General features: G+C 36.3%; 7 protein-coding genes and 1 non-coding gene across 9 annotated transcripts; all 8 read left to right on the top strand.

Annotated features, from left to right (window-relative positions):
* Positions 1 to 8,777: 8,777 nt before the first annotated feature.
* Positions 8,778 to 9,333, top strand: LOC137739580 (non-specific lipid-transfer protein 2-like). The gene has a single exon (XM_068479201.1). It carries the CDS (start codon positions 8,840 to 8,842, stop codon positions 9,131 to 9,133), a length of 294 nt encoding a protein of 97 aa, XP_068335302.1. The 5' UTR covers positions 8,778 to 8,839; the 3' UTR covers positions 9,134 to 9,333.
* Positions 9,334 to 15,463: 6,130 nt separating this feature from the next.
* On the top strand, positions 15,464 to 15,537 carry TRNAV-CAC (transfer RNA valine (anticodon CAC)). Its single transcript has one exon. It is a non-coding gene; the product is annotated as a tRNA-Val (tRNA).
* Positions 15,538 to 16,867: 1,330 nt separating this feature from the next.
* LOC137739578 (protein TONSOKU) lies at positions 16,868 to 27,877 on the top strand. The gene is made up of 20 exons (XM_068479200.1): positions 16,868 to 17,164; positions 17,645 to 18,439; positions 19,243 to 19,419; positions 19,682 to 19,773; positions 20,905 to 21,003; positions 21,160 to 21,638; positions 21,728 to 21,771; positions 21,861 to 22,115; positions 22,240 to 22,381; positions 22,974 to 23,090; positions 23,676 to 23,776; positions 23,909 to 24,032; positions 24,210 to 24,322; positions 25,459 to 25,570; positions 25,728 to 25,832; positions 25,927 to 25,990; positions 26,085 to 26,205; positions 26,326 to 26,499; positions 26,924 to 27,041; positions 27,134 to 27,877. Exons 1-20 carry the CDS (start codon positions 16,892 to 16,894, stop codon positions 27,610 to 27,612), a joined length of 3,984 nt encoding a protein of 1,327 aa, XP_068335301.1. The 5' UTR covers positions 16,868 to 16,891; the 3' UTR covers positions 27,613 to 27,877.
* Positions 27,878 to 31,986: 4,109 nt separating this feature from the next.
* On the top strand, positions 31,987 to 34,319 carry LOC137739575 (putative glutamine amidotransferase GAT1_2.1). Its single transcript, XM_068479197.1, has 4 exons — positions 31,987 to 32,185; positions 32,427 to 33,187; positions 33,313 to 33,525; positions 33,818 to 34,319. Exons 1-4 carry the CDS (start codon positions 32,098 to 32,100, stop codon positions 34,067 to 34,069), a joined length of 1,314 nt encoding a protein of 437 aa, XP_068335298.1. The 5' UTR covers positions 31,987 to 32,097; the 3' UTR covers positions 34,070 to 34,319.
* A 3,073-nt stretch (positions 34,320 to 37,392) lies between these two features.
* LOC137739577 (LEAF RUST 10 DISEASE-RESISTANCE LOCUS RECEPTOR-LIKE PROTEIN KINASE-like 2.4) lies at positions 37,393 to 40,002 on the top strand. The gene has a single exon (XM_068479199.1). It carries the CDS (start codon positions 37,579 to 37,581, stop codon positions 38,374 to 38,376), a length of 798 nt encoding a protein of 265 aa, XP_068335300.1. The 5' UTR covers positions 37,393 to 37,578; the 3' UTR covers positions 38,377 to 40,002.
* Positions 40,003 to 41,393: 1,391 nt separating this feature from the next.
* LOC137739574 (LEAF RUST 10 DISEASE-RESISTANCE LOCUS RECEPTOR-LIKE PROTEIN KINASE-like 1.3) lies at positions 41,394 to 50,340 on the top strand. 2 transcript variants are annotated; one of them, XM_068479195.1, is made up of 4 exons: positions 41,394 to 42,297; positions 48,454 to 48,477; positions 48,573 to 48,911; positions 49,012 to 50,337. In XM_068479195.1, the coding sequence occupies exons 1-4, from the start codon at positions 41,523 to 41,525 to the stop codon at positions 49,944 to 49,946; spliced, it is 2,073 nt and encodes a 690-aa protein (XP_068335296.1). In that variant the 5' UTR covers positions 41,394 to 41,522; the 3' UTR covers positions 49,947 to 50,337. The 2 variants fall into 2 exon arrangements, with proteins under 2 accessions (XP_068335296.1, XP_068335297.1); XM_068479196.1 differs by lacking the exon at positions 41,394 to 42,297 and adding an exon at positions 46,278 to 47,724 and having other exon boundaries at positions 49,012 to 50,340.
* LOC137739576 (LEAF RUST 10 DISEASE-RESISTANCE LOCUS RECEPTOR-LIKE PROTEIN KINASE-like 2.7) lies at positions 42,795 to 46,215 on the top strand. Its single transcript, XM_068479198.1, has one exon. It carries the CDS (start codon positions 43,358 to 43,360, stop codon positions 44,171 to 44,173), a length of 816 nt encoding a protein of 271 aa, XP_068335299.1. The 5' UTR covers positions 42,795 to 43,357; the 3' UTR covers positions 44,174 to 46,215.
* A 1,115-nt stretch (positions 50,341 to 51,455) lies between the features above and the next one.
* Positions 51,456 to 52,406, top strand: LOC137741134 (uncharacterized). Its single transcript, XM_068480938.1, has one exon. It carries the CDS (start codon positions 51,651 to 51,653, stop codon positions 52,122 to 52,124), a length of 474 nt encoding a protein of 157 aa, XP_068337039.1. The 5' UTR covers positions 51,456 to 51,650; the 3' UTR covers positions 52,125 to 52,406.
* Positions 52,407 to 55,965: the final 3,559 nt, after the last annotated feature.

Raw genomic sequence — 55,965 nt, 5'->3', positions numbered from 1 at the left:
TAGAGAGTGTCTACTTCAGTCTCGCAACTTCGTATTGGGATATAGAAATACTACTCTTTACTTATACGTGAAAAATTTTAAGATTAAATTTCGTCGATGATGAATCCGACGCCGACAGCAACACAATGCCGAAAGAGAAGTAAACAAAGTTCAAAAGCTTTATCCACGATAAAGATCAGTTTGACGTTTTCGTTTCAAGGGATAATCATGTGACACGGTTTTGTCTGGTGTTTTAAAGAATCGAATTCGCAGCGATTTAAGGACTCTTTTTTTACTAGTCTACATTTTCCTTTGCAATTTCCATGACTCATCATCTCTTCTTGTGGAATATAGTCCCCATATTACCAGTGGGATTCACTTATTCAATGCAAGGTGGGGACCCATGACTAGTTTCGAAAATTGGTGGAAACGCATGATGCAATGCAATTGAAGGATCAAAGTGTGAATATGTACAAGTTCTTGAAACTATTTTGTTATCAATTTTAATGGTAGGACTTAGAGCTGGTTTGGTATTGTGTTTTGAAAAAAAAATTGTTTCTGTTGTTTTGTGAGAATAAGCAGCTGTGAAATAAAGCAGCAGAGTGTTTGGTAAACTTTTTTGTAAAAGTGCTTTTGAAAAATTTGGATGATATTCTTACAATTAGTTTGACACAGATACGTGAGCGCAACCAAATTTACTAGAGCGAATGTTATCTCAACTACAATGAGCTCAAAATTTTCTCCACAATTAGTTTTAAGGTATAATATCACTTATTATGTCATTTGTATTCTATACGAAATCTAACTTTACTTCCATACTCTATTCTGTCTCACATTGAGAGAATCGTGTAGTTTAATAATAGAGAGCTGCTTGGGGTTTCTCAATGAAGGAATTTGGGTTAATTTTTTGCATGAGTTTTTGCTCTTTTTTGTGCTAAGGTGATTCTTATGGTTTCATGTCTTCTTTTTTTGTCAGTTATGGTTTCATGGAGAACCCGTACTATGTCAACAAACTAATGCATTTTTCAATTCAGTTGACAGAATAGACACGAAGTATTTTTATTTTATTTTTAGCTTTTTAGTCGAAATGGTTTTTCAAATTGGCAAAAGTTTCTCCAGTGTAAATTATTTTAGTCATTATAAAAAATTTGTCAATATTCTCGTCAAGTGAAGAGGTTAGTTTGACCAAAATATCGCTAAAAAGTGGTCATGTGGTCGTTCACGTTACAATTTAATGACGATATTGACAGATTTTTCACAAAATGACCAAAATAATTTATAAGGGACAAATTCACAGACTAATTCTATTAATTTTCATTGTCAGAGACCAAAGTGAGGAGTTATGTCATGGACTAAAAAGTGGTCATGTGACCGTTCACGTGACAATTTAACGACGATAACGACATATTTTCACGAAATGACCAAAATAATTTATAGTGGACAAACTCACATACTAATTCTATTAATTTTCATTGTCAGTTATCAAAATGAGGAGTTATACCAATTTCATGGATAATTTTTAACAAAAGGCCTTTAATTTTTTAAAATTTATTTACTATTAAAGAGAAGATGAAGGATTCAACACTAGTATGAGAAAAGTAAGATGAAATATGAGTATAAGAGAGAAAAGATAGACAAAACAAAATATAAAAATTATGTGTAGAGTTCAAGCATGGTAGACAAAAAAGTTACAGCGTTTCGGAAAAAAAAAGCTTAAGAGAAATGCAAACTGCGTGCGTCTTACATCAATAGCAAAAACAAAAATGTAAAAAGTAGCCAAGACAAGAGTCTTTTCCATCCACCACGGCATTGCCGACTATATATATATATATATATATATATATATATATATATATATATATATATATATAGACACACACACACAGACACACACCAAAAACAAAAATGGAAATAGTAGTCATGACAAAAGTCTCATGACAAAAGTCTTTTCCATCCACCACGGCGTTGCCTACTATATATATATACACCAAAAACAAAAATGGAAAAGGTAGCCATGACAAGAGTCTTTCCCATCCACCACAGCATTGCCTACTATATATATACACACACTAGCCTTCAAGTACACGCTCACGCGCATGCATAAGACATTTTTTGAATCACAACGTGTTACGCGCAACTTATATATTTTATATGTATTTATATGCATGAATTGACAAAAGGAAAGTCAAATATTTGAAGTAAATAAATAATCTTAGATCATGCTAGAAAAAAAAAACCCCTCACAATCCAATCAAATCAGCTGAATTCACATAATAAAATTGGTCTTTCCTACGTCACCAGCCCCAACACCAGAAAAATATTTGAAGAACATTATGCTACAAAATTCCAGCCCTCAGGACCTACGTCACCAGCCCTAACGCCAGAAAAATTCGAGACCCTTATAAACGGAACTACGGAAGGGTAAATGCTTTAAGAGAACTAAGCTGTAATTTCTTTGCGGTTTTTCTACCGTGCATAAGGCGCTATTATGATCATATATAGTGCCCTGTCTACCCTAATGATATGATGTTGGCTGCTATCAACTCATGAGGTTAGACAGCTGAGACTTGATCATATTAAAGGCTTTGTTTGTGTCATATCATTTGTGTGTGTGTAAAATACGGTCAATTATATTTCGACCCATTTATTTAATAATTTCGAGCAACGGTTTAATCAACATGCTACAAAATTCTTCTTCATTTTGAGTTGTGTTACCTTTAATCTCGTCCAAAATTGTGATCTTAACAAGATTGGACTAAGATTGTAATGGATGAAGAACATTATACTATCAAACTCTAGAAGCTCAATAGTAGAACAACATAATATTTTTTCGGCCTCGGCTTCATGTTTTAAATTGTTTTATACACTTCACAAAGTCTCACTCTACGCCTTCATATATGCTTTAACGTTATACTTTCTTTCATTAATAATATTGCTTTATTGTCATGTTTTATGCATTTAGATATCACTACTTTAATGGATTTTGATATGACAATGAATTAGGACAACTTTGGGTCAATTCTCCAGATAAAAAAAATGTAATTATGACCGTTGGAGTCTTTATCACTTGGTGTGAAATTAAGATGGACTTGAGCTTGTTCTTTCATATTCCTGGACATCATTTGGTCAACAAGTCAATTCTGCTCCAAAATCATCTCCGATAATCAATAGGAATTTGGGTTTTTTTTTTTTTTCTTTTTTTTTTCTTTTTTATTCTTTTTTTTTATTTTTATGCTAGGTTGATTCTTGTGGTTTCAGGTCTCAAATGTGAAAACGAGTTGAAAAGATCAAGGAGAACCCGTACTATGTCAACAAAACCAACGTATCCTTCAATCCAGTTGAGAGAATAGACATAAAGTATTTTTACTTTATTTTTGGATTTTTAGCCAATTAAAATGATTTCTGAAACTGGCATAAGTCCTCGTTTTAACCCTTGACATTGAAATCAATAAAATTTTGATCTCTGAATTTGTCTCTCGTAAATTATTTTCATATTCTATGAAAAAATTGTCAATACTCTGGTCAAGTAGAGGAGTTGGTTTGCAAAAATATCTTTGTGAAGGTGGTCACATAGTAGTTTGGGAAAAGTAGCCGTAACATGAGTCTTTCCCACCCACCACGCGTTGCCTACTCACTCCTATAAATACGCACCGAGGGTACTTGCCCAAGTGCACCACATACAGTTCTGTCTTCTCTCTCTCTCTCTCTCACTCTCTCTCTCTCTCTCTCTCTCTCTAAATCCACTTTACTAAGACGATGAAGCTGTCATCGCGCAGTTTGGTGTTGTGTTTGGCGGTGGCAGTGGTGCTTTGCGAAGTGGCTGGGACGGCGGAGGCAGTGACATGCAGTCCGGTGGAGTTGAGCCCATGCTTGGGGCCAATAAGGTCAGGGTCAGCCCCTTCAGGCACTTGCTGCCAGAAGCTGAGGGAGCAGAGGCCTTGCCTCTGCGGCTACATCAAGAACCCAGCCCTCAGGACATACGTCACCAGCCCCAACGCCAGAAAACTTGCTTCTGCCTGCGGCGTTCCCACCCCTCAATGCTAAATACCATCACTGATCTTCTAAGATCGTGAAGAAATCTTAGTTATATTGCAATAAATATGGATGATGAACTCATTGTCATTGTTCATGTGTAGCTACCATGGTACTGACTATCAGTCATTGTTCTATGATGAGAAAAACAATGGTACTCTCAAGTATCAATTAATGAAAATAACTTTTTGATGATAACTTGTGAAAATGTGTGGTTTATAAGTTTTTAAATGTTTGCATCTATAGCAAATGCTGGATTTAGCTTACTATATCTCAGGTTCAAATTTTCTTTTCTTGTAGTATAAATTAAGGTACTAATCGTTTGTATTGAAAAAACGTTCGCATCCACCATTTTATTTATTTATTTATTTTTCATTTAACATTAGACATATGTAATAATTATAACTTGGCATGATAATCAACCACAATCCCCAAATTCATGAACTTTGGATCTACGCGTGCAAGAGCTTGTTGATATTTAAAACCTCTTTGGTATCTTGCTTAGTGTTGGGGTTTTTGGGTAAGATATTGCCATGATGGGTACTCAGTACTTAATGGAGTGCGCACAATTCTATGGAAATGGATCATTTCCAGATCCCTTCCTCCTAGTACATCAAATCAAGGGATCTGGACTTTTGAAATTTAATCAAACGGCTACAAATAGCGGTCCACTTTAAAAGTTATAACAACTTCAACCGTTGGATCAAAATTTCAAAGGTTGGGATCCCTTGATCAAAATTTCAAAGGTTGGGATCCCAATTCTATCAAATGATGTATTTGATTTTTATAGAAGCAATACTGGAGAATCAAATTCAAGACCCTTAAAAATAAGGGTAAATATTCTTAACGAACTGAGCGGTAATTTCTTTGCGATCTTTCTGCCGAGGTATTATTATGATTATATAGGGCCCTTTCTGCCCTAATGGTATGTTGTTGGCCTCTACAAACTCATGAGGTTAGAATTGATGAGTTCAAGCTAGGACTTTGATCATATTAAATTATTAATTAATGGGTTGTGTTTGTGTCGCATCATTAGTGTTTGTGTGTGTAAAATATAGTCAATTGTATCCGACCCATTTATTTAATCATTTCGAGCAATGTGTTTACTCAAACATGCTAACATTATATTCACAATAATATATGATATTCAGTTAAAACATCGATAATACCATTGATATTCGATTGCAATATTAGTATATTACCGTTCACGTCGAGAATTTTCGCCTCCCAATGGTCCATTTGTTCATTTTTGCAGTTTCCTTTTTGGGCAGTAGCCCTTCCGATCCAATGTACCAAAGCAATAAAAAAAAATCTGGCCCGGCCCACATAGATTTTGTTTTGGCGGGAGTTGTGCCATCCATCTGAAATTTCCAATTCCAAAAGCCAAAACGTCAGAATCTCACATATATATTTATATATATATATATATATATATATATATATATACGCTCAAACACACATACATTCCGATCTTTCTGAATCCCTCCGACGAATTAGAGAAACGAAATGCCTCGGGAGCACGCGCAGCTGACGGCGGCGAAGAAGTCATACGGGAATGCGAAGGCGGTGGGGAACCACGAGGAGGAGGCCCGGTGGGCAAACGCAATCGGCGACTGTTGAAGAAGAGAGGGGAGTACGTGGCAGCCCTCCAGTGGCTCCGAATCGACTACGATGTCTCTGTCAAGTACTTGCCCCAAAAGCATTGCCTCCCCGCCTGTCAGTCCCTCGGCGAGCTCTATCTTCGCCTCGAGTGCTTCAAAGAGGCTCTTATTTATCAGGTATTTTCTCGATTGGGTTCGATTCGTGTGAATTTCAATTCGATTGGAGTCCTTTTTTCCCTGGGAATTTATGTTTATTTTGGTATTAAGAATGTATTGGCAATGGGAAAGTTTTCTGGTTGGTCGCTGAGAAATTTGGGGAAGACTCGGGTGAATCAGTATCCCACTTCTTAATTTGATTAAAAAATGTTGAGCTGAGTGGAGATGTTTTGTTAGTGAGAAAATGTATCTGTTTGGTTAGTGAGAAAATGCATGAAGGTGAATGTGAAAGGGATGATGACCCATTGATCTGGTTAGTACCTATAATTGCTGAGTTCAAGTTTTTCGGTTTGTTGTTTGGGATTTTCATATGGTTCTGTCCTCTGTGTAGTCTTAACAAGGGAATTAAATTCTTTAGCGTCTCTTTTTGTTTATGATGGAATCGTTGTGTGATTTGTTCTTTTGGAGAAGAAAAATTTTTGAGACTTCACCTCTTTTTGTTGCAGAAAAAACATTTACAGCTCGCTGAGGATGAAAATAATCTTGTTGAGCAGCAAAGGGCCAATACCCAACTAGGTCGTACCTACCATGAAATGTTTTGAAGGTCTATTGATGAACATTGCTCGATTCAGAATGCCAAAAAGTATTTCAAGTCCGCTATGAAGCTTGCACAGATGATCAAGGAGAACCCACCTTGTAATAATTCTTTCGTTGAGGAATATATTGATGCCCATAACAATATAGGAATGCTTGAATTTGATCTTGACAATTGGGAAGAGGCTCGGAAAGTCTTAACTAAAGGATTAGAGATTTGTGACGAAGAGGAGGTAATGGAAGACGATGCTGGGCGCAGCAGGCTCCATCACAACCTTGGAAACGTTTACATAAAGCTGAGGATGTGGGATAATGCTCGAGAACACATTGAGAAGGACATTATGATATGTAAAAGAACCAGCTTAATATATCTTTGTTGGTAGAAAAGAATTCCTTTTATATTTTAGTGCGGCATATTGCATTGTGAGATAGTTATGCTCCATCAAGCGTATATATGTATGCATTTTCTTCTGCATTCCTATATTCTCTGTCAGCAGACCAATTGGGTTGGGATATGGTCTTCAAGGGTGTGTTTCACCAAATTTCTTTCCAACTCTGCTCTGTAGGATAAATTCTTTGATTATTCAGCTTCAATGAAGTCGACCCTCAACCAAATGAATCTACCAGTGTTAGTTCGGATGAGCAGTTACTCACTTTTGTCCAATTCGTTGGATAAATTTGCTTTTTTGGTTGGGCTTTTTTTGGCCATGTGGTTTGCACAATTAGTTTTATTTCTCAAACTGTAAAAACTCGTTCACATGCTATTTTATTATTTGGTTGTTTCATGAACATCATTGTTTTTAATACAGCAATTGTCTTCTGTTACCAAAAGAAAAAATGCATTTTTAATCATCTCACTAACATCCCTTATTCTTGAAAGCTGAATGCGATAACGAAGAGTTTGGAGAAATACAAGTCAATTGGCAATTTGGAGGTAAGTTGGTGTATGTTTGATAACATTATACATTATGATGAGTAGTTGTGTCCTTGGAAAACAAGTAATTTGGATTTGAAACTTGCTTAAATTAATTCTTAGTAGACTTTGGCAAGCTTGGTGTAGGCTATGTCATGTAAGTATAGATCATGATGGTCCTGCTAGGCAACATCAGGATTTCATTCATGTATTTCGATCAAGTTGATGTTTGTACTGTACATCCACTGTTACTATATGCTTACTTAAAACTGGTAATGTTCAGGGGCAGGCGTTAGCCAAAGTTAATATAGGTGATGTTTTAGACAGTGTTGATAATTTGGAAGGAGCACTAGATGCATTTGAAGAGGGCTACAGGTATGGTTTCTCCAGTGGACATTTCTTTTTGAAATTGGAAGATAACAAAGAAGCTTTCCAATCACCATGCTCAGCACAAAACCCACCTTGTTGCATGCATAGGAAATTGTGAAATACAAACTTTTGATATCATAAACACCTGTGAGCAATTGGGTCACATTGCTTTTAATGTTCTCTTCATTTATTTTTGCAGTCTAATAATTTTCAGTGACAACTTGCTATAAAATAAAAAAAATTAAAAAAAAATTCAAATTGCATTTTCACATGACAAAGAAGTTGTAGGTGTTGTCGTAGGGTGTGGAGGTATGCTTATATTCAACATATCAAAAATAAATTCCAGAAAATAAGAGGAATATTATCTTTTCATAGCTCAGTGAGAGAGTACATTGGTGTTTAAATAGAAGGCAATGCACCAGTTTTCCTAGTATTATAATGCACATGATTAGTAGTTTTCCAAACCACAACCAGCTTGTTTTCAGACTTAATAGAGTCAATGCTAGAGGGATTGAGTTAAAAACTGTGTTTCCAGCCCCTTTAATTTTCGCATTCAGTAATTCTCATTAAGAACCTTACAGATAGTACTTGATCACAATGCACATTTTATTTCAATTCAAGTTTCCCTTGTTCACTTTTATAAACTGCTGCTTTTAGTTTTAACATTGTCATTGCAATTCACATGGTGCGTGATATCTTGATAAACGTCCAAACCAGTTGAGAGAATAGATCAAGGAGAACCCGTACTATGTCAACAAAACTAACGTATCTTTCAATCCAGCTGAGAGAATAGACATAAAGTATTTTTACTTTATTTTTGGCTTTTTAGCCAATTAAAAAAATTTCTGAAACCGGCATAAGTCCTCATTTTAGCCCCTGACACTGAAATCGATAAAATTTTGGTCTCTGAATTTGTCTTTCATGAATTATTTTCATTATTTTGTTAAAAAATTGTCAATATTCTCGTCAAGTTGAGGAGTTGGTTGGTAAAAATATATTTATGAAGGTGGTCACGTAGTCGGTTTAATAAAGTAGCTGTAACATAAGTCTTTGCCACCCACCACCGCGTTGCCTACTCCCTCCTATAAATACGCACCGAGGGAACTTGCCCAAGTGCACCACACACACACACACACACACACACTCTCTCTCTCTCTCTCTCTCTCTCTCTCTCTAAATCTACTTTACTAAGACGATGAAGTTGTCATCGCGCAGTTTGGTGTTGTGTTTGGTGGTGGCGGTGGCGGTGGTGCTTTGCGAAGTGGCGGGGACGACGGAGGCAGTGACATGCAGTCCGGTGGAGTTGAGCCCATGCACGGGGCCAATAAGATCAGGGTCAGCCCCTTCAGGCACTTGCTGCCAGAAGCTGAGGGAGCAGAGGCCTTGCCTCTGCGGGTACCTTAAGAACCCAGCCCTCAGGACATACGTCACCAGCCCCAACGCCAGAAAACTTGCTTCTGCTTGCGGCGTTCCCATCCCTCAATGCTAAATACCCTCACTGATCTTCTGAGATCGTGAAGAAATCTTAGTTATATTGTAATAAATATGGATGATGAACTCATTGTCATTGTTCATGTGCAGCTACCATGGTACCGACTATCAGTCATTATTCTATGATGAGAAAAAAAAAAGGGTACTCTCAAGTATCAATTAATAAAAATAACTGTTTGATGATAACTTGTGAAAATGTGTTGTTTATAAGTTTTTAAATGTTTGCATCTATAGCAAATGCTGGATTTAGCTCACTATATCTCAGGTTCAAGTTCTCTTTTCTTCTAGTATAAATTAAGGTACTAATCGTTTGTATTGAGAAAACGTTCGCATCCACCAATTTATTTATTTATTTTTCTTTTAACAGTAGACATATGTAATAATTATAACTTGGCATTATAATCAACCACAATCTCCAAATTCATGAACTTTGGATCTGAGCGTGCAAGAGCTTGTTGATATCTAAAACCTTTTTGGTATCTTGCTTAGTGTTGGGGTTTTTGGGTAAGATATTGCCATGACGGGTACTCAGCATTTAATGGAGTGCGCACAATTCTATGGAAAAAGATTATCTTCAGATCCATTCCTCCTAGTACATCAAATCAAGGGATCCAGACTTTTGAAATTTGATCAAACGGTTACAAATAGCGGTCCACTTTAAAAGTTATAATAACTTTAACCGTTGGATCAAAATTTCAAAGGTCGGGATCCCTTGATTTTGTGGATTAGGAGCAAGGGATCCGGAGAGGATCCCTTTCCCAACTCTATCAAATGATGTATTTGATTTTTATAGAAGCAATACTGGAGAATCAAATTCAAGACCCTTAAAAACAAAGGTAAATATTCTTAACGAACTGAGTGGCAATTTCTTTGCGGTCTTTCTGCCGAGGCACTATTATAATTATATAGGGCCCTTTCTGCCCTAATGATATGATGTTGGCCTCTACCAACTCATGAGGTTAGAATTGATGAGTTCAAGCTAGGACTTTGATCATATTAAATTATTAATTAACGGGTTGTGTTTGTGTCGCATCATTTGTGTTTGTGTGTGTAAAATATAGTCAATTATATTTGACCCATTTATTTAATCATTTCCAGCAATGTGTTTACTCAAACATGCGACCAAATTCTCATTCCTTTTGACTTGTGTTGCCTTCAGTCTCGTCCAAATTATCATCCTAAAAAGATTGGACTGGGATTGTAATGGGATCACGATCCTCTCCTAATCTAAGGATGAGGATCTTTATGACCAAGGGATGTAGATCGTTGGATGAAAATCCAACGGTTATAATTATTATAACTTTAAAGTGACCCCTCTGTTTGTAGCCGTTGGATTTTCATCCAACGGCCCACATTCCTTGGTCATGAGGATCCTCATCCTTAGATTAGGAGAGGATCTTAGTCCATTGTAATGAATAAAGAACATTGTACTATCCAACTCTAGAAGCTCACTAGTACAACACCCTAATATTTTTTTTCCGGCTTCATTTTTGTTATCCTCTTTATACTCTACACAAAATCTCACTTTACACCTTTATAAATTATAAATGTTATAATTTTTTTGTTCAATAATATTGCTTTATTATCAAATTTTAATAAATTTTGATGGAATTGGGTTGTTGGAGTCTTTTAATAATATTGCTTTATTGGTTTATTAGGACCGTTGGAGTCCTTATCACTTGGTGTGAAATTAAAATGGGTTTTCAGCTTGTTCTTTCATATTTCTGAACATCATTTGGTTGACGAGTCAAATCTTTTCGTAAAATCATTTCCGATAATCAATAGATACATTTAAACTTACCATCAATAAATATTAAACAAAATTTTCTTTCCTGAGTAAAAAAATATATCATTAAATCATAATATTAAACGGCGAGCAATGCCCTTTAAATTGTAGCCTCATAGGTTGTCGGTGGGCTATCGCTCATGTTTTGTTTTCAAAAGTCTACATGCATCACACTTAGTAAAATAATATTAAATATGAAAACATGGGTTGTGTAGTCGGTTATCACGCAAGTCTCACACACTAGAGGTCCCCGGTTCGAACCTGGGCTTAGACATCCATTTTAGTTTTTACTTCTAATTTGTCTCTATTTGTCAAACAATAGATTTTGTTAGACTTATGTAATAATTATAACTTGGCATAATAATCAACCACAATCCCCAAATTCATGAACTTTGGATCTGAGCGTGCAAGAGCTTGATGATATTTAAAACCTTTTTGGTATCTTGCTTAGTGTTGGGGTTTTTGGGTAAGATATTGCCATGACGAGTACTCAATACTTAATGGAGTGTGCACAATTCTATGAAAAGAGATCATCTCCAGATCCCTTCTTCCTAGTACATCAAATCAAGGGATCCGGACTTTTGAAATTTGATCAAACAGCTACAAATAGCGGTTCACTTTAAAAGTTATAATAACTTTAGCCGTTGGATCAAAATTTCAAAGGTTGGGATCCCTTGATTTTGTGGATTAGGAGGAAGGGATCCGGCGAGGATCCCTTTCCCAATTCTATCAAATGATGTATTTCGTTTTTATAGAAGCAATACTGCAGATCAAATTCAAGAACCTAAAAACAAAGGTAAATATTATTAACCAACTGAGCTACAATTTCTTTGCGGTCTTTCTGCCGAGGCACTATTATGATTATATATGGCCCTTTCTGCTCTAATGATATGATGTTGGCCTCTACCAACTCATGAGGTTAGAATTGATGAGTTCAAGCTAGGACTTGATCATATTAAAATATTAAGGCTAAATAGCCAAAATGGTCCTTGAGATTTGCATAACACATCACTTGGTCCCTGAGATTTCAAATCAATAAAAGTGGTCCATGACATTGTCCACCGTCCATCATTTTGGTCATTCCGTTAAAAACTCCGTTAAGTGTCCCGGAAGTTTGGGCAATTTTCAAAGCTTCGTAACTCAATCGTTTCTTAACCAAATTTGACTCATAATATATCAAAATGAAGATAGAAAAGTTTAGAATAAGAATATACCTATTTGGAAGCCAATGGTTGCTGGAGATGGCCGGAAAATAGCCTCAAAGTTGGCTGGTCTGAGGGAGAACTGGAAAACTCGGTGGAAACTGGGTAAATTTTAAACGTTCATAACTTCTTCAATACTCAACAAAATCAAGTGATTCAAAAACAAAAATCATACTTCTCAACAAGACAAAGAGAATAGTATCTTTTTTTACAGCTAAATCACCGTGGTTTGGCCAAAAACGGCTGGAAAGTGGCTGTTTTGGTCTCGAGTTAGCCACTTTCGAGCTGTTTTCTGGCCAAACCACTGCGATTTAGTCGTCAAAAAAGGAACCATTCTCTTTTTATCGCTGAGAATTATGATTTTTGTTTTTGAATTACTTGATTTCGTTGAGTATTGAAGAAGTTATGAACGTTTAAATTTTATCCAGTTTCTGGCGAGTTTTCCAGTTTTCTCTCGGATCAGTCAACTTTGAGGCTATTTTCCGACTATCTTCGGCAACCATTGGGCTTCCAAATAGGTATAATCTTATTCTACACTTTCCTATCTTCATTTTGATATATTATGGGTTGAATTTGGTTAAGAAATGATTGAGTTATGAAGCTTTGAAAATTGCCCAAACTTTCGGCCAAGAGCTACGGGACACTTAACGGAGTTTTTGACGGAATGACCAAAATGATGGATGGTAGACAATCTCAGGGACCACTTCTATTGATTTGAAATTTCAGAGACCAAAATGATGTGTTATGCAAATCTCAATGACCTTTTTGACTATTTAGCCAATTATTAATTAATTGGTTGTGTTTGTGTCGCATCATTTGTGTTTGTGTATGTAAAATATAGTGAATTATATTCGACCCATTTATTTAATTATTTCGAGCAATGTGTTTACTCAAACATGCTACAAAATTCTCATTCCTTTTGACTTGTGTTGCCTTCCGTCTCGTCCAAATTATCACCCTAACAAGATTAGACTGAGATTGTAACGGATGAAGAACATTATACTATTCAACTCTAAAAGATCTCTAGTACAACACCATAATATTTTTCCGGCTTCATTTTTGTTATTCTCTTTATACTCTACATAAAATCTCACTTCACTCCTTGATAAATGTATAAATGTTATACTTTTTCCGTCAATAATATTGCTTTATTGTCAAATTTTAATAAAATTTGATGGATTTGGATCCCATCCCTCTTTGTGAGTATCTCTAGAGATCTTCACATCGTATCTGTTCATCATACATCGTGCAGTTAGAAAGCATTTTGAATTTTATTATTTAAAATTAAACATAAACAATACCTAATAATTTATGGTCACACGTTATATGATGAATGTATGAAATGTGAGGATCCCTAAGACCTTCACAAAGACGATCTAGAGAGGATCCTCATCCCTTTTTTTTTTTTTTTTTTTTTTTTGTGTTTTTGTTTTCTAAGTTCTCGTCCACTCACACATACCCTTTTTGGAAAGAAATTGTCAATTCTCTGAAGAAAAAAAATGTAATTATGACCGTTGGAGTCTTTAATCTTTATCACTTGGTGTGAAATTAAAATAGCTTAGCTGAACTCTCCCTCCCTTACAATATCGATATATTGTAACAAATATGGATGATAAATTCATTGTCATTGTTCATGTGTAGCTACCATGGTACCGACTATCAGTCATTGTACTATGATGAGAAAAAAAAGGGTACTATCAATTAATGAAAATAACTGTTTGATGATAACTTGTGAAAATGTGTGGTTTATAACTTATAAGTTTTTAAATGTTTGCATCTATAGCAAATGCTGGATTTAGCTTATTGTATCTCAAGTTCAAATTCTCTTTTCTTCTAGTATAAATTAAGGTGCTAATCGTTTGTATTGAAAAAACGTTCGCATTCACCATTTTATTTATTTATTTATCATTTAACATTAGACATTTGTAATAATTATAACTTGGCATTATAATCAACCACAATCCCCAAATTCATGAACCTTGGATCTGAGCGTGCAAGAGCTTGCTGATATTTAAAACCTTTTTGGTATCTTGCTTAGTGTTGGGGTTTTTGGGTAAGATATTGCCATGACGGGTACTCAGTACTTAATGGAGTGCGAGCAATTTTATGGAAAAGGGATCCTCTTGGGATTCCTTCCTCCTAGTCCATCAAATCAAGGGATCCGGACTTTTGAAATTTGATTCAACAGCTACAAATAGGGGTCCACTTTAAAAGTTATAATAACTTTAGCCGTTGGATCAAAATTTCAAAGGTCGGGATCCCTTGATTTTGTGGATTAGGAGGAAGGAATCCGGAGAGGATCCCTTTCCCAATTCTATCAAATGATGTATTTCATTTTTATAGAAGCAATACTGGAGAATCAAATTCAAGACCCTTAAAAACAAAGGTAAATATTCTTAACGAACTTAGCGGCAATTTCTTTGCGGTCTTTCTGTCGGTGCACTATTATAATTATATAGGGCGCTTTCTGCCCTAATGATATGATGTTGGCCTCTACCAACTCATGAGGTTAGAATTGATGAGTTCAAGCTAGGACTTTGATCATAGTAAATTATTAATTAACGGGTTGTGTTTGTGTTGCATCATTTGTGTTTGTGTGTGTAAAATATAGTGAATTATATTCGATCCTTTTATTTAATCATTTCGAGCAATGTGTTTAATCAAACATGCTACAAAATTCTCATTCCTTTTGACTTGTGTTGCCTTCAGTCTCGTCCAAATTATCATCCTAAAAAGATTGGACTGGGATTGTAATGGATAAAGAACATTGTACTATCCAACTCTAGAAGCTCACTAGTACAACACCCTAATATTTTTTTCCGGCTTCATTTTTGTTATCCTCTTTATACTCTACACAAAATCTCACTTTACACCTTTATAAATGTATAAATGTTATAATTTTTTGTTCAATAATATTGCTTTATTACCAAATTTTAATAAATTTTGATGGAATTGAATTGTTGGAGTCTTTTAATAATATTGCTTTATTGGTTTATTAGGACCGTTTGAGTCCTTATCACTTGGTGTGAAATTAAAATGGGTTTTCAGCTTGTTCTTTCATATTTCTGAACATCATTTGGTTGACGAGTCAAATCTTTTCGTAAAATCATTTCCGATAATCAATAGATACATTTAAACTTGCCATCAACAAATATTAAACAAGGTTTTCTTTCCTGAGTAAAAAAATATATCATTAAATCATAATATTAAACGGCGAGCAATGCCTTTTAAATTGTAGCCTCGTAGGTTGTCGTTGGCTATTGCTCATGTTTTGTTTTCACAAGTCTACATGAATCACATTTAGTAAAAAACTGTTAAATGTGAAAACATGGACAAATCAGTCTGGGTGGTGTAGTCGGTTATCACGCTAGTCTCACACACTAGAGGTCCCCGGTTCGAACCCGGGCTCAGACATCCATTTTAGTTTTTACTTGTAATTTGTCTCTATTTGTCAAACAATAAATTTTGTAAGATTAAGTGTTAGATTAGTCACCGACAGGATTCGAACGTAGACAGTCATGCAAGAGCTTAATATATTTCCACCACTATAGTAAAAGTCACTTGCAATGCATATATAATTATATTTCATCAACTTTTGCTCCACATTTTTATATGTGACGATCTATAGTTTGTTTACTTATTATATTCACTATAAATAGCTCATTTATACTTCTTTCAAATTTATGTGCTTCCATGTCCACACATAAACGATGTTAAAAATAAATTTCACATTGATCGGAGGAAGAATTTTTTATGAACTTATAAGTAAGTTTACCTACTCTTCATATTGCTAACCGGTTTTATAGTGAAATCTCAACCTTTTCATAGTAGAAAACTATGCCTTACAAATTGGAGTTGTTTATTTTTATATGTGACGATCTATAGTTTGTTTACTTATTATCTTCATCTGGAGTTGTTTATTTTGCAATTTCTCCTAAAAGCATTTTTAAAGGAGATGTCAAAATTGCCACATAGACATACAATAGTAAAAAATACCAGCAAATTCTCTCCAATCGAGTCTTTAGTTTCTTACATGACGTTGAGTTAATTGAACGCAAAGTTTTATGCTGTCAAATTCATTTAATGATTTTGTAATATATATGATGCAATATATAATAAGTGGTTTTGTGTGTTCCAAGTATTTGATTGGTTGTCTCAATAATTGAACTTCACAAAGAGATAAAAAATAAATAAATATGGAATGACATTATTATTTAACTTATCGGATGGATCAAAAAATTTACAAAATGTCAAACTACCACATAGCCCTCAAATATCATTTGATGTTTTAAATTAACATTTGATTTGAAGATATTCCAATGGAGACTTTCTTTTGACCAAATTCAAGACACAGAGCGATGAGAACAAAAATATTGCAACCGAATATTAATGTGATGTCAGCACTAACATTATATTCACAATAATATATGTGGCGTTGATATTCATTTAAAACATCGATCGCAATATTAGTTCATTACCGTTCACGTCGGGAATTTTCGCCTCCCAATGGTCCATTTGTTCATTTTTGCAGTTTCCTTTTTGGGCCGTAGTCCTTCCTATCCATTGTACCAAAACAATAAAAATCTGGGCCGGCCCACATATATTTTGTTTTGGCGGGAGTTGTGCCCTCCATCTGAAATTTCCAATTCCAAAACCCGAAACGTCAGAATCTCACATATATATATATATATATATATATATTTATATATATACACTCACACATACATTCCGATCTCTCTGAATCCCTCCGACGAATTAGAGAAACGAAATGCCTCGGGAGGATGCGCAGCTGACGGCGGCGAAGAAGTCATACCGGAATGCGAAGGCGGTGGGGAACCACGAGGAGGAGGCCCGGTGGGCAAACGCAATCGGCGACATGTTGAAGAAGAGAGGGGAGTACGTGGCGGCCCTCCAGTGGCTCCGAATCGACTACGATGTCTCTGTCAAGTACTTGCCCCAAAAGCATTGCCTCCCCACCTGTCAGTCCCTCGGCGAGCTCTATCTTCGCCTCGAGTGCTTCAAAGAGGCTCTTATTTATCAGGTATTTTCTCGATTGGGTTCGATTCGTGTGAATTTCAATTCGATTGGAGTCCTTTTTCCCCTGGGAATTTATGTTTATTTTGGTATTAAGAATGTATTGGCAATGGGAAAGTTTTCTGGTTGGTCGCTGAGAAATTTGGGGAAGATTCGGGTGAATAAGTATCCCACTTCTTAATTTGATTAAAAAATGTTGAGCTGAGTGGAGAGGTTTTGTTAGTGAGAAAATATATGTGTTTGGTTAGTGAGAAAATGCATGAAGGTGAAGGGGATGATGACCCATTGATCTGGTTAGTACCTATAATTACTGAGTTCAAGTTTTTCGGTTTGTTGTTTGGGATTTTCATATGGTTCTGTCCTCTGTGTAGTCTTAAAAAGGGAATTAAATTCTTTAGCGTCTCTTATTTTGTTTATGATGGAATAGTTGTATGATTAGTTCTTTTGGAGAAGAAAAAATTTGAGGCTTCACCTCTTTTTGTTGCAGAAAAAACATTTACAGCTCGCTGAGGATGAAAATAATCTTGTTGAGCAGCAAAGGGCCAATACCCAACTAGGTCGTACCTACCATGAAATGTTTTTAAGGTCTATTGATGAACATTGCTCGATTCGGAATGCCAAAAAGTATTTCAAGTCCGCTATGAAGCTTGCACAGATGATCAAGGAGAACCCACCTTCTAATAATTCTTTTGTTGAGGAATATATTGATGCCCATAACAATATAGGAATGCTTGAATTTGATCTTGACAATTGGGAAGAGGCTCGGAAAGTCTTAACTAAAGGATTAGAGATTTGTGACGAAGAGGAGGTAATGGAAGATGATGCTGGGCGCAGCAGGCTCCATCACAACCTTGGAAATGTTTACATAAAGCTGAGGATGTGGGATAATGCTCGAGAACACATTGAGAAGGACATTATGATATGTAAAAGAATCGAGCATTGTCAAGGGGAGGCAAAGGGGTACATCAATCTTGGTGAATTGCATTACCTAATTCAGAAGTATGAGGAAGCTATCCATTGCTACCAAAAAGCACTTGAACTGGCAAAATCAATGGAAGATGAGGATGCTTTACTCAGGCAAATTGATCAAAATATTGAGACTGTAGAAGAAGCCAGGAAAGTAATGGATGGGCTGAAGAAAGAAGAGCAGAATCTCAAAAAGCTAATGAGAGACATGGCCAGTGCAAGAGGCACACCACGTGAGAGGAAGTGTCTGCTGCAGCAAATTGCTTCTCTTGATTGTCTAATTGAGAAATCAAGGATGATCTTGGCCTGGCCAAAGGTACATACTTGACTCAATATGTTTTCTCTCACTCTCTACTCTTTTGAACTGTATGTTGTCCATTTAGTATCTTGTTTCTATCTTAAATATATCTTTGTTGGTAGAAAAGAAATCCTTTTATATTTTAGTGCGACATATGAGGCTGCATGTTGCATTGTGAGATAGTTATGCTCCATCAAGCATATATATGTATATAGTTTCTTCTGCATTCCTAAATTCTGTCAGTAGACCAATCGGTTGGGATATGGTCTTTAAGGGTGTGTTTCACCAAATTTGTTTCCAACTCTGCTCTGTAGGATAAATTCTTTGATTATTCAGCTTCAATGAAATCGACCCTCAACCAAACGAATCTACCAGTGTTTGTTCCGATGAACAGTCACTCACTTTTGTCCAATTTGTTGGATAAATTTGCTTTTTTGGTTGGGCTTTTTTTGGCCATGTGGTTTGCACAATTAGTTGTATTTCTCAAACTGTAAAACCTCATTCACATGCTGCTTTATTCTTTGGTTGGAAAGATTTTGATGGTGATGAATCTTGTTGGTATTATATGCTGTTAGGGAGGTCTCTAGGATGATTATGTAGAAGGGTAATTTCTTGAACATCATTGTTTTTAATACAGCAATTGTCTTCTGTTACCAAAAGAAAAAATGCATTTTTAATCATCTCACTAACATCCCTTATTCTAGAAAGTTGAATGCAATAATGGATAAGTTAACTGAAAATTCATAGCCAGGAAGTAAAGATTATTCTTCCTCTGTGAACAAGAGCAATGCTTTTCATTAGTGTGAAATTTTATTTTTCAGCTCCTTGAATTTGCAAAAAAGAAGAAAGTTTTAGCAAGTGAGCTTTATGACCAAGAAAAGATCAGTGATTCACTTTTGGTTATTGGAGAATCATACCAGAACCTACGGGAGTTCAAGAAAGCCCTTAAATGGTGCATGAAGAGTTTGGAGAAATACAAGTCAATTGGCAATTTGGAGGTAAGTTGGTGTATGTTTTATAACATTATACATTATGATGAGTAGTTGTGTCCTTGGAAAAGAAGTAATTTGGATTTGAAACTTGCTTAAATTAATTCTTAGTAGACTTTGGCAAGCTTGGTGTAGGCTATGTCATGTAATTAGAGATCGTGATGGTCCTGCTAGGCAACGTTGGGATTTCATTAATGTATTTCGATCAAGTTGATGTTTGTACTGTACATCCACTGTTACTATATGCTTACTTAAAACTGGTAATGTTCAGGGGCAGGCGTTAGCCAAAGTTAATATAGGTGATGTTTTAGACAGTGTTGATAATTTGGAAGGAGCACTAGATGCATTTGAAGAGGGCTACAGGTATGGTTTCTCCAGTGGACATTTCTTTTTGAAATTGGAAGATAACAAAGAAGCTTTCTAATCACCATGCTCAGCACAAAACCCACCTTGTTGCATGCATAGGAAATTGTGAAATACAAACTTTTGATATCATGAACACCTGTGAGCAATTGGGTCACATTGCTTTTAATGTTCTGTTCATTTATTTTTGCAGTCTAATAATTTTCATTGACAACTTGCTATAAAAAAGAATTCCAAAATGCATTTTCACATGACAAAGAAGTTGTAGGTGTTGTCGTAGGGCGTGGAGAGTATGCTTATATTCAACATATCAAAAATAAATTCCAGAAAATGAGAGGAATATTATCTTTTCATAGCTCAGTGAGAGAGTACATAGGTGTTTAAATAGAAAGCAATGCACCAGTTTTCCTAGTATTATAATGTACATGATTAGTAGTTTTCCAAACCAGAACCAGCTTGTTTTCAGACTTAACAGAGTTAATGCTAGAGGGATTGAGTTAAAAACTGCGTTTCCAGCCCCTTTAATTTTCGCATTAAGTAATTCTCATTAAGAACCTTAAAGATAGTACTTGATCAGAATGCACATTTTATTTCAATTCAAGTTTCCCTTGTTCACTTTTATAAACTGCTGCTTTTAGTTTTAACATTGTCATCGCAATTCACATGGTGTGTGATATCTTGATATGATTTTCAGATATTATTTTATTCATTTTAAAAGTTTAGCAGTCCTAAGTAATACCGTGTGTCCTAATGGTTGGGAGTTCACTACTGAGAGAAAAAAACAAAAAAACGTCCAAACCAAAAATGAATTGAAATTTATTTATGATAGGGGATTTATATTAGAAATTTATATGAAAGAGAGTTCATTCTGACTCTTGAGTACCCCCAAGGTGTTTGTGAAAGAGTCATGTAGCCAACCTCAGTATTTGGGTTGTGTTGAGTTTGTTTTCCATAAATGAGCTGTTGGTACTTACTCTAGCTCTTAAGGTAGAGTACCATTCAATTGTAAATTTGGCTATAACTATATAACTTTCTTTTATGACCTCCGAAGGAAACTTACTTCTTTTCTGACCTAAAATGAAATTTACTTGCTTTCAAGGGTTGTGTTGAATTCATACTACTGTTCTGCAGGCTTGCTGTTGAGGCTAACCTTCCTTCGGTGCAGCTAATGGCACTAGAAAATATGCACTATAGTCACATGATAAGATTTGACAATGTGGAAGAAGCCAGGTAATTCATGCGATCCCCTTATCCAAATAGGGTGAAGTCGAGTTCTTCAGATGGAAAATAATTACCGAGTGGTTTGTGTATTAGAATTTTTTGTTGCATCATATTTTGGATGGAGTTTTCTATAAGTTGTTTTTAAAGGCAGATGGTTTTTTGTAGGAGATTGCAGTTTCGTATTAAAGAATTGAAGAAATCAGAACATAAAGATCTTGAAACAGAGAATGTGGCAGAGGATCGCTGCTCTGAATCTGATACAGAAGGGAGTGGTCATCTGTCAGATGGTGTGTATAATGCATGCTGTTCTTCAGAGATTAGAAAATCTAGTTCCAGCAGATCACAGTCTTTAGCCAGTATGGAAGAGTTAAACGATGATGAACCTTTAATTTCTCTCAAATGTTCCACCAAAGATTCACTCAAGGTGAAATCCCCTCCTTCAGGAAAACAAAATAGCACCATCCAGACGAATATTTCATCAAAAAATTTGTCGAAGACAGACACCAATGAGCAGACAGTCATTGGGCGTAAACGTGTTCGTTTAGTCCTTTCTGATGATGAAGATGAAATGCAAGATGAGGTACCCTGCTCAAAAAGCTGGTCTAAGAAACAACCATTAGAATTTGTTGCTACATCTGATGAATGTAAGTTTTAATCAATGACTAATTTGATCTTCAATTATAACCACAGTGAAAAGCCATAACATTCAATTATATTTCTTATCTGGTTGCAGTGAAGAGTAAAAGTAACACAGCCAGTCCTGCTCGTATATTTCAGGTAGGGCTAGTATCAGATTAATCATGGAGATTATTGTCGCCCTAGTGTTGTAGATGTATTTTAAATGCTTACTTCTTTGGGGTTTGTAGGATGTCTCAGCCTATACCACAAATGGTGCCATGAGGTTTTGCGATCCTGTTGATATTGAACAAAGCTCTAGTTCATGCAAATCCAGGAATCTTAGTTTGGCCACTCAAAAAAGCAAAGGTTTTAATGCTTTAAGATCCGATGGAAGTCCTATTGTTGCTAATGGCTCTAAAGGTGACACCAGTGTCTCTAAAAATGTAGTGTATGACAATGATGCTGCCCATCTTATGTTTCTTACATCTGACGATGAACACAATGTGAGTGCTACTCAACTCACTTGGATGCAGATGGTTCTATTTGGTTCTATGTCTCTGATTCCTCGTTGCCACTGTTTTTTAGTTGTATTATTTACTAAATTGTGGTCTTCTTTGTTAATTGCAGCAATGCATTACATTCAAGATTGACAGAGACCTAATACATTTGGATTATGGCTCATTTTCTGATAAGTTAAGCATTGAGTCTATCAAGACTGAATTGGCATGCTTATACTACTTACGGCTTCCTATTGAAAGAAGATCAGAGGGTAGGCATCAGTCGAGTTTAGCATGTTTCTAGTTGCTAGTATTTATATCACTAAAATGTTGGCGATGATTCACTGAATTGCAGCGGATATGTTAATTCATACAGAGATTTTTATTTTATTTGTATTCATTTTTAAGGAAAGAAAGAATTTGAATGGTTTTTTAAAACATTTCACTATTCTCCAAGATGAAAACTAGGCAGTTGTGCATGATATAAACACTAGGGTGTTTGAAATAACTTTGCTGTATTGTTATATGTATTTGTGGCACATACAGAGGTGTTGGTGAAATAATCATACTAAGTTGGTGATTTCACAATTAAAAGAGTAGGCCACTTTGTCTCAGTGATGCCACTACAAATTCTGGCCAAGTCGCTTAGACATGGTTAAGCTTGCCTGCATATGGAACTTTTTATGTGCTCTTTAGTTCATTCCATGTGTCTAAATTGAATGCTTAAATTTTTCTAGGTTTTATCCTTAAGAGTTTGGCACTATTATGTTTTATTGCTCTCTCTCTCTCTCTCTCTCTCTCTCATGTTAAATGATCTGTTTTCTTCAAAACGTCTTGTGATCATACTAATACTCAGATTTTCAGGGCTGCTTCCAAAAATAAAGAATATAAAATGGGGTGAGAGAGTTATAGAATCCCTGGAAGCATTTGAAATGCTTAAGCAGCATATGGGGAAAGCCTTGGTTGAAGCTTTTATTGATGGTATGTGCTCCAACAGTTCGAAGCTCACTTCAGATGTTCTGATCTTCATTTAGTGACATGTCTATTTGAACTCTTCTTTTATTTTAGATATGTACTGTGTTCTATTCTGTTTTGTTGGAAATGCGACTCATTCAAAATAAATGACGTCATTTAAGATTTAACTGATTGAAGGCACTATTCAATTGGATACAACATGGTTATGTTATAATTGTAATCCTATTAAAAAATGTACTATTTTGTAATTGCAATCAACAAACTAGTCCTTTGGAGTTATTTTTACAATGCATCTGATTTGTTTTTATTTTCCTGGGATTTTCTTGTGGTTCTGTGGGTTTATTACTTTCTTGTGGATTGTGCAAACCAGATAATACTTTTCAGAGTCCATGATGTCATGATTCCAAATTCCAACTTGGATGTTTATGGTTTTCTGTTTGCAGTGATATGTACATATGATTTTAGATTTTTTGTATATTTGTTTATAGTTTCTGCTAGGGATAACATAAGATTCTAAAAGGAAATATATTATTTTCCAACTTCTTTCTTGTATATTAATATGCAATCCAACTTCACCTGTTACCAACACAGGATGGGTTCAAAAGAGGTTGATCAAACTATACACTGATTGCTGCTATAAGTCATCTGCGACACCCAATATGAAGCTGCTTAAGAAACTCTATGAGCAGGAGGTAAGGCTGGAGGAAAATTGAGTGAGGGCATCCTTGTTCTGTATTCGACAATCTATTGTGAGATGATAAACTCATATTTTTGTTTGGACCTTTACTCTATTTGCTGATTGTGGTATTTTTTTCGTCTGTCAGGTCTCAGATGATGATGTTAGTGTGTCTGATTGTGGACTGCAAGACTTTTCATTAGCCCCATTGTTGGATGCCCTGCATATAGATAAAACATTTGGAATGCTAGACCTTTCTCACAATGCGTTAGGTAACACTATAGCATCTGATTTCTAGGCTACGGTTATTTAGATTCGAAAATGTTGCTTCTGGACTAGAAATTATGGAGTAGCTTTTCTGTAAACATTCTTCACCTAGACTCAGGCCTAAAAAATTATCCCAGGAATTGTGGGCTGTATTAACCGTTTATTGGCTCATTGTTTTCCAGGAATTGATACAATGAAGAAGCTGCAGCAAGTAATCACATCATCAAGCCAAAAGTATGCTGGGTTGATGTTGGATCTCCACTCTAACCGATTTAGTATAACTTCTTTGGCTCAGGTATTTAACCAGCGTTGCAACAATTTTTATGTTAAAGCTTAGGCTGACTTCTTTGATTGATTCACCTACATGTTTTTCCCAAGTATTGAGTTTATGCAAGAAAAAGTGTAAGCAAGAGTGAACTTTGACTCTCTCCCGCCTTTTGTTTGTTGCCAGATGGCTATATTGTGGATAAGAAATCCATCATCTGAGATCAAATCTAATGTACTAGATCATACCTCTCAAATAGGACTAATTTACAAAAATCAAAACTTTAACCCAAACTCATTCTACAGCTGCTAACACATCCATCATCTTAGAAGAACGAGAATAATCCCTGAACTCATTCAAAACTCATGCCCAAAAAGCTGCCCAGTATCTAACTCTATCCCAGTAAGTTTTTAGAATAATGGTATCAAGCAGGAGATCTGAAGTTTACATCCTTGTAATTATCACCTCCTAAGCTCCTAATGCAGGCTATTACAATTGGAGTTGCTATTGCATAGTCTAAGGGCTTAAGTTCGGAAAAAATGGCAAACCAATAATTTCCTTGTAACCAGTTAAAGACTGAAACTTCATCTATCGTTTTGTTTGTTGCCAGATGGCTATATTGTGCATAAGAAATCCACCATCTAAGATCAAACCTAATGTACCAGATCAGACCTCTCAAAATGGGCTAATTTACAAAAATCAAAGTTTTAACCCAAACTCATTCTACAGCCGCTAGCAAATCCATCATCGTAGAAGAACGGGAATAATCCCTGAACTCATTCAAAACTGATGCCCAAAATGCACCCCAGTATCTAACTCTGTCCCAGTAAGTTTTTAGAATAATGGTATCAAAGCAAGAGATCTGGAGTTTGCATCCTTGTAATTTTCACCTCCTAAGCTCCTAATGCAGGCTATTATAATGTGAGTTGTTATTGCATAGTCTAATGGCTTAAGTTTGTAAAAAATGGTAAATGAATAATTTTCCCTAACCAGTTAAAGACTGAAACTTCATTATATGCAATGACTATTGGATCATGGATTTTTGTAGCTTTATTATATGCAATGACTATTTCAGTAGGAACTATATAATTTAATTTTCTGTTATCAGGACAATGGTAAGGCCTTTTTGTACTCACCCCAACCATTTTCTGTGTTTCAATCTTCAGATTTGTGAATGCCCTTTGCTATTTGCTCGACTGGAAGTGCTCAATATCTCTGAAAATCCTCTCACTGATAGATGTGCATCTTGCCTCTCCATTATCTTGGAAAATTGCAAGGGTAAAGTGCTTTCCGTGAAGCTCAAGCATTTAAACTTTTTCTGTTCCTTATTGATTTGTAGTAGCGTATATGCTTCTTGGTAAATCTAGTTCTTTTAATGGATTTTGTTCAAAGTAACACTAAATCATCCCTGCTTATATGGGACTTTGCTTTGTAGCTCTTTGCAGCTTGAGCATAGAGTGCTGTTCTGTCACTTCTACAACAATTGAAAAGGTTGCCGATGCATTGAATGCTGATTCTGTGCTTGAGCAACTTTGTATAGGTATGCTTGACATATGGTAATTGCAATACACATTAGTGGCTGGACTATTTTTCTTATCACTTAATAGGTTGTCTCAATTCCTCTCCTTCCACAGGATATAACTCAATTCGCAAAAATACCATCATGAATTTACTTTCCAAGCTTGGCACTTTGAAAAGGTTTAGATCTAAACAAAATCAATCTTTCTTTCAGTATGCATAGGTAACTCTATCCACCAATTAGTGCGAATATACAAATTTCTTTCTTATGCAGATTTTCAAAATTAAGTCTGAATGGACTGAAGCTAAAACAGTCTGTAGTTGATGGCCTTTGCAAGCTTGCTAAAACCTTGTCCTTGTCAGGATTAAGTCTTCGGGAGACTGGAATTGGTATTGTGAGTGCACTGTCATTTTGCATTAACTTCTCACTTTTGTTTGATTTACATCATTAGGCATATTCTCCGACTCCCTTCTGGCTTTCTTCCAATTTTGTTTATTTTGTTTTTCTTTTGAAGGATGGGGCGTTACTATTAACTGAGTCATTGTTCAGCCAAACTTCAGAGTTTGTGAAACTTGACTTTTCAAAATGTAAAGTGACGTCGAATTATGTTCACAAACTAAGCACTGATTCTTCGATGATCTGTGGCATTGTTGAGCTGAACCTTTCGGAAAATCCTATCATGGAGGAGGTTTGTTCTTTTGACTCGGGGTTTGCTAAATGTCAAACTTGTTATGTTTGTCTTGTTTCTGCTCTCTGTTGCAACTAGAACCCGCTTTTTATTGGTGGCAGAAGCAGCAAGTAATACTATGTCTGAAAACTGGAAATTGTATTATAAGTTACAAATATGAACTTGCTTGTCAGCTTCACTACCATAAAAGTTGAGTCCAAAAGACGGTTGTATTTGAGTTGTCTCAGTCAAAAGCTGATCTAGATCATTCTTATATAGAATTACATGCAGATATAGCCCTGATAAGCCTGAAGAATGTTGTCATTAGTCTCTTTGCTAATCTAAGAATGAGCTTCTGCTATGAGAGAATTTCTTGGATCTTACCAATACAAAAAGGGTAGTCCATGCGTTTCTAATTAATTCCATTTCATAACTATGAACACAGGGTAGCAATGCGTTATCATCAATGCTTTTGGATTCTCAATGTTCTCTGAAAGTGTTGTCCCTTCAAAAGTGCAAGCTTGGGACTGCTGGAATTCTTCGAATAATCCAAGCACTATCGGGTTCACACCACTAAGCTCACCCCTCTGTCCTAACTCCCAAACATTAGTCCCTAGAAGTGAACTAATAATTTGTTGTTTGATGTGTCAAGCAGATAATGGTTGTCTTGAAGAGCTAAACCTTGCTGACAACGCCAATGTGGAAAAACAGTACTCTGAATCTACTCCAACCTCATCTGCACCAAAGGAAGCTAATCCTGCTCAACCGGATTCCTGCCATGCGAACACTGATTTAGATATGCTTGAAGTTGCTGATAGTGAAGATGATCAAGAAAAAGTTGAAACTGCTGCACATGAATTTGATGACAGCTGCACAAGCCCGTGGCAAAGTACTTCCTCGTCTCCTAGGAGCCAGTTTATTCAAGAGCTGTCTACTGCCGTTAGTATGGCAAAAAATTTGCAGCTACTGGACCTTAGCAGTAATGGCTTCTCCAGAGAGAATGCAGAGACATTGTATTCTTCATGGTCAAGCTCGAGAGTCGTTTCAGCTCGGAGGCATATCAAGGACCAGACCATCCATTTATTTGTGAAGGGAATCAAGTGTTGTGTGAAACCCTGCTGCAGAAAGGATTAGTTTTCTTGCTTCTTGCTGCAACAACATCCTCATTGAGTACCAGTACCAACTTCACCTTTAAGATCACGGTGTCACTTCATACTTCCAAATTTATCGCACATTAAAACTGGAAAATGTATAGATACATGACTGCGTAATCATGCGGACCATAACCTGACGCCAGGGGCATGATGCTCCGCTCGATTTCTATTTGCAATGAACAAAAGTTTGATACAGTTTCGATGTTTTCTTTTATATTGCTGCCAATGATATTTTGTTTTGACTTTGCCCTTGCTCGAGGAATACTTTTGATTTCTGTTTGGGCTAGTTTGGTATTATTGTGCTTTTAAAAAAATTGTTTATGTTGTTGTACCGTGAGAATAAATAGTTCTAAAATAAATTTGTTAAGTGTTTGGTAAATATTTTTTTTGTTAAAGTTTTTAACCCAAAAAAAATAATGTCTAATTGTTTGGTAAACTTTTATATAAATTGTTAAAGAACTGGTAATATGATATAATAATTGTTAAAAAGAATAATGTAAAGATAATAATTGAAATTTTGTAAAATATATAAAGTATACTTTTTATTTGAAAATTTTATTAAATGAGCACTGATTATCATACTTTGAAAAAGAAAAAAACCACTTTTCTTAAAAGCATGGTAAGCATTGCTTTTATTTTTCTACTATTATTAACCGCAGTTGAAAAAAACACTTTGTTTTTGTTTTACCAAAACGTGTGTGTGTGTGTGTGTGTGTGTATGTTTGTATCTGAAGGCAGTCATGTAGAACATGTTTTAGTATGTATAGTTTGACCGACTTTTCAGTTGAGGACATGTAAAGACAATGTGCTTCACTTAAGTTGCCATATACAACTAAGCAAGCCATCAATCAAGTTTGGCAGCTATTTTTCATGCACTTAGGTGATCTTGGGACTATTCGAAAATCGGAAGAAGCGCTTGTTATGACATTTGAGAATCACCAAACAGTCTGAACAGGTGGTGGAAGAAAGAAGACTATCATGGCTGTGCAACAGAAGTTTTGCACCAAGAAGAAAGATCTAATTTAGACGAAGATGAATACAAATAAGGCTACCATGCCTTTGTTGTTCTTTGGACTTTGATTCCAACAAAGAAGAAAGACTTTCTTGCTCCATTTCCCAAGTGACCAACTCCCCATTTTCTTTTTGTCTTTTTTTTTCTTTTTTAAGTGTAAACAAACACTTATTTATAAAATGTACAAATTTACTTAAATCTGTCCAATCCATCTAGATCCCGTTTAGGCGCATAGGCGCTAGGTCCCAACCCGCCGTCCTAATTAACACCTAGCATATCTTAATTAGGACCATCCGATGTTGGAATCTTAAATCCGCCACTTCACACAACAAGCCAGTTGCTACCGCAAGTTAAAGTTATGCCAACATGAAACCCACCATATTTAGACAAGAACCTGTATACAAAATAGTGGATTTGATTATGAGGAAAGAATCAACGCTAATGATTTATTTTCTCTCTTTTGCTCTCACATTTCTCCCCACTTTCTCTGTTTTCATATTATAGTTTATTTTTTTCTTTTAAAATTCACACACACACACACACACATAATGTGTTGTCTTCGTTCAATATTAATTAAGGATACGTATTTTAATATACAGAAAATTCATGATCTCCATATTACCAGAAATAGAATAGTCTAGCAAAGTGGATAAGTTCACCACCAAATAAGTAGATCCCTGGCTGTTACCTCCAAATCAGAAATATGAATATGTCTCCATGCATGCTAATCCAGTTGTCGAATTCTCCAATTCCGAAGTAGTAGTTAAAATATTCCCCAGTCAGCTTCTGATCAGCTTTGACCCGTCTTAGTTGAAAGTTTGAAACCCATCGACTTAACGTCAGTATATCCATGCAAAACTTGAAAGCCAAATGTCCGTCATTCCCAGCTGCATTAATTCATCAACAGTACCTCTTACTCTTCACACTTCCACGACTTGCATGCATTTCCATGTCTTCAAGTCCCAACCTTTCCCACATATCAACGATCTGGCAGAACCGAATAAAAACCTAAAATTCAACGCATGCAACATATCTCACTATATATATATGTATGTATGTATGTATATTTATATGTATTTGTGTGTGTGTGTTTCACCATGCATGAATTTTGTTTTTTGAGCACTCAGCTAATTACTCTTACATAAAGTTAAAGCATGCCTTGCATTCATCCAAACTCCAAAACGAAAACTGTTTTAAATTTGTTGCTCGATTTTCCACTCACTCAACTATACAATGTACGTGTGTAACGGTAATATGGAAGTATTCGAATTGAGTTTGCCTACTTAATTAAATATACTGACCATTAAATTGTACTTCTTATGAAATATCCGTTCATTGCATTCGAATATTTTCTTGGAAACGCTTCAAGTGATGGCAGCCATCAGATATACATGAAAAAGGATAAAATACTTGTAATTAAATTACTAAGTTAGTTCTGATTTTATACTTTATTGAACTTATTGTTAAACTAATTTTCTAATTTATAATATAATGACATTTTACAGTTTTTTGTTATTTAAACAAGGCCGCTTTTCTTTTCTTTTCTTTTTTTTTTTTTTTTGGTTGGTTACAAATGAAGGCCTACACCCACAAAACACAAAAACAACTAAACAAATCTGGGTCTATCAACCACCAACACCAGCCTAAAAAATATGACAGCCATACTCTAAAGAAGGACTGATTCCTGCTAATCTATCCGCAACATAATTTTCTTTTCTCCTTTTCGAATTCGGCCGTCGGAAAGCAGGAATCCTAGTGATGTAATTCCTGGATCTGTGGCTAAGCGTTTTAGGTCAGAGGTTCGATTTGAAGATGATTTTGTAGAGGAAATTCCAAGTTTGAATCTTACCCCTCCTCTGAGTTTCAAGAAGAAATTATTAGGGACTACTACCTTTAAGGAATCAAGCTTTTTAAAGGTATGATTCAGAGAGTGGAGCCAGAAATCTAACTAAGAGAGGGCACCTTAAAAATTTAAGCTCCTTTTTTTCGTTTTTTTTTTTTTTTTACAAGGCAAGCTCATGTTTACAAATTCTGACAATATTTGTTACAAAATATCTAATTTTGTTAATCTATTATTTAGTTTTTCTTTTATTGTTGTATTAACAATATCATACTCATTCGTAGTTAACAAAATATATGTTACTCAACCAGATGTAAACATAAGAGTGAGTTACGAACGAAGAAGAAAGGAGGGGCACTCAATTAGAACTAAAGAGAAATTATTCTCTATTTAATATGATTAATACAATAATTCTACAACCAAAAGCTGAGTGAGAGGGGGGTCGTGGCCCCAAGGCATTACCTCCCTCCTCCCCTGGAGAGAATATGCTAGAGTTTGTGTGGAAATTGATGCCATTCATTGAAATTGAAGGGGGTCATGGTAAAGATAGAATCAATTAAAACATGACAACAGTAAGGTGATAGATTGTATAATTTTTTTTTGTTGTTGTCCGGAGATGATTTTGTTTTCTAATTTACTACTTAAATATGGTATTTAACTATTTAAAAGACACCATTTACAATTGAATGAGTGAATACAATGTTGTTTGGAGGAGAATAGCGTTGGGGAATGATTGACTTATTCCCGGATATGCTTCACATCTTATTTTACATAATCATTCTATATTTAATCAAATTTCGTATAGGCTTCTCTTTTTCTTTAATTTTATTTTTATCGAATACAAACAAGATTCTACACTAGAGGAAAGTTTGTACGGATAAAGTCTTCAACCACCAGGGCAATCCCTTGCATGAAAATTATTTATTAAGATTATGTTAAAAGCACGGTATAATAATTTGATAAGGATCGTTAAAACCATGTTCTCTCCATATAATTATTTGATAAGAATTGCAATATTATACTGGAACTACTATTTGCACTTTAAAAATTTAATTGTGCACTCCTCATAAAGAGTATTTTTTTTTCTTTTAAAATATAGAAAGGTTGAAGTACACAATTATATTTTTTGAGTGCCTATAATAATTATCTATTATATAATAAATTATTTTTGATCTTCTATAATTAATTATCAAATTTAAGGGATAATGTAATTATGTATTTTCCTTTTTTGGGTTTTTATGAAACATGTTTTGGTTATGAATTGTTAATTATGATGATAGGTATATCAAAATACAATTATGTAGTAGGTAAATCGAATGTGTATAAATATTGCAATAAGAAATAATAATTTTTATATAATTGATTAATTTTGTTCAACAAACCGGCGGAACTGGGGAGATGTATGCGGCGCCAAGACTACGCACACCCCTCCTTCTTCCAATCTTCTTTAAATAGCGCTCTTTTCTGGCTTTCTTATCCTATCCTCCCCTAATTTTAGTAAATCAAGCTCTCTACTTCTTTCTACTTATTCGTCCTCTTCTCCTCCAACCCTGAAAATAATTAAATTAATCAAGACACCCAAACAACAATAACTTTGATCGTGCACCACCGCCATGGATTCTGATCTCTCTGTCATCCTCCCTCGCGTCCTCATCGTCTCTCGACGTACCCTTCGCAAGAACAAGTTCGTAGATTTTGTGGGTATGTTCTCAATCCCCATAACAACAACAAATCTTTTTTCTTTTCTTTTTTTCTTGATAATTTTAACGTTTTTATTACAAACGATATTTCTATTCTAATCTAGATTAGGGAAGCAAAAAGGTTTGAGCCCCGTTGGATACGAAAACCTATTCAACAGGATAATACACCACTTACTTTAATGTTTTGTTGTAATCGTAATGCACGGTTTACTAATTAATCTTTTGCGCGCATGTGGTTTTAGGTGAATACCATCTTGATCTTATAGTAGGTTATGGAGCAGTACCAGTAATCGTGCCCCGAGTAAATGGGGTGCACATGTTATTGGACAGCTTCGAGCCCATCCATGGAGTTCTCCTCTGCGAAGGAGAAGACATCGACCCGTCTCTCTACGAAACTGAGGTCGACGTCTCAGGCCTTTCATCTGAAGAGTTGGAGGAAATTAGGAGGCTCCATGCAAGCGACACAGCCATCGACAAAGAAAAAGACTCGATCGAATTGAGGCTGGCGAAGCTCTGCCTGGAACGGAACATACCCTACTTGGGAATATGCAGAGGTTCACAGGTCTTGAATGTCGCATGTGGAGGAACCCTTTACCAAGACATCGAGAGAGAGCTCTCGAAAAAGCACTTGGAATTTGATGATCGAAAAAATGGTGTTTGTGTGCAACATATAAATTATGAAGACTATGATGGGCATAGGCATGTGGTGAAGGTGGTGGAGGAGACTCCTTTGCACCATTGGTTTAAGGAGTCTTTGGAATCAGGGGAACAGAAGATGGAGATTAGGGTTAATAGCTATCACCATCAAGGCGTTAAGAAATTAGCACAGAGATTTGTGCCAATGGCATTTGCACCAGATGGTTTGATTGAAGGGTTTTATGATCCAGATGCATATAATCCTGAGGAAGGTAAATTTATCATGGGATTACAATTTCATCCAGAGAGAATGAGGAGACCAGATTCTGATGAGTTTGATTACCCTGGTTGCCCATCTGCTTATCAGGTCTCTTTGCTACTTCAATTTTTTCATTTTTTTTTAATTTGTGTATAGAATATGACATATGAGATATATTGATCATTAATTGTGGGTTAATAGGGAATTAAAGAAATTTTTATGGGATTTTGTAGGAATTTGTGAAGGCAGCAATTGCTTACAAGAACAAGCTCAACAGTTCAGCTTCAGTGCCACAATCTTTGAAGCTGGATGGGGAAATGGAGAAAAGGAGAAAGAAAATTGTTAGAAGTTTCTCAATTGCAAGAAACATATACACAGGAGGCCTAGGAAGTGGTATGCATCAAATCAAAGAATCTGAACTTGAAGCTGGAGCAGAATTCCTTGAGGTATAGATTATCAAGTTTGTGAGTTACATTTTTTTGTCAATTTTTTTTACCAGTTGCTAAAGGAATACTTTGTTACTTATCCTTGAATTTTTTAAATACCAATGATGGAGATTAAGTAGATATGCTTTTTAGTGTTTTGATTTCCACTCTTGATGTCAAATTCAAAGGTGGGCAACCAAGATTCTTTAATCACTGGGTCATCTAGATCGGACGGACTCGTGTCTGATATTTTCATTTGGGTAACTTTATATTGATGCAAATATGTGTTTTTTTATTTTTGTCTCATCTGCAGTCCAACACAGCACTGAGCATACAGCAGGAGAACAGACTGAAGCAAATGGGGGCAACAGTGAGAAATGCAGGCTCCTACAAACAGAGATTGAAGTTGAATGAGGAGAGAGAAAGACTGGCAAGGGATGTGATGGGGAAAATGTCAGTGGAGCAGTTGTCTGATCTGCTGGCCTTCTACCATATGATGGGCAAAATCTGTTCAGAAGTGGTGGAAAGAAAGCTGAATGGGATTGTCAATGATATTGGTTATTAGTTAGAATTAATCAAATCATATGTTTTGTTTGTAAAGGACTCACATATCACATCACATGAATCTTTGGGTGGTGGGTTCATGTCTTAGTCTCCTTTTTACCTGTTTCTCTTGTTTTCTGTTGTTTACACATGAAAATATGTCAATATCAACCCTTTGAGAAATGTTTTCTCAATTGAATGTGAAATAAAAATATGTAACTTCTGTGCATACAAGTGCAAGTCTGCAAACCCCAGTATATTGAGCACCTCTGTCTAAATTTTGATGTGAAAAGGACTAGTTTGCCCTAACATAAAAAGATTATAATTTTCTAATTTATTTTAAAACAATGGTTTCCAGACATCAGTTAAAAGTAACTGTAAGTTGTTTTTAAAAGCTACTTTTAGAATCAATGAAGTTGAGCCTTTAGTGAATATTTTCAATGCATTAGTTTTAAAAAAAATGGTCGCTACTACCTACCACTAACCTTACACCACCATCATTGGCACTATCACTTTTGCCACAATCGTCACCACCGCTTTAGCCATAACCGCAACAATAACAACAACATCCACCACTGCCATTCCCACCACCATCGTTCCCGCAGCCGCCGCCATAAACGCTACAACTACAACCACAATCTCTATTGTCACCACCCTTACCACCATTGTCACTTCTGCACCCCAACCACCACATCCCACTATTGATACCCACCGTTGCCACTTTCATAACAACCGCCACCATCACGTCCTTCGAGTCTACCACCTACAACTGCAACCACCAACCTTATACCACTAGCAACATCAGCACCACCAACACTGCCACCGCCATTGCCAACACCTTTACCACAACCACCACTATCAATCCAACCAATGTCGCAACCATAGTTATTGTTGGCACCACCTCATATCATACCTATTTTTGTCATTATATACAATTATATTCCTTATTTTAAAATTTACCAAATATTTTTACATTGATTTTATACTCTTTAAAAATATAATTTATCAAAAGCTCAAATGTTTTAACCTTCAATTGATTATTCTTAAATCACAGGAATCCCAAACTGCCCCTTAGTCAAGGGCCTTCTTCATCGCGAGTGAGGTCGCCACTGCTAATTACTCAGTCATGCGTCAACTAAATCTGGAGAATCCGAGCCATTCCAAGCCGCTCCGCTCCATTTTTTAGCCGTATTGGAGCCACTCCAAGTTGCTTGTCACAGGAGTTCGGCACCAGTTTGCCGAACTAGTGCTTCTCAGGTATTGGTATTTGGTGATGTGTACTGGAGAAACTTTTTTTTTTTTTTTTTTTTTGAACAAACTATATTATCTACACTAAGAAGCAGGGGTGAGCTTAACTTGACAATGTGTTAGCAATAATGTGATTCAAACTCGCCTTTGGCGAGAATCAAAACTAAAACCTCTCACTTACAATTAAAGAGAAATACTACTAGATCGTAGTATTAAGTGACAACTTCATTTTTAATAAACCTAAAAGTTTGTTGTTTGTTTGCCGAAAGAAGGCCCAAGGGTTTGTCTTTTGTATCAAATGTAGCATCAAAGCCCAAAATTTACACTCAGAAAATTCAGAGGAGCGGACCACAATTTTGAAGGAGGTAATGTGAAAACAAAACCCTAGCAACTGAGCAAGAACCACTTCCAAGTGATAAAGATTTGTCAACACGCGACGAACCCCAAAATGTCACGTTCTCACTTTCCTTTCTATACCATTCGTCTTAAAAGATAAGTAGCAATTTTCTTATTTTCTCTTTCAATTGCATCCGCTGTATAGTGTCCAAGCCCGAAACGAGTCTTTGTGAATGCTTTTAATTTCACAAGTTAAGTTGGTTGGAAAATCGTAATACAAAATATTTTAGAATTATGTAGCTAGAGTTTTTACTTTTTAGTTTTCGTTTCATACATGTTTATACTTTTTAGTTAAATATACGTGCTCCTGACAATGATGGATCTATGTGAATTTGGGTTGTGTTTGCTAGGATTTGTAGATCTGCTCCATATGAGTTATTTTCTTCAAATTTTAGCTTTTATTTCACGTTATGCTTAATGATATTTGTAGTGAGTGTGATCAAAAGAAAGTGACGGGAAATAATAATATTTCTACACTTTGGTGTGAGTTAATTTTTACCAATATTTCTAAAATAAAAAATAACAAATAAAAAGAAGGACAACATACCTCTTAAATACCACCTAAATATCTTCTAATTAAGAGCCAACTACCCTTGCAAGGCCGTACGTGATCAGATTGGTGGGAGTTGGATGAACCGACGCGATGTAATTTGTGAGGCCATTAAAATCTGTGTCTTTTTGCTTGTTGGGAAACGCTTGTACTTAATTATTTTGGCTTGACTTGTAGCAGATAACCCAAACGATAAAATCACACGCAGAGGTGAAGAATATTTGCCTTGCATTAAATGACACATTTTATCAAGTCAACAAAACCACACAAGTCATTCTACACAACGATTCAATAGTTGATTATCTTGGTTTGACTATTCAATACCAAATTATCGTTGTTTCATTTTACTCTACGTATAAGTCAGAAATATTATATTGGACTCTCCTAAATGGTGAATACAATACTAAATATAGTTAGCCTGAGGAAAAAGAAATCTAATAGCTATACGATTCCAACCACAAACACCCTTTGAACCAAGACACTCGTCACATTTGTCCCATAAGTGAGAAGCTTATGGGACAAATTACAATACTAAATATAGTTTGATTATGGGACAAATTACAATACTAAATACGAATCGAAGCTTGAGGAAAAAGGAATGCTGATGAGAACAAAGAAGGCGAAATGGGATGAGTAAGAAGGCCAGGAATTCATATTTGGGGGAAGAAAGTGTTTGATAGAAATGAAATGAACAGAGTTTGGGAGTTGTGGTTGGAGGTGGGGCGACACTTACAAGGAAGGAACTAGAGATGAGCTAGTGACGTTATGGGAAAAGCTTATTCAAAGATGGGGATTATGGGACAAATTATGAGTACTTCATGAGGTTCTGTTGCCTAATTCTTTTTTAAATACTTTATATACAATCAAGAGTTCTAGAGTTCGGCTAATTAAGATGCACAATAGGCTAACTATATTTAGTATCGTATTCACTATTCAGAAGAGTCGAACATAGTACTTCTAATTTACACGTAAAGTAAAATGAAACAACGATAATTTGGTATTAAATAGTCAAACCAAGATAATCAACTATTGAATCGTTGAGTAGAATGGCTCGTGTCCCATAAGCTTCGATTCCTGAATGGTGAATACCCATAATTAATAACACCCTTTGAACTCTAGAACTCTCTATTGTATATAAAGTATTTAAAAAAGAATAAGTCAACAAAACCTCATGAAGTACTCATAATTTGTCCCATGATCCCCATCTTTGAATAAGCTTTTCCCATAACGTCACTAGCTCATCTCTAGTTCCTTCCTTGTAAGTGTCGCCCCACCTCCAACCACAACTCCCAAACTCTATTCATTTCATTCCTATCAAACACTCTCTTCCCCCAAATATGAATTCCTGGCCTTCTTACTCATCCCATTTCGCCTTCTTTGTTCTCATCAGCATTCCTTTTTCCTCAAGCTTCGATTCGTACACAACTTGTAGCAAAACGTTTAACTGTGGAGGCATCACAAAAGTGGGATTTCCCTTTTGGGGAGATGGAAGGCCGGACAATTGTGGCTATCCGGAACTGAAGCTCGCATGCTCGAATGATGTTACCACCATTGAGATTATGAGGGTCAAATACAGATTGTTGCAGATTAACCAAGATGAGCAGACACTCAAAGTTGTGAGAGATGACTACTATGACAAAATTTGTTCACCGAAGTTTGGGGACACCAAACTCGATTCCACTCTTTTCGACTATGTTTCCGGTTCTTCGGACGTCACGTTACTCTATGATTGTGCTTCTAGCTCGCCAGCTGGACGTTTCAAGTGCCCCGACAACGAAACCTACGCGAATGTGGCTGCAGTACCTGCAGCTGTCCCGGGCACTCCGATTTGTAAGGAAAAAGTGGTTGTTCGGATTAGTGATCCTATAGGTTTCGGAATATTCAGTATACTGAACGTGACGGCACTTGAAGCTGCAGTGAAAGAAGGATTTGAGGTGAAGTATAAGGTGGATAGTGGAAAATGTGACGAGTGTGTTGGTTCAAAGGGTGTTTGTGGTTATGATTGGAATTTGAATGAGACTGTTTGTCACTGCCCAAATCAAACTTCCGAGCCCCCGACTTGTTCCGCCGCCACAACAGCGGCCATAAACAATCCAGCAGCAGTGCCACTGCCACCTGCTAAAGGTATGAACTAAGAACCCAATAGCTCTGCTTGATTTTGCATCTTAAGCTGAATTTCTTTCTAGTAACTTGAATCCTTAACTCGCCCTACAATTACTTAGAGGGAAAGGAAATATCAGTAGGCTAAACAATTTTGGCAACTGAGTTCCTTACATCAAACTTTTTTGGACTTTCAATACTTGCATTGATCGTAGTTACTGGAACTATTACGATTCATGACTTCCACATACGTACAGAATACGTGTAGTGATCTCCACATTACAGTCCGTATTTCAATATCTAAAGAAAATCAAGAATTAGATTGATTAGAATAAGGTAGTGGATCCTATTCAATTCCCGACTTCTTCTATTCGAAGTAGGTAAACATTCATTAGTACCATACAACTATGTGTGCCAAACCGGCTACACTACTTTGTTTTGTCCCATGGAATTATGTGACCTCATTAGACCCATGCCAAATTGAGGGGATGGGAGAGCATATATGGTTAGAAATTGCTTGAATAAACTAACCGATGTTGGAGAATTAGAGAGTGGCCAGGAAGAGTGTTGAAAGTACTAATTATACCAAGCGGGGACTGTATAAATTGTTTACAATATTTCAGTCACTGTCAATTTTAAGAATATTTTAGCCACTTTTTGGACTCCATACTTATGTAGACAAAATTACTTAAATCAGGGAGAGTGATTAGCAATGTCATCGTGGTAATAAAATGTTTGGAAACAAATGAAATTGTTGTCAACTGTCCAAATTTAGCATATTAAACCATCTAAAGAAATAATAATAAATAAATAAAATCAAAATTATGTAAGGCTCTTTTCACAACCAGTTTATCAAGGGAAAAAAAAATATACTCGCAAGTGATTTTTATGCAACACCTTTTTTTTAACCATAATTACAATTTATGCAGGTATTACTTAAGTATCGATCAACTTGCTTATTTTTTATTGATGACACATCACATAATTTACGGGTAATACTAGGAAGACCGAACTTTTAAATCAAATTGTGTAAACCAAATGATGTGGTTGTTACTTGTTGATGATTGAATTCTTAATTAAGTGTTGACTAGCATGCTTATTTTTTATTGGTGACACATCATTTCGTTTACAAATTTGATTTAAAAATTTGATCTTCCTAACATTATCACACAATTTACAAATGTGGTTTAAATTGATAGTCTACTTTAGCTAGGCAGATAATTAATATTAACCTTCCATCACAATTAGGGGTCATGTAGTTTAGTGGTCAAATTTGTGCTGATATTTGTCAAAGTTTGAGGGCTTGTCCCTTTCAAAGTATAATGAAGTTGTTTGAAGTTGGAAAGATGAACCGGCTGTGTCTTAATCCTTACTTAATTGGTTTGTCAATAGATTATTATAGCAACAAGATAGGGATTGGGACATTTTTAAGAGTTTTAGAGTCTGATCGATAACCACTTTTTTTTTTTGGTTTTTAGTTTTTATTTTTTATTTTTTTTGTACTCAAGGTGCGTGAGGACAGCGTATGAGGTCCATCTCTCCCTGTTTGAAATTGATATACATTTTTGGACAATCTTTTTAGGAAAAACTCAAAATTAGTGAAACTTAAATTCATCCGTACTGGTTCGATTATCGTCAAAGGCGAATTTAAACCACATTATTATAACTAGTTGAGTGTGAGGCTTAGCCTACTTTCCCGTCCTTTTAGTGTAGATAATATTGTTTAATTAAAGGAAAAAAAAACCCACTTTTTTCATCATCAATTGCTTAGTTTAATAGTTTATGTGAATTTTCTGTATGATGTATTCTTCTCCATAAAAAATTATAAATAGGATTACAATTGTGTGTACTACAAGAAAGGTAATCAAACCTAATTACACATAGCCAAATATACAAATCAAGATTTCAAAATCCCCTCCTGCAAAAACTGACCCAAGCCTACAGAAACAAAGCGCGTAACTTTGCACATACAAAGCTTTCCAAACGAATCTCTAATATGCTATTTCTCCACTCATTATATAGTATTCCTGAAAAAATGAAATTTTATTTCTCCAACAACGAAGTCTTCTCCGACTATAGTCTACCAGTAAATTAATGACCCTTCAAATGCTCTATTATTGTGTGATTATGCACTCTAGTAACTACCATCAATATCCAACCATCATCAGTTGCTAGCTTCTTACCCTTTAATTGGAAAGAGCGTCCACACTCTTTCGTTCCAGAATTCTACACCAGTAAATCAATGACCCTCCAAATGCTTCACAGTTATGTGATTATGCAATCAAACATAAATACTCAATCATCATGAGTTATAGCTTCTTACCATTTGATTGGAAAGGGTATCGATCCACACTTTTTCGTTTCAGAATTCCTTTCGTCTTCATCCTTTGTAAGTCTTTTTTTGTTAATTCGGTGCACATATTGTCCATTCCTTTTACAAATCCATGTAAATCTAAGGCTCTTGTTACCTTTTTGTGCCCAACCTTTTATCGTTATATATATTTCAAGATCCTTATTGGTAACTATGCAAACGAACAATTATAATTAAACTTTTGATTAAAAGTAAATTGAGAAATAAGACAGTGGATTGGAAATAACACTTGTTTAATTTTTTTTTGAACATTTTATTCCTGTCGTATTATTTATGGGGTTCTCCCTCTCACACAGAACAACCTGTGGAATCTTTTCTTGTTTATTGTTTTCATCATGGCATTTTCTTTACATTTGTCATATAGTAATAAAAAAATCGTGAAAATAATTTTCTCCCTTTTATTATAACTACCCTTCTAGTTGCGACGGCTTTCAATGACTCCATCACCCCTTGACTTTGCCTATAGCTTCTGGAAGACTGGAACGATATACTTTTCATACCTCAATATAAAAATACCTCTAATTAGATCATTCCGAGTGGGCTAGGAAACTTCTACAAATATTATTAAACTAGTACGTGGCGTCTTCGGATTCGCCGGTGTGGAAGATATTAAGATATGAACGTTGAAAAAAAAAGAGAAGAAAACTCATAGCAGAAACAAGAGAGGCTACTGTTTCATTGAATATTTCAAAGGCTTACATTTCATGACTTTGAAGTTTGAACAACTTATATATATTATTCCTTGTACTAATTCCCCATTCCATCTGATGCTCCAATCTGTTTGCTGAGATTTTTCCTCCAACATCCATCATGCATTTCTTTCTGCTCCAATCCTTGTTTCCATTTCTTTTGATCGCTTCCTTTCTTTCGATCAATGTCGAGTTGAGTCTATGCCAGAATGATCAACATTTCACAAACTGCAGCAGCGAACTCAATTGTGGTAGCGTTGGAGGCATATCCTATCCCTTTTGGGGGGTAAACCGAGCTAGTTACTGTGGTCAACCTGGATATGAGATCCAATGCCTAGACGACGTCCCTGTGTTCAACATGAAGGGTGTGAGCTATAGAATTCTGCAAATGAACACTACAAGTTCTTGGACCGTTAAGGTTGCTAGGAACGATTACTGGGGTAGTATCTGTAATCCGACTTTCGTCAACACCACCCTCAACTTCTCTCTGTTTAATTATGTTTCTACTTATACAAACATGACGTTTTACTACCAATGCCCTACCACCATAACGCTTCCTAATGTTGAGTCCTGCAACTCAAGCTCTGTTTTCTATTTGACACGTCCGGTGACATTTGGTCAGCCATCTTCTGTGACCTGTACAAATGAGGTTATTGTTCCCGTTTATACAACAGCAACTCTTGCTATAGAGGCCAGTCAAACAACGATCACCGCTGCGGTAGATGGGGGTTTCTCACTGCAATTGCAGATTGACAACGATCAATGCGACAAATGTTTGAAATCAGGAGGACAGTGTGGGCTTAACACTACTACGAATTCTGGATTCAGTTGCTTTTGCGCAGATCAAGCCTATGCATCCACATGTAATGGAACTAGTACTTCAAATCAAGGCGGAGGTACGTCTGTCCCTTGTCATTCCCTTATAAATTACACATATGGAACTCCTAGCTTGCTCTTTGTTTTAGATGATTAGTCGTAAACCGTGTTTAATTAGGCGTATGTGTTAGAAAACCCGGGTCTAAATTTCGGATGTGAGCTATCTGGTCCCATGATAAAATTAGGAAGCAGAGGGAAGGAATCTAGTATAGTTAGAGCCAATTGTTTGCAAAAACAGCAAACAGTTAATGGAATAGTTTGGTATCCATATTATTGGATTCAATTTCTTTGGTTTCTGAAACCAATTATTACTAATAACGTAGTTACCTTAATCATTTCAAAAACTATGAATTATTTTCCGAATTGAATACCAAACAACTCCATATATCCCTGGCAAATATTGCTCGAGCCACCCTAAAACTCTTAAGATTGTTCATGTTTCTGTCATTTTGATCCTTTTTTGTTTTTTTTTTGGAAAAAGATCCTTTGTTGTTACCATGACCATCTAGCCAACCCTTTTGTTGGTTCTCACACTGGAATTTTTTTTATTCTAAGTTCTCGTTTTACATGCTACAAGTGGTTAAATAAAAGTTTCTGAAACGCATGTAAACGCTATATTTTTGTTAGAAAATACACCTAACCTACCATACAACTCTATAATTCCACCGAAAACGTGAGTCACCCTTTGTTGACTTCGATGATTTTAATCTAAGTGCAGAGGGATTTAGCTATATACAACTCCAAAATTAAGCCAATTTTTCTAATAAGGTGGCTTATCTGTTCGACAACCAATACATATTTGGTGACGAGACCGCTATGCAAAGCTGACCATAAAAATAGTTACAGACTTGGCCTCCAAAACTTTTCATTGACTATAAGCAATCCTAATTAAATTAACGCTCCAATAGAACCTTCTATTTTTTACTACTAAAAAACAAAAAACATAAACTAAGATTTAACCTAACGTTAACTTGGTCGCATTTCCCCACCTATTTTGTCTTCTCATTCGTCCTATGCAGATGACGATAATTCCAAGTTCGTATCCTTCATTTTTCAGCCACTTCTTCTCTCTCTCTCGCCATGGAAACACATCCCTATCCCTTCCAAAACATCTCTTTACTCCTTGTGATCACAACTACCATATGCCTTTTCCATGTTCGAAATTCTTCGGCTGTGGATGACGATCGATACCTCAACTGCAGCACGTCGTTCCAATGCGCAAATTTTCGGGATGTTCCTTACCCTTTTTGGGGATCAAGCCGGCCAGATTATTGTGGCTTCCCCGATTTCAAGCTCAACTGCAGCGGAGATGCCCCCGTGATCTCATTTGAGGGCCAAGATTATCGAGTCCTCGATATAAACCAATCTACAAGTACTCTACGGGTTGCTAGAACGGACTTTTGGAACAACCTTTGTCCAGTGTCACTTGCCAATACCACCATAAAATCAAGCCATATCGAAAATACTTCGGATGCTCAAGAAGTACTTCTGTTCTACGATTGTCCACCAATTTTCATTCCTCTTCCAAATCAGCCCACAGGTCAGTTCAATTGCATCGTAAACAGTACGGCCACTTCCATTAATTACTTTGTCACAAATTTAGAGCTGCCGAATATTAGTGGTTACTGCAACACGACTGTCACTGCCCGCGTTTCTCAATCCGCAGCTGCGGATTTGGGGTTGAATTCGTCCAAGGATAATCTGGTTGCTGCACTTGATTCCGGGTTTGGGTTGAAGTGGGATGCAAGTAATACCTTGTGTGGCCAATGTCAGGTGTCTGGGGGTCAGTGTGGGTACAATATATCTTCAACTGAATTCACCTGCTTCTGTAAGGATGGACCTAATCCCTCAAGATGTGAAGGTATGCGCCTAAATATCTTTTCAGTATGTTTATGATAGAATTTAGATATTAATCTAACCAAAAACGAATTGGCAATATGTGGAATAGACTGATTACTGACCTCGGATTGATGCACTCAACATTCCGGATTGAAATTAGTATTTGATAGTGAAAAAAATTGTCGTGCAGAATTTTCTTAGAAAATCCTGCACGACAAACTTATATTACCAGTTTATAGGGTGGTTTATATTCATTTGTTTTAGGCTTTAGCACATCTTCATTGTTTTTGTTATGCGTGAGAGAAATGTGTTTTCTCAATCTCCATCCAATTTTCTTACTGATTACCATGTCAAAACTCATATGAGGAATTCCATTTGGAACCTTCAAGTTAGGTGCCTTCTTTTTTTTCTGATTTCTTATTATCATCTTTAATTTATGCTTCTAGATTCCAATCTTCTATTAGGCAGCTGGCATTTGCCATGCCAAAACAAAACCCACTCACTCCCCTACTCTCATCACATGTGTATCATATGTAGGTGCTTTTTTTTGGTCAATGCAAATCAAGTTAGTCATAACATTTCCAAACATTTCATATGAGTACCAAGTCTATTGAAAAAGTCATATCCTTTTAAAGTCCAATTAATTTTTTAGGTTAAATATTACACATGGCAACGATGAGCCCACTAATAAGCTTATTTGAACAACAAAACTAAAAGTAAAATAACTTAAAAAATAAAGATTAAAATAACCAAAATGAACAAATAATATGAGAAAGGAACTATTTTTGTATTGGTCATAACTTGGGAGGCAGATTCTCTGCCCTCCCATTTCCTGTGCTTCCCGTGCTTTACTGTTTGTGTGGTCACGGTTAAGGCACGTCAACATTTTATATTACTATTTATTTTTGTCTTATTATCTCTATAAAAGAAAAACAATATAAAATATTGATATAACTTAACCGTGACCACACAAAATAAAAAGACATAGAAAGTGGAAGGGTAGAGAATCTGCCTCCCATAACTTGTTTGGTTCTCAGCAATCTTATGCTGCCTGCCATATAAGTTTTTCCATACCGACATGGAGAACAGCTGGACAAATATAATAAAATACTTATAAGAATTGGATTAAACATTCATTATTTTAAACCTTTTATTAGAACACAAGAACTAGAATGTGCATCTATTAATCACGATAATGCGTCACACTATTATGCATAATTTTCTTCTATGTTTTTATTTTTATTTTTAAAAAGTGTGTTTCATATTTTGGGCTTAATTAGAGCTTATTTGAGTGTATTTTTTATTGGTATAGTATGTTTCCAATGCTTATATTTCAACAGAATAATACTTGACTCTTTATAAGTAGCCACATGTAAGAAGTCATTTCTCTTCTTACATGATGCGTTGTAACATTTTACCATAAAAACGTCATGGTCTGAATCATTAATTCATTGTCTTTATCATAATTTAAAGATAATCTCTAGAATTTTTTTTTTTAATTTAAAGATAATTTAGTTATCCATATTAATTGAACAAATTGACGGTCATGGTAACAAGTAATGTTCCCATGATTAACCATCAATTTTTTTTCATTCATATGGAGAACTAGACGATCTCTAAAACAAATGAAGATGATATATATGTGTGATAAAAAGAACGAACGGTTTAGATTGTGAAGTTTGTATTATGAAATGATGTCACGTTGTTATGTAAAGAGGAATGACTCTTTACATTTAAGAAATCAAACAATGTGCAAAACAGATCGACTAGGAAACTATACTTTTCCAATACATTAGGAAGTTGTTAATTAGAGTGGATTTGCTTTGCATTTGAAGATCTTTGTGGTGTAAATTCAGTTATAAATTTTGAACAGGTAACTTTTGGCAAAAACTTCCTAGGTAGAGTTTTCTTTTATATTTTTGGTCAAATTTCTTTAGGTACAATTGAGGGAGGAACACGATTTCTTCCATGTTTTGATGTTAGTTGAAGAAAGCTCACGTGCATGCATGCCTAAGGCATTAAACTATTAAAACGTAGGTGCATTTAATCAAACTCTAGATGGAGATTGTACTTTGTTAATTACCCCGCCCCGCCCCCCACCTCCCCCGACCTCACCCCCCCCCCCCCCCCCCACACACACAAAAAAAAAACACCCCCACAACATGATTTAATAATAACTAAATTGCATGTGCGTAGTTGTTGAACTTTTAAGAGAAATATTCAGCACACCTCTTTTTTGATTCGATGCGCTCGTTGATTACTTATATTTTTAATTTTTTTATATTTTAAATGAGAATTTTAATAAGAAACACAATACGCTAACTACTAGTACAATACATATCTTGTATGACATCTTCTTTTCACACCCAAAATCTCCCTACTTTCATCAACCGCCATTAATAAGAAATCATCTACTTGGGTTTCATTCACATTGTTTGACTCAAACCTTTTAGTAGTTGACCAACACGCACACCAAATCACAAATAATTAACAATAATAACGGTATTTAAATGACAAATAGTACTACAAATACTTGATGAAATTACCAAAATGCCCATCGATTATTGAACAAATAGAATTCCTTCCATAACATGCCAACGCAGAGAAATCGAAACACAGCCTAAAAAGCGCACATCTTTTGTCGGCAGCCTCCGAAAAACATTCAAAAACTGTGTGCAATCCTCTACCTCCACACTACAGTCCAACATTCCAGTCAACCAGCGGCGCCCGCCACGTCATCACAAAACCTCCATCCTTGCTCCACATTTCATCACTGAACTCTGATCACTTGCCGCTTCGCCCGCCCCCAACTCCCAGACGCTGTCGTTTCACTCCCACCTATCCCCCAATGCTCCCGCTTCTCTTCTTCTTCTTCTTCTTCTTTCTCTTCTTCTTGCTCTGCTCCGTCGACGTTGCGACGTCGTTTCCTGCCCATGCCGATCTCTCCAACTGCACCCAAACCTTCGACTGCGGTCCCCTCCGGAACCTCACCTACCCCTTCACCGGCGGTACCCGCCCCTCCTACTGCGGCCCGCCGGAGTTCCACCTCACCTGCGTCGACGACTCGCCCGAGTTGACCATCGGGCTGCTGAGCTACCGGATCCTCAAACTCGACCCGGCTCACCAGAACATAACCGTCGCCCGGTCCGACCTCTGGAACTCTAGCTGCACCGACAAACTCGCGAACTCGACTCTTGAGTCCGGGTTCTTCAGCTATAATGAGGACGACGACATGGACGTCACTATTTTCTACGGCTGCAATTCCACTTTCATCGATCCCAAGCCGCCGAATTGGTTTCTCTGCGACCTTAATTTCTCTTTCAAAGACGCTTATTACTTGATCGGGCCGGTACCCCTCGACCCGATCGTGAGCCAGTTCAAGTGCTCCATCGGGATTACGGTGCCGATTCTCAAAACCACGGCGGCGGTTCTCGTCGGCAACCGGTCTCTGTTTAAGGAAGCGATCATGGCCGGGTTCAATGTCAATTATACGAACCCGTATGAGAAGCAGTGCGCTGAGTGTCTTAATGTCAATGGGCTTTGTGGGTTTGACTCGGATAAGAACCGACCCGTTTGCATTTGCGGCAAACGGTTGTGTAACCCGGCAGGTATTTTCCTTTTCTGGGTATTGTAGTGGTTTTGGGCAAGTTTTAGGTCCTGCTTGGGGTGCCCAAATTTAAAAGTTTAGAGTGTTTTTGGTATCGTTTATATTCATTATTTTCGAAAACTATAACTTAGTTTTGAATTGAATATCGAACTTCCCCTTAAATCAATATTGGTCTAGTCTCATTCATCTGAAAACTTAGAAGACCGTTGTGTACTGTACTACTTAACTAGTGTTGCGATCTCAATGTTTCGTTGATTTATTTGTTTTGGAACAGGGATTTTTGTTTCTTTCGTTGACTCAATTAGACGAGACTAACTATTCTTTGAACAGCTGAAGTAAACAGTTGTTTATACTAATAGCAAGAACTGCAAAACTATATACCCCATATGGCATGTTCAGCTTTGATGCAGCATACATTTGGAGTTTAATCTGAAAATATGTGAAGTTTGCAACACTTTCTGTAGCAGAATCGTTGGTACACCGTACATTTGGGAGTATATTGTAGTGTATGACATGCAAAGTTCTTGATGCAAAAAGAATTCAAGTAGATGACTCATTCGGTCCACTGCTTATTAGTTTCCCACATATAAGTTTACTTGGTTTTATAGAAGCTGTATGGTATCTACAGTTCGTCAAATTCTCTTCATGTGTTCCCAACTTTCAATTCAAGTTTGGATGAGAAGATGTTCTTTTTATTAACACTGCTTTCTTTTTCTTATCTTTTTTGTAGGAAAAAAGACGGGAATCGCGATAGGTAATAAATCACTTCATTAACAACTCATTGTAATATTTCCACTGGCATCATGGGGCGGAGAAGAAAATCTAAACAGTATTTTGTTTCATCTTCAGGTCTTGCTATAGGAGGTGCAATTCTTTTCGGCATTTTGGTTGGGTTCTATGTTTATTATTTCATCCAACGCAAGAAGAGGAAACTTGCTGCAGAGACTCAAAGCAAAGAGCAGCCTACACCCCTTACAAGCAATAGCATTACAACTCCCTTAACTAATCTCTCTCAATCTCAGAGCATCCCGTCTTATCCCTCTTTTACCTCCAAGTCTGAGTATGATAATAAGGCGAGCACTTACTTTGGAGTTAAGGTCTTCAGCTATACTGAATTAGAGGAAGCTACTGAAAATTTCAACCCCGCTAAAGAGCTTGGAGATGGAGGCTTTGGCACTGTTTACTATGGTTCGAAAATACTTCCTTTTCCACCTTCTTTGCAAGCAATTTAGCTCACCAACAGATAATCTTGATTATGTTTTGTTAAACGTTCTAATTGTTTGTCCAGGTAAGCTACATGATGGCCGTGTAGTTGCAGTGAAGCGCCTTTATGAAAACAATTTCAAACGTGTGGAGCAATTCATGAATGAGGTCGAGATCTTAACTCGTCTTGAACACCGGAACCTTGTCAAGCTGTATGGATGCACCTCAAAACGCAGCCGAGAACTTCTCCTTGTTTATGAGTATATTCCTAATGGAACAGTGGCTGACCATCTCCATGGGAAACGAGTGGAATCTGGCTTTCTTAGTTGGCCTGTTAGATTGAACATTGCCATAGAGACAGCTGATGCACTGGCTTACCTCCATCGCAATGATGTAATACACCGCGATGTCAAGAGCAACAATATTCTCCTAGAGGACGACTTTTGCGTGAAAGTGGCTGATTTTGGTCTGTCACGCTTGTTCCCCAACGATGCCACCCATGTGTCAACTGCTCCGCAAGGGACTCCCGGCTATGTTGATCCCGAGTATTACCAGTGCTACCAACTCACAGACAAGAGTGACGTATATAGCTTTGGGGTGGTCCTGATCGAGCTTTTATCGTCATTACAAGCAGTGGACACCAATAGGCATCGGCTTGACATAAATTTGGCCAACCTGGCCGTCAACAAAATCCAAAACCATTTAGTAAATGAGCTGGTCGATCCTCTTCTAGGGTTTGAAACAAACGTTTCAGTTAGAAGGATGACAACAGCTGTGGCAGAATTGGCTTTCCGGTGTTTGCAACAGGAGAAGGATATGCGACCAACCATGGACGAAGTGTTGAAGGGTTTGAAAGCAGTCCAAAACGAAGATCTTGGTTCAGAAAACGGCGAAGCAGTGGTGCTGGATATCGGAGCAGACGAGGTTGGACTTTTGAAGAGTATGCCACCCCCGCTTTCACCAGACTCGAATGGAACTGATAAATTGGTTAGCAGCTCTACCACACCTAGTTCCTTTTAGCAGTAGAGATTTCCATATCCTCCTTCCTTGTTTTTTTTTTCCAGTGAGCTGCAGCCTTGAGTTCTAAAACAGATGGTAAAAAGTATTGTATACTCTCATACACGGATGTTAAAACTCGAGTGTCTTTCCATATCGTCAGTTGATTTTCTTTTGATTTTCCATATCGTCAGTCGAGTATTGTACATAAGCCATCAGCACTGAAATGTATTTTTGTTAATATTTTCTTATCGGTTTTACGATATTACAAATAAAACAATTTGCTCTATACTCTGCACCGAAGTTTGAACCCCTTACCCTGTAGTTTAGACGTTTGTCAGAAACCTAATACATGGTTTTTCATTTTTTCTTTTTTAATAACCTTTCCTCCCATTTTAATATTTCTTATATATTTTTCACCTCAACAGGTTTTTAAGAGATGGGACAATACTATTTAATCCAAGCCATGGTGGTGAGGGCAATCTGGCTGCTTCTATCCTCCAGATCGTGGGATTGATTTGGTAACTCGTAACTTGTAAATCTAGGATGCTACTACGCAAATTGTCATTGCCGGATTGGGGACTGACTTGGTATACGATGACACAGTACGATACGTTCTTTATTATACAGTATGGCAGAGATGAATTTGGACGGTATGGTATTTTGGGTGAATGTACTGTACAATTATGTATAATTATCCATTTTATATACACAATCAAACCAAACAATTATTCTTATTCTTCAATGCCATGTCATGGATAATGCGCTCATTTGTAAATGCCCATTTTATTTAGAGAATGAAGGTTACGCGTGAAATGTACATAAGAAAAAGTTGTTTGACAATTTGACACGAGAAGCCAAAGAAAAGCAAAGATTTGAGGGGATAGCATCGGATTTCAATTTGTTAGACCTTGACTTTCACTTATTAAATTTGAGAAAAGAAGATCAAGTGTGACATTTACTACAACTAAAACGCTGTTTAGCGACAGAAACCAAAAGACAAAAAATTAAATATGAGATCGGTTGGTCATCGAACTTTATAAACAGATGAATGAATTCAGTAAATGAATTACGAACCGTTTTTTGATTTATTATAATTGAATTCAGTAAATGAATTACAAACCGTTTTTTGATTTATTATAATTGATTGACTAAACAAAATTGATTTAATTATTTTTTTATAAATATAATTTTTAAATTATTTATAATATAACAAATTAATCATAAACAGAAAATTTTGTAAATCAGCCACTAAATGAATTGGGGAGAATTTCTTGAAGAAATTTTTAGTTGTAACAGGAACACGAGTGGTACACTACGTATTTTTATGTAAGTTTAGGAAAATTTTATTTTTTAAGTTATTAACTTTTTAACATACATGTTCTACCATTTATATAAAAACACGTCTGTACCCTCTCGTGTGAGGCTCATATTGAAAAATATCTCAATTTCTTGGTCAATGTACGAGAGCCAAGCCTTTTTCTTTTTAAAGCCCCGCCCCACATTCCACTTTGACACCTATGTTCTCTTCTCTCCACCAAAAAACAAATAAATAAAATATATAAAAAAATATACATTTTTCAGCTCTATTTGCTTGCTCGCTCCAATACCAACCCTCCCACTCCTCCCCAGATCAGATCTCACATTCTCTCCATTCCACCACCACCCATGATTTCTAGCCATTGAATCGCCACCCGCAAAATTCACACCGCCAACTCATCGTTTACCATGGTGACCCTGCAAAAAGTCAAGCTCTTAGCGACTCAATGCGCCGTAGCCGGTAGCCCAACGCGAAGCCCATCGGCCAGCCCAGTCATTCACCTCCGCCGCCGCAAAACTCTAAGAATGTTCCTCTCCCGCCAGGACCACCGCCGATTGCCTCGCCGGACCAATTCCTCAAAATCTCCACCCATCGACGGCGACAATCGCGACGGTGATCCGCCGCAGAAGAGCAAGGATGTCGCTCGGGTTCGGCGCAAGCTGAAGGACCTCTTCGTGTCGTCGCCGCCGTTCGAAGATAGTGTTTCGGATAGGAGAGGTCGAGGAATTGTGGACGAAGAAGAGGAGCGAGGGTTGTTATTTGAAACCGGAAGTGGTGGCGGTGCCGGTAGGTTTCCGACTCGGCGAGGCCGAGGGCTGTCGTTTCGAAATAGGTTGCTGAAACGATCTTGGCGGCCTGTTCTGATTTCCATCCCCGAGTAGCTAGGCGTTCTCAATTTTCTGTGAAAGTATGGATAATTCCATTTTTTTACTTTTTTTAATTTGTTTTTGGAAAATATGATTGGAGTGTAATCTTATTAGATTTTTTCTTTCTTTTTATAAATAGTAATTAGATTCACAATTTAATATTTTGGTGGCAACGGCCAACGGGCATATTTTGGCGCGGCCCAATGCTAATGCGCGCCGGAGCTCCTAATATTAACGAAAAGTATCGCGGCGCATATTAGCATCATCTCCGCATTTGGTCGGTTAGAATTAGATGACGTCGGGATCTTATTATTAAAAATTTAAAAGCATGGTGGATTTGTGGAATTTTGTTGTGGAGCAGTAATATTTATTGTTTTAAAAAAAAAAATGTTTAGGCCAATTCGTAGATTTAGGCCGTCTTTAATAGAAAGGGTCTGTCCAAAATTATTGTTCTGCAAGAAATTATTTTTATATAAGTATCAAATTATATTCATATATCATTTTAAGGAGATATACCTAATCCTTTTAAAAAATTATTAATCTTAAGTTTATATTTTAAATTTATTATTTAATTTAATCAAACTATCATTTAATGTTTTCAATTTAGCCGTTTGATTTGAATAAATTATTATTACAACTATGACTCACAAAAGGCTATGAGAGGGCTACACTTGGCCAACCTGAACAACTCAAACTATTTTTTAGCTTTTGGACCTTTAGCCATCTTCATTAGCGATGGCCTTAGTGTCTCGTCTGTTTTTTTTTTTTTTTTTTTTCACTTAAAATAGAATCATAAGAAAATGAATTACATAAAATGTATTTTGATGACTATGTATGTTTGGGGCGATAATGTATTTTTATATGTAATTTCTCTTCACATGACAATAACATTTTACTAGACTCAAATGTCTTGGCGGCGCTGAATGTGTTTCACTACAGTTGCTCCCCTTGTATAAGTGATATTCCATGCCAATCTACTTAGAGATGAATGCTAGACGTAATAGGTTGTAAAGAAAAAACTCTAACCACCATGATAATCTATCACTTGAATAATAAAAGATTAATTCTTACTATTAAACAAGATTTAGTAGTTGGTGGGTTTGAATCAGTGAAGACGCAAGGACAAGGTTTGGACAAAGAAAGCAGGGGAGTAATTAAATTTTTAATTAAAAGTCTCTCTCAGGTGCAGCTTGCACGTGTTGGTTTCAGAGAGGTTCCATAACCAAGTGTACAGAGTACAAAAACTTTGCAGCAATACGTCCCAAAACTTTATACTAATGGACCCAAACAAAGATGATGACCTTAGGATTTGAAGGACACAACCTTTTTTCTGTAGGCTGAGATGGACACAATCTTTATACTAAGGTTTTGGGCCTCCACCCTTTTATTGTTGCTTTATTTTTTTTTGTCAAACCCTTTTATTGTTGTTGGACTGCATTTATAAGAGAGCTTACGTGGAACAAGTTCACAATCTTCTATAAGAGGACTATCTAAAACAGGTTCACAACCATTTTTTTGGCTCATGTTACTAAAACGATGTTCGTTTACGAACATATTAAAAATTCATATTGATCCATGTTTGTTGTTTCATATAGTTTTGATCACACAACTGACACCATCCTCGTAACTTGTCAACGAAAATGAGCGACTCAAACTCAAATTGTAAGATCCATTACAATTCGAAAGCTCAACCTTGTTTCATGATTCCTAAACCATTAGAACTCATAGGATGCCTAATTCACATTTTTTTTTTTGAACAAACGACATTATCTATACTAAAGGGGAGGGTGGTAGATTAACTTTACAATGAGTTAGCAATAATGTGGTTAAAATTCGTATTTGACGATAATCAAACCTAAAACCTCTTATCGTGATGAAAATCGACCATGAACTTAAACCGAATCGTAAAGGATAAATTAAGGTTGAGTTAACATTTCAAGCTTATATCTCACCTTTTTTTTTTTTTAATAAATTATTAGGGGGAGGAGAAGAATTCAAAATTATTGCAATAATTTAGGAGTTCATAACAAATAAATTTTTTTTTTTGAGGAAAAGAAGTTTCGAATCTGAGATGTATGGATGGAAAGCCAACAATCTACCCACTATAATATGATCATATTGGAGCACATGCAACTTAGATCCCACCTTTTGCTTCTTTTTTTTTTTTTATGCCAACTTTGGTAATTTGTATCACAAAAATTAGGTAAAATCTATGTACAAGGTTCATTAGCAACCTCGCCACCATCACTCGATTGTGTATCCGCATCCACTACCATTGCCGTTACCACTCCCTAAAATTAGTTTCTTTTTCTCTTTTTATTAAAACAAAACTCTTTTCGACCTCATCGTACGTAATTCAAGGCCATCAATCATCAATACATATTTATTAATATTTTACGTAAAAATGTATTAAACACTATAACATTGTTTTTTTTTTTTTTTCCACTCACAACCATATTTAAAATACAATCTATTAAACGTTTAATTAATTTACTTTACAATTGAGTATTCCACAAAAAACAACTTATACATAAAGTAACAACAATACCAAACTCACCGTTAGTCCAATTGACTTTTGATAGGGTATTTGCTTGATTAGAGCATCTCCAGAGAAGGTGCCAAAATGTATATATCAATTATAACAGTAAAAATGGATCACACTAATATTCTCCAACCGAAGTGCCAAAAATCTTATATGGTGATGACATGAATTGGCAGCAAAGGAGGTTGCTGTCAAATTTGACAACAACTTTTAATGTTTTTTTATTAATTATTAAATTTAATTTATTAATTTTTAATTTGTTTAATCATTTATTATAATTAATGTTGACTATTTTTGTGACATCCCACATCGCCCAGGGGAGTGATCTTTATATGTATATTTCCATCCCTACCTAACACGAGGCCTTTTGGGAGCTCACTGGCTTCGGGTTCCGTAGGAACTTTGAAGTTAAGCGAGAAGGGGGCTAGAGCAATCCCATGATGGGTGACCCACTGGGAAGTTGCTCGTGAGTTCCCAAAAACAACCGTGAGGATGTGGTCGGAGCCCAAAGCGGACAATATCGTGCTACGGTGGTGGAGCGGGGCCGGGAAGTGATTCGTCCCGGGCGGGGATGTGACAATTTGGTATCAGAGCCTAACCTTGGTCGCATGTGTGTCGACGAGGACGTCGGGCCCCTAAGGGGGGTGGATTGTGACATCCCATATCGCCCAGGGGAGTGATCCTTATATGTATATTCTCATCCCTACCTAACACGAGGCCTTTTGGGAGCTCACTGGCTTCGGGTTCCGTAGGAACTCCGAAGTTAAGCGAGAAGGGGGCTAGAGCAATCCTATGATGGGTGACCCACTGGGAAGTTGCTCGTGAGTTCCCAAAAACAAAACCGTGAGGGCGTGGTCGTAGATCAAAGCAAACAATATCGTGCTACGGTGGTGGAGCGGGCCCAGGAAGTGATCCGCCCCGGGCCAGGATGTGACAATTTTTCTTCACATATTGATTATTTAATTATTAAATTTCTACTGACTTGATTTTATAAATAACCAAAAAAAAAAAACATTTTGAGTTGACATCTCAATTTTTTGTTGAGCAATCGATATTATCTACACTAAGGGAAGAGAATAGGCTAAACCTCATAATGAGCTAACAATAATGTTGTTCTAATTCACCTTTGATGATAATTGAACTTAAAAACTCTCATTTACAAATAAAAATGAATACTCATTGATCGTAATAATAAATAGCTATATATAATCTTCTACAAAATATTATTTTACCACATCAGCTACAAATAATTTTTTGACATTTTAATTTGACATCGTAGCAATTACTATTCATAAGAATTGCACAAATCCCCTT

This window comes from Pyrus communis, chromosome 7 (genome assembly GCF_963583255.1).
Source record: "Pyrus communis chromosome 7, drPyrComm1.1, whole genome shotgun sequence".
NCBI classification, from domain to species: domain Eukaryota; kingdom Viridiplantae; phylum Streptophyta; class Magnoliopsida; order Rosales; family Rosaceae; genus Pyrus; species Pyrus communis.
Note: the sequence above shows the minus strand (reverse complement) of the source record. Positions and strands in the feature narration are given on the sequence as shown.

Excerpts from the sequence above, each read along its gene's own strand:
- LOC137739575 (XM_068479197.1), top strand. The coding sequence starts at position 32,098 with ATGGATTCTGATCTCTCTGTCATCCTCCCTCGCGTCCTCATCGTCTCT. Across the intron at positions 33,188-33,312 it reads GTTGCCCATCTGCTTATCAG|GAATTTGTGAAGGCAGCAAT; the intron begins GTCTCTTTGCTA and ends GGGATTTTGTAG. Across the intron at positions 33,526-33,817 it reads CTGGAGCAGAATTCCTTGAG|TCCAACACAGCACTGAGCAT; the intron begins GTATAGATTATC and ends TCTCATCTGCAG.
- LOC137739574 (XM_068479195.1), top strand. The coding sequence starts at position 41,523 with ATGCATTTCTTTCTGCTCCAATCCTTGTTTCCATTTCTTTTGATCGCT. Across the intron at positions 48,478-48,572 it reads AAAGACGGGAATCGCGATAG|GTCTTGCTATAGGAGGTGCA; the intron begins GTAATAAATCAC and ends TTTCATCTTCAG. Across the intron at positions 48,912-49,011 it reads CTTTGGCACTGTTTACTATG|GTAAGCTACATGATGGCCGT; the intron begins GTTCGAAAATAC and ends TTGTTTGTCCAG.
- LOC137739578 (XM_068479200.1), top strand. The coding sequence starts at position 16,892 with ATGCCTCGGGAGGATGCGCAGCTGACGGCGGCGAAGAAGTCATACCGG. Across the intron at positions 17,165-17,644 it reads AAGAGGCTCTTATTTATCAG|AAAAAACATTTACAGCTCGC; the intron begins GTATTTTCTCGA and ends TTTTTGTTGCAG. Across the intron at positions 19,420-19,681 it reads AGTCAATTGGCAATTTGGAG|GGGCAGGCGTTAGCCAAAGT; the intron begins GTAAGTTGGTGT and ends GGTAATGTTCAG.
- LOC137741134 (XM_068480938.1), top strand. The coding sequence starts at position 51,651 with ATGGTGACCCTGCAAAAAGTCAAGCTCTTAGCGACTCAATGCGCCGTA.
- LOC137739577 (XM_068479199.1), top strand. The coding sequence starts at position 37,579 with ATGAATTCCTGGCCTTCTTACTCATCCCATTTCGCCTTCTTTGTTCTC.
- LOC137739580 (XM_068479201.1), top strand. The coding sequence starts at position 8,840 with ATGAAGTTGTCATCGCGCAGTTTGGTGTTGTGTTTGGTGGTGGCGGTG.
- LOC137739576 (XM_068479198.1), top strand. The coding sequence starts at position 43,358 with ATGGAAACACATCCCTATCCCTTCCAAAACATCTCTTTACTCCTTGTG.